The sequence below is a fragment of the Zingiber officinale genome, chromosome 1B, assembly GCF_018446385.1.
Source record: "Zingiber officinale cultivar Zhangliang chromosome 1B, Zo_v1.1, whole genome shotgun sequence".
NCBI classification, from domain to species: Eukaryota; Viridiplantae; Streptophyta; class Magnoliopsida; order Zingiberales; family Zingiberaceae; genus Zingiber; species Zingiber officinale.
The window spans coordinates 159,508,042-159,574,697 of NC_055986.1; the positions used below are offsets into that span (position 1 = coordinate 159,508,042).

Consider the following 66,656-nt stretch of genomic DNA (forward strand, 5'->3'; position numbering starts at 1 on the left):
CGCGTATCGAGAACTATATACAGTCAAGTATCTCTGGGTCTGTCCGGCCTTTGCTCGGCCAGATATTCACAGAGAACTTTATATCTGTTCGGTCTGTACTTGACCGAACGTATGTTAAGAGTTTTATAGGGCTAATTGCCTTTAGGCTTGACCGGGCCTTGCCCGATCGAGCGCCCATAGAAAGCCTTATGTTCGGTCGAGCTTCGCCCGATCGAATTCTTCTAAGCCCGATCAACCATGAACTGACCAAGCACCCTATTTCTCTTTTTTATCATAAAATCTTAGAATTCTTACATTCTACCAAGCTCACAACCGGTCGGCTCTATACGAGTGTTCTGCTTCGGAACCACTCGAACGAGATTTAAGGATTACGAGGTCAAGCGATCAACAGAACCAAATATCGAATACCCCTCCATCTCTACTTTGATGGCTGCCACCTCATCTTGATCTGACCTTCACGTCATCTCCTAAACCCACTCGTCATAACCCGCATCAACTAACATCCTCAATCTCTCTCATCACACTCTCTCTTTTTTTATTTTGTCTCATCACACTTTTCCTCTCTTCATTTTCTTCTATCACACTCTCTCTCCTCATTTTCTCTTATCACACTTTCTCTCTCTCCACGTTCTCTCTCATCATATTTTCTCTCACATCTATTTTTTTTCTCTTATTTTCCTCTAAGGGTAAAAAAAAAATAATTTATTTCGATAGAAAATATTCCACTAAACAAATATTATTTTTAAAAATAATATACATATTCATACTCATTCTCATTCCATAATACATTCTTATTTCCATATTAATTCCTGGGAAAGAATCAAACGCTACCTAATTGTCACTATACCTTAATCAGTATTAAACATGCTTTTTTTCCTTTTGTTTTTTTTTTTGTTCGTTGTTGTTCCATTATATATCTGTCTATTTGCCAATTGTGTCTTTTCTCGCATATATGCTTGTGTGTCATCTTAGTGTTTTAGAAAAGCATCACTCTCAATTGCACAATTAAGATACTTGATGTATTACTCCTACCTCGAAAGATTTTGAAGCCATAAATCAAGGCATTATCTCTTACGGCATTGTTGCTTGTGCATATGAAGAATGGCATGTACCTCAAATTGATATCCCTTTTCTCTCTCTTTGAATATTCAACAAAGTTTTTTGGTTTAATTGTTCAATAACTCTTTTTCTTTTTGTGTTTGATGTGTATGGGTGGGCGGCGGTAGTGCATTACTTGAGAAGGCAGTTGGAGAGTATTGATCAAGAGGCCAACGGAAAAGATCAATCAAATTTACTGAGAAGGGCACATATGATTCATCCACAAAGGCAGAAGAAATTAACACAATGCCCACGAGTGGCAGCAGCATACATCTAACAGAGCTGTGAGGGAGAACTTGGAGGGCAGTGAAACTTTTTAAGCAATTTGATCAAGAAACCAATGTCGAAGGTATCAGAACTACACAATTATATTTGGCTAAATGGATGTTTCAACTTGGAGGATGCATACATGAGACAAGGTTATTTTGGGGCAAAGGCTGTCTTGAGAATCAAAGTCACTGGCATATCATCTTTTCAATTGTGATATTAGCTAATGATTGATTGCTAATAAAATATAAAGGAACTGTCTACATATAGCATGAAGAAGTTTAGGGGGGCTATGACAAATTTAGCTAAAACAATGATTGTATTAATGGCCGCGAACTCAATTGCATATGAAATAAAGATCTAATAGATTTATTTGGCAAATCATTTTTGCAATTCCTTCATCTTACTCAGACCAGCCTTTGCTTGTCTAAAATAGAAGATTTTCTGAGAGCTGTTTTCCCTCTAAATGTATGTGACAAGTTGAACTTATCAGAGAAAAATTCTCTCGAACAAATAAGAATAGGCTACAAACGTGATAAGCCATCTTTGGCTAATGCAGCATACGATCTACTAATCGATCTAAAAAATTTCAACTCCTTTGTTTAATAACTTCAAACTATGGACTGCAAAGGTTCTTTAGATCCTCTTCCTTGGCAAAGTAGGTGGGAATGATCCTAGAAGCATAAGGATAAAGATCTTTGTATGCGTTCTTTATGGTGCCTTCTGCCACCCCAGTTGCCAATGATATATCTGCGCACAACGATGTTGGCTATATAAGCAAATTTTGACAAGATTTAAACAGACTACAGAACCTTTGAGGGGTTTCTTGTCATCATATAGCTGAGTTATCATATAGATAATAGCAGCTGCAATTGAAATCGGGCTCCTCCTGCACAATTTGCAAAGTTAAAATGTTAAAGGAGAACATTAACCTGGGATAACATTCACTAATCAATGATAAACAGTTCTCTGTGCCCAGCTATACCAACATTTAGTCAGACCTTTAACTTGTTCCTCAAATAAGATACAGTTCTGCTACACTTTCTAGAGGATGAAAGCGTTAGAGTTTGAGTTGTGTTTCAGGATTTAGTGGGAAAAAACAAAACTCATGTTTGGTTAGCAAGTTCTTTAGTACTGCCAAAATTTTCTTTTAATTATTCTTGGATATTTTCTTCTCCAAAAAAATTCCTAAAAATATTTTTCTAAAGTTTTGTTTCCTGTGTTCATAGCAATTCAACCATAAAAGTTCACTCTATAGAAACATGGAGTCAATAACCCAGCAAAGCATACCAACAGGAAGCGCAGTCCCTCACCGTAAATGCAAGCATCTACCAACCTAACTAACTTTTCAAAAGTATGCAAGCAATTCACAGCTCTAACAAGCCATTCTCAAAGTATACCTTATGTCAAGTTCCTCTGATTTTTGAACTGCTTCTTGAGCTGCTTTAACTATCTGATTTGGCATACCAAGATGGGAACAAAACCGTCTCTACAATACAATATAATACAAATTGTCGACCCAGTGTTATCAGTTTGTAAAAAGAAAAAAAAAACAGACAAGGAAAGCAATACACAACATATATATATATATAAGCAGATATGCTCAAACTAACCAAGAAATCTCCTGCATGAATTGTACCCATCTCCATAGATTGTCCCATCTCAACTTCAAGCTGTTTTACAATGAACTCCTTTGCACGTCCTATTTCCTTCTTTGTAGCTCCATTGGCAACAGAACAAATTTCTAATTGAATTTAAAAATACATATCAGCAATGTGTGCTGGTGAAGCGACCGAAATGGATAAAGAAATTATAGAAAGACCACATACCCTTAACAGTGCGAGGTTTGTCCTCTTGCCGACAAGCAATATATAGACAAGCAGCTAAAATTGCATCTTGATTTCGCCCTCTAACAGATTTTAGGTCTTCAACTTTCTTAAATATCTCATTGGCACGATCCTTGAAATGACAAAAAAAAATGGCAGAGGAACAATACCTTTTACAAACAACTGTGTAAATTGATATTTTAACTTATTGAGAAAAGTAATAATTGATGTTGGACATGCTAAGAGTTAAACATTGCCAATATTATATAACGGGCAACAAAGAATACAAAAAAAATTGAACATTAAATTCTGTAGATCATATTGTGTGTTATCAAAAGAAACATATTATGTAGATCATGGTTTCACTATTTTTTTACTGATAAAGCATCACAAACATAGGCACCTTGGCTTGTGTTTTTGAATTTCAATATCTAGTGTCCGAGTCATTAGTAATAGATGGTGCATAAGTTGTGAAGCTCTAAAGAAAATGCCTTGCTGGTGGGGTATGTATAACACATTTCAGGGGATAGTTATATAGCATTGAGTTTCTTTCAATATAACTAAAAAGTAGAATATCAAAAACCTGCAGCGTGCCAATATGATCATATAAAATGAATGATAACTCATAAATTAAGCGAAAACATCTAGGAATTGTACTCGGCCATGAAATCAACACAAGAATGAAGGCCCCTAAAAAAAACTTGATAAGTTGATGTCATCCACATCCATTACTAAAGTTTGAAAAACTTGGAAGACTAAAAACTTTCCACTATTTTCTCCTATATCATGATTCAAAAATTTAATACAGTAAGATCCTGTTATTTTCAAAAAAAAAAATAACAAAAAAAAACAATGTAAGGAAATTATGTACCTTTATAGTGGCCACAAGGTTCAACCTGGAAAAGATAATATTAAAACTTGCATTAGTTATCATTTCCAAGCTAATGAAGTTTCAAATATTATCAGTGCATTTAGTTGCTAAACTGCCACTGTATCCGCAATTTCAGAAGTGAAAGTCTCTACACTCTATCTGCAATATGAGAACAAAAGGTAGTTGTAGAACAAATTGCATCATCCCAAGCATTTCATTTCAAGTACCTAAATAAATCCACCAAAAGGGTGTATACTTAGTTTTGAGGTAGGCAAAGAGGGAACCACTATGCCTATATATATACAAATGCAAATGTTCACTAAGACATTTTCTCTGAAAATTAAGTTATTGTGGTTGTTGGACACTACATATTGTCATGGGTTTAGTTTTAGCACCACTTGCCCATCCATCATTTACACAACTTATCCCTGGAAATTCAGAAAGTTGCTAAGTCTAACTCACTGAAAATTCACACAAGAGAAGCTAAGAGAGGTTGAGAGAACTTTGTAAGTAAAAAGTGCTTATTATTAAGGATGATTAATAAGTGAAAGAAAGGGGTTCTATTTATAGGCATCCTCCTCCTAAATAGATGGTTGGGACCATCCAACAATTACATTATCCATGATTTAAAATATTGTATCATATTGTGCAAAATAGTCGAAACATATCATTTCTATACATTAGGAACCTCAATACCACTCAGCACATATAATGTCACCTTCCTATGCTTCAAATTTTTCCTCCTTTAACCGCCAATCTATCACCAACAGCATGTATCGGAACATCGGCACAATACCAAAAAGTAGGGTTCAGTCAAATATCAAAACTTTGACATGGCTTAAGATTTTGAACCTTGACATTAGCAAGAAATAAGTAAAGTATTCAACAAAATATCTAGATATTTTCATGATGAAAGATTCTATAGAAATATGTAGAATGATCTTATGAAATATTCTAGAAGAAGGTCATGGGTTAAGACCATAAGCCAAGAGAGTGTCAAAGGGTGGACTAAGAATGTCTCCTCGGCTTAAAATTAGGTGGGTTATGACATTTTACCTTACCCAAGCTCGCAACATCCTTGATGCATTCTCTTTCTTGCGGCGCTTGATATGCTTGGTGAATTGACAAAAGACATTCTCTCATTCCCAATTCATCTTAATATTCAGTGGATTCTTCCACTTTATCAAATATTCGATGTAGTTTGGATTCCTTTTCCTTCAAATGATCCAATTCTCAAGTTTCCACATCTTTATTGAAGCAAGTGACAACAATTGTTGGTGCATGATTGGGACTAATTATTCCTACTTGGGTCATAGATAAGGCTTGAGAATGCTCACATGGACTTGAGCTTTAGCAAAAGTTGGACTTGGTAAAATATCTTGCCCACACATTTGAAGATTAGGAAGGAGGAACCTTCATATCTTCTTACCAACCCCTTGTACACTTTCTGTAAGAACTTGAACTACTAAGGTAAGAGTTTCACAAGTACCATGTCACCTTCGTTGAACTCTACATGTCGTCGCTTTGCATCTCTGCTTATTGCTTCATCTTCTTCTCAAGCTTGTACTTGAGTTGGTAACTCTGCTAAGAAATCTTGCCATCGAACTTGGTTGGGACAAGTTTCTTTTAAGTCTAAAAATAAAGTGTGGCAATGTTATCTATCAAGATGATGAAGTGAGAACTCATAAAGTGATGGCATCATGTTAGAAAGCAAAGTATAACAGCAGTCATTTCCTTCACTTGCACTGTGTAGCTCCTCTCGATTCCATTCAACTTTAGGCTTTGAAAGACAATGGGGTATCCCTTTCATAAGTACACCACCAATAACAAAACATCGGTGTGTACCTCAAATGACTTGGTATGGTCGAGCAATAGCAACATTAGTTCCTCCATGATAACCTTCTTCAATTCCTCAAAAGCTTAGTGGCACCACTTTGTCTATTGTCACGAGAGTTTCTTCTTGAGAAGATCAGTCACGGGTGTGACTTTGATAGAAAAGCACTTGATGAAATGTTGACACAGTCTGCCAACCTAAAGAATGATCTCAGCTCTATAACCTTGGTATATGGTTATCAGTCTTAAATGGCTTTAACCTTGGCTTAATCCATTAGGAGCTTCCCATTGCAGATTCTATGGCCAAGGAACTTCACTTCTTATCCAGTAAATGAGCATTTCTCCCTCTTGGCATACAACACATTGTCACGTGGCACTTTGAAGACTTACTTGATGTTGCACATTATCTTCAAAGGTTGTGCTATATACTACAATGTCCTCCAAGTAGACTACAACAAAGAGGTTGAGATTGCCTTTAGGTTTGTCCCTTGTTGCAATCCACACTTAATAGGATCCTAACCACAAATCTAGTTTGGAGAAGTATTGAGCTATCCCTAACTAATTAAAAAAATTAGCTATCAAAAGGATGAGATCCTTGTTTCTAGATAGTGATCCTGTTAAGTGCTCAATAGTTAATGCACATGCGGAGAGACTCATATTTCTTTTGAAACAATAGTGGGGCATCAAAGGGAGTTTTAGAGGGACAAATATATCCTAGTACTTGTCTCTAACTCAATTTGGTCACCAAACTTACAATGCCACCACATGTGCACAATATTTTATAAGTAGATGAATGCACCATTGATTCTCAAAGCATCACCTTGTATGCCCTTAGAGTTGAAAAACCTCTAATTCAAGAAATTATCAACCTCCTTGACATCGTAGACAGCCTTGTAGATGGTTATTGATGGTGATGAAATATAGTTGAGATTGTTAGGACTTGAACACCTTGAGCTAGCCCCACATGTGTACCTATGACTCTTCTCATGTTTGTGTGCCTCCATTTTAGCACGTAAGTCCCACAACTCTTTTCTTCACAAATGCCTTCAATTCGGCGAGCTCCCGAGTGACAGCTTGCTATTCCACATGGTAAACATTTTGCAATCAAGAATGTTCTTCTTGGTGATAACACCCATAATCCTTTAATGTTGAATGGTGGGAACTTGGCTATGATATCAACTATCACAAGCTTAATTTTAGCACCACTCACCTCTGACACTAATAACTTGTCCTCGAAAAGTTGCTAAATAAGCCTAACTTGTTGGAGACCCATACAAGTGAGATAAGAGAGATTAATAAGTAAAGAATACTTATTATTCTTGAGGATTATCTATAAGTGAAGGAAAGGGAGCTATTTATATGCATCCTCCTCATACAAGACAATTGGGATCAATTTGATCCAATGATGTACACTACATGTCCAGAAATTTAATATTATCCAACAAAATATCTATATATTTTCATGATAAGAAGATTTTATAGACATATTTAGAATGATCTTAAGAAATATTCTAAAAGAAAGGTCATGGGCAAAGATTACGAGCCAAGAGAATGGGCCAATGGGTGGAACAAGAATCTCTCTTAGGCAAAGTTGGGTAGGTTATGACAATATGCATATATTATCAAGCATTAGCTTCTTATTGCACTTACAGAATTCACAATGTTGTTATCAAGAGATGATGAAAATGGATTTTTTCTTTTAGAGATGATAACCAAACATAGTCTTTCCTTTAGATTCTCCCAAGTTTTCTGATTCAAAAACTTTATGAAACTCAACGATCTACCTATCTAGCATCATAGAATTATGCAGACAAGCCCATTACCGGCCATAAAACTGAGGCATTCCTTGATGCCCTTCTAATTGTTATCAGTTATTCATGTAATACAATTTCTTTCTAGATTATCCAAAAATGATATAGGAAGTTAGGAACACCCCCAAAAGAGAAAGGTTTTCTCCTGAAAAGTCAAGTTTATACCATAGAAGGACAAGAAAGAAGAAAAAAAATCTAAAGCCCCTTTAACAATCTATGTAAAGATCCAATTTTAGTTTTATTGAGAGGCCTTAAAAACTTGACCATCAGGAGCATCTGATTATCCTATAACCAAAGGATCTTTCCTCACCCGAGATTTGGCACCGTTACCTTCAAGAGTGAAGAAACAACCTAACTCCCTATTGGTAGTAGGGAAAAAAATATGGAAAAATCTTCTCTATTTAGAGCACATTATTTCTCCTGTGAAGGATACCTATATTACGAAATCGTGGGAAAGTATTGTGCAGGCATTGGTGAAAGTACACAATCATAACCGCAGAAGAGGAGAAATAACCTGTCCGCCATGGACGCGATGCCCTTGAAAGCATTAATGAGGTTCCGATCAGGGTTGGACCCTCGGTTTTGCCACCGTCCCAGCGATGAGGAGAGGAAATCGCCCTGCACGCCGTTGGGCTTGGAGATGACGGTGGAGAGACCGCCGTCGGTCAGGAGGGGGTTGGAAGGTCCGCCAACACGAACCGGGTCATTGTCGCCGGACTCGTTTGCGAAGGTCCGCCACTCGGAGGTCTCGTCGATGGAATGCGACTCCAGCACCAGCCCGCACTCGGAGCACACCATGTCCCCCGCCGAGTGGTCGAACACAACCTCCGTATTCCGCTTGCAGTCCGAACAATATGCGTCCCCCATCTCCCTCGATCTCGCTCCTTCCTTCAGATCGACTTCTTCGATTACCTCTCGCCGGCGCGTAAGATCTGCTGCGAGAGAGAGAGAGAGAGAGAGAGAGAGAGAGGCAGAGTAATTGTAATTTGTGGGGTTGGATTGGGTGAAGGGCAACGGTTATATAGAGGGAGAGTCACACCAGCCACACAAATTGGATCTCAACGCATAGATCGATTCCAGTACCGCATGGTAGAATTATGTGTCTAATTGATGGTGGTAAAGAAGAACGACGCTGACTGAAACCGACTCCTGCTTGTTTTATGTTATTGACATGGCCAGATCAAATACCCTGATCTTCCTGGTTTTCACTGTAATATTTCCGTTGGCTTGTAGCTCTTAAGGCATCCAGTCTGGAACTTCTCTATGAACCCTTTTGTTATCATATATGCACCGCGTTAAAATAAAATGCTTTACCTATTTTTTCACTATTAAAAAAAACCTTTAATCAACTTTTTCCGGATTTTTCATTATATTTTATTTAATATATAAATAAAATTTAAATTCATAAATTATTATTAAATAATATTAATAATTAAAAAATAAATTACATTATTTGAAATAGAAGACCTAAAAATAAAAAATTTATTAACTTTTCAAATTTAAAATTAAAACAATTATTTTAATTAAAAATAAAAAGGAATGAAGACTAGGAGCCGCTTTTTCTCAAAAATAGGGAGCTCCTTCCCTCCACGTCCACAATGGGAGTTCCCATCATGTCCATAGTTCATAAAGCGAAGTATTTTCTTTGTCAACATTCTTACTCCCTCGCCGATTGCTCATCTATATAGTTTTCGGACGAGATAAATGAATAATATTCGTGAACAATATTCATGAACAATGTTATGTACTATGTTAATTAATAAAACTTTTATCAACTTATTAAATAAATAAAAAAATAAAAAAATAAAAAATTCAAAATTTTAAAATAAATAAATAAATTTATATTATAAAGCTCAATAAATAATTAAACAAGTTTAAAATATAAAAATTTAAAATAATTAACCAAGTTTGAATTGAGAGATCAATAATATTTAAACGAACTAAATTTAAACTAAGTTTAAACCAAGCTCAAGTTCAAAAAAAAAAAAATCAAATCAAAATTGAACAATTATTTTAATAATTTAATTTATTTTAATCTTGACTCAACTTAATTCGGTTACTTTATCAAATAAATTTAAACGCTGTGAAATTTCATTCGGCCCAATTTATTTACGGCTTTATTCCCTTTAACAATTTCAATAAAAAGGGATATTTTTTTATTTATTTATTTATTTTTACCTATAGATCTATTTGAGCACGTGGCCTTGTCTGTATTGATTAGGAGTGCAAACGAATAGAGACAGCTCGTGAACTTTTTGAGTCAGTTCGAAAAATATTTGATTCGTATTCGAATTTATTGAATTCAAGTCAAACTCGAACATGTTTGAACTTTTTTTCGAACTGAACTCGAGCCCAAATTATATTTTTTTGATAGTTCACGAGCCGCTTGTGAGCCTTAATATTTTATTAATATAAGTTAAATATATATTAAATAAATAAATTTCGAGCCTTTTGAGTAGCTATTTTCGAAAAATAATTCAAATAGTTCATGAACATGTTCGAATCTTTCGAGTCAAACTCGAACCCGAGTCCTAATTCGAACCGAACTCGAACAAAAAATTTTGAATTTTTTGAGCTTTGAATCGAGCTCGAACTCAAATATACCTATTTCGAATTGAATTCGAGTCTTAGATTTTTCTGTATATTCGACTTGATTCGGTTAGTTTACACCCCTAGTATTGATCCTCATACGATCGAGTATGAGCATCCACATTAGTGGATGTTATAACATCCACCACCTTATCAAAAGTATGGATCTACATGTCATATACATATTATATTAATACTTACATTCTCTTATATTCATTTTAACATTAATATTCATTAATGTGAGTTCCACTGTCCCAATTTAATTCACAAAATATATATTATATATATTTGATTTATAATATATAATTTTTAAATTTATTAATTTATATAAAAAACATCTGTTGAACGCATTCAATCATAGTTTGTAGAATCGCGATCCTACGCAGAATCGATTTAGGATCAGGATCAGATCGATCAAGATATATCGGATCGTAGAATCGTACGATCATACCAAAAACCTTTCAAATCTTATCATATATGATTAATAATTAGAAAAAGTACCTAAAAAGCTCATTTACATCTAAATAACTAACTAATTTTGTATATATATGCAATCATGTACACTCAATACCTCAAATTATATTACTACATGTACAAATTTAAATTAACTTGTAATTCAACTATCATTCTCGCATAGTAATAATATTTATATTTTCATATCATAAATGAAAAATATAAAATTTCTATTAACACAATAATAATAATGCATTCAATGTCGAAAATATTTTCTTAGTTTATAAGATAATCCAATTTAAATGTCAACAAAGCATCTGACGTATATAACAGAAGTTATTGAATCCTTTGATTAAAATATGAACGCTGGAAATAATCTTCTAAAGATTGGTTGATATCATACAATACTAGACAATAGGCATCTAAAAACTCATTATTTTAGGGGAAAGAAATGACAGAAAATTATTGATAAAAAAACTAACTCAAAAATAATTAAACATATGTTTAAATAATTTAAAATGAAAAAAAGATAATAAAAAAAGATAAAATCTTCTAAACATTCGAAAATGATTTAAATGATATTTTTGGGTTTGTAATAAGATGGTTGAGGATAAACTTTGAAATTCATTAAAGATCTCTGAACGAGATTTGATTTGATATATTATAGGTCCCATGGTTCAATCCGAGTCAAAAGTTATGACCTCTCAAAGCTTCCACCGATCCTGCTCCGATTCTGCTCCGATCCTGTTCCGATTCTATCGATTCTGTTCCGATCCTACCGATCCTGCTGCGATTCTATTGCAAAAATGATTCTGCACGATCCTGGATCAATTTTGAGCTTCCGGATCGTAGGATCGTACGATCCTACGATCCGGATCACGATTTTGTAAACTATGCTTTCAATCATTTGAACTGTTCAAAGCATTGGGTGTTATAACATTCCTTTATATTATTGTAATACCAATTGGTAGGGGCGTAGTCAGAATCTAAATTTACCTGGGGTTAATCATCGAGATATAATATATTAATTAATTCAAAAATATAAATACAAAATTGATTATTATTTTTTCAAAACTATAGAACAATAGTATCTATTTAATACATTCAAAATTAAAACATACGCAAAAAATACTATTGAAATTGTGCTCTTCGATTTTTCTTAGAATCAAACTCATTAATTATTTGGTCTTCCAATCTCATTGAGCCAAAGCTACGGTCGTCTGATTGGAGTGCTGACTAGGATTGTATTACTCTTCGAGAGATACTCGACTCAAGAAGTATACATCCCTTGGTATTCCAATCTCATTGATTCAAAGATGCGGTAGTTTGATTAGAGTATTGACCAAGATTGTATTACTCTTCCAGAGATACTCAACTCAGGAAGTATACATCTCTTGGTCTTCCAATCTTATCGAGCTAATGCTGTGGTTGTCTGATTAGAGTGTTGACAAAGATTGTATTACTCTTCGAGAGATACTCAACTCTAGAAGTATATATCTCTTGATCTTCCAATCTTATCGAGTCATAGCTGTAGTCATTTGATTGGAGTGCTTACCATGATTGCATTTATTCTTCGTGAGACACTTGACTTAATTCTTAGTCATTTACAACACATGTGATGCAATCCTTCCAACTCATCTATTTTGACCTCCACTTATGTCTTATTGAGTAAGACTCAAGTCTAGCTTTTTACTAAGTGAGCTTGATCTTCTATCTAAAGACCTTCATTAACCCTCTTTTTTGGATAATTTGAACTCACTATCCTCATCTTTGTGACTTTAGTCAAATGACCCCCACAAAGCCTTGACCAAAATTATACCCATGGTATAATTTTGTTGTCTATCCTTTTAAGGCATGATTCTCACATAGGAAAATTCTATTTTTCCTTATGAGTAACTCTCACATTACTTGAGCTTCACTTTTAGATGCACTAGGATATTTTTTGATAGTAACCTTAAAAGATATATTTTTTTTGCAAGTAATATAGTGTCTTTTACTATTATCGCTTGAAGACGATTAAGGAGAATTTCTGTAATTTCTCTCCAGTATAAGTGGGACTCACAGTTGCCATAACCACCAATATCATCTTAAGATTGTTGGATATTTTTCACTAAGGAAAATCTGGGTATGTTGATCTTCGGTATTGAGATCCAACAATTGGGCCCGGTTAGTCATCTCGACGATGAGTCAATAACTCTAACCGGTGGAGCTTGGTATGATGATGTGGACCTTGCCCCATTTATACTCTCAACATCCCCTTTCGGTTATCGAAGTACCCCTTCGGGTAAGAGGCATACCTTTCTTGGTATCGTCTCTACCGACCTAATCTCGTCAGTCGTCGAGTTATCCCTTCGAATATCGACACAACCCCTTTGGGTAAACTTATCCCCAAGGATAAGAGTATTAAGGTCGAGGTGAAGGCTAGGCCTTCTTTCCTTAAGATGATATTGGTCCGCCCAGGTGGTTACAGTTTATTCACAATCGTCTCCCAAGATACAACGACTTGCGTCTCGAAATAGGAGTACTCTAAATTTTGAGCTCTGTCGAATTTTCGAAGCCTTGAAACTCTTTAGAGAGGAAAGAGTGAATAGAACCCAAGAGGAGAATTCACATCTTGAGAATTGAGTGTGAATTAAGTGGAAGGAATGAGGTTTATTTTATAGGGATGAAGGGTTACTCCCAAGAGGTGAAAAATTTCTTCCAAGAGGTGAAAGGATATAGAATGTGTCTTTTCCCTTAAATCTTTTCACTTAAACCTTTCCATTATTATTAATTTAATTGATTAATATGATTAACTATTTTCTTAATCTATTATAAATATTAATTAATCAATTAATTAATATCATAATATTAATCTTTTAATCAATCAATAAATTAATCAATGAAATTAATTATAATTTCATACCCCTCAATGGTTTCACATACTCGAGTTAGCATTCATCTATGAATGCAACTTGTATGCAAATCAAATTTCTGTCCGATCAAATCGGAGCAACCCTTCATTAAACATTAATTTCTCATTCACTCGAGAAATTGATTTATGACAATCTACTCGTGAAATTGTCGTCTTATCCCTAATGGTCATCAAATCAATTTTCCAACAGAGATATTAGGTTAACTCTCAAATTTTGAGAAGAAAACACAACTGGTCCCAAATTTTGGGACGAAAGAAAATTTCATCCAAAGTGACAAAAACTATATTCTCTTAATAAAATAAATAAATTTTAAATTTTAAAAAAGGATTTAGAGAGTTTGAATAATATGAAATTAATTTTTATGGGTTTGTGTTATTCTCCTGATCATAAAAATGCTCTCAAATATAATTTTGACATAATATATTGAGTGTAGTGAATTTTTTAACACGAATTCATGTTAAAAAAATTACTACACTCAATATATTGGGTCAAAATTTTGGATGAAGGTATTTTTATAATCAATAGAATAATACAAACACATGAAAACTTATTTTATGAAATTTTGATATCTCTAGGTCCATATTTAGGGTTTCTGATTATGTGTTCTTTTTTTTTTTAATTCTAGGATGAATCCTGGATTCATCTCAAAATTTACGATGAATTCTGTGATTCATATCAAAATTGGGATGAATCTTAGATTCATGGTAAATTCTGAATTACGAATTACATGTTACCTTAGTAAAAACATACTTACTAGAAAATTATGATAGACTGAAAGTTGAAAAGGATAAATTAAAGAATCAAATAAAAATATGAGAAAGAATTATACATATTCAAATTTCATAATTTTAGAAATTTTCAAGGGCTTAATTGATATTTTAGATTTCATAAGACTAAATTAGAAAAATAACATGAAAATATATTCTAAGAAAATATTTGATTAATCTAGTAGATAAAAATCTATATTGGATTTCTAAATATATTCTAAACTGGTAACTTATTTTTATATGCATGTTTAAATTGAATTTGCATTAATTATTAACATATTGTGGTATAATTAATTATTTATATACCTATTGTTCATATTTACTATTGAAATTTTTTTTAGTGATGCACAAATAGATTATCGGTTAGAATACATTTTTTTGAGATTTTTAGGTATTTAAATATCTGATTTTTATGAATTTTTAATAAAAAAATTAAATTTAAAATTTAAATTTTTTTCAGAGATAAATTTTGTAAAACCTTATTTTTAAGCTAAGGATAGTTATATTTTGAATGTTGACAAAAAATATCAAGATTTTTAGATGTCAAATTCTATTTTTAAACACTTAAATTTAAAATTAATTATTTTTTTATTAAAATATTTATTTTGGTTAAAATAAAAATATATTTTTCGTAAACAAAATTTTCCTAATGCAATACTTTCTATTAGACCACGAGAAAAATTTTCAGTGTTTTTTAAAACATAAAAATAAATTTTAAATTATTTTTATCAAAATAGAGAATAATTTTGGTAAAAATACATGTGACTTACAATTCTATTTTAAACCCCTAAAAATAGTTTAAATATATTTCTAACTATTTTTTAATTTTCCATAACATGTTTTTGATGTGATCAAAGGGGGAGAAATTAGGGATTAAGTTAAGGGGAAATTGATTGCCAAATTAACTTATTTAAATTATTTTATTGCTTATTTTTTATCCTAACTTAACTTGGATTGGTGCACATTAAAAAAAAAAAGAGATTGTAAATATCCTGGTTTAGTTTTGATGTGATTAACCAAGTTAAATTAGACTCTGTGTATTTGATGTCTTGTGTCTGAGTGCGTAGAGACTTAGGAATACAAGAAGTCAAGCGGAAGACATAGATAGTGAGAATGATGGCACGGGAATTGAGTCAACATGTTCAGTGCATCCGAGGTATGAGGTGCTGTGGAAGAGAATTTCGACGGATGACAAAGACGCTCATAGCGCTTCCGAGGGACGAGAAGCAAGGAGGAAGACTGTTCGAGGAGAAGATCGAAGTTTAGTTCGGATGAGCTCAACTTTGGATGGTTGGAAAATCACCTAAGCGGTCGAAGAAGCAGTTGGACAAGTCAACTCACAACTTCTGTCCAAGCACCTGAACCAGGTTCAAGTGCCCAGAGTTTAGGTGCCCTAAGTCCAGGTGCCTGGAACAGGTCCAGGCACTCGAATCAGCTTGAGCCAAGTCAGGCGCCTATTCGAGCAGTTGCGGCGAGGATCGACTTCAGAGTGCATGTCAACAGCCTCTAGACACGAGGACCGGTCCAGCGCCCATGTAACTATAAGAAGCTTATCGGAACGTCGTTGCAGAGTGGATTGAAGAAACCATGTCCAGGCATCCGGATTAGGTTTAGGTACCCGAAATGCGCTATATCAGTAAATAGTTAATTTCAACCAGTGTGCTATAAATAGAACTTTGGTCTTTGAAGTTAGCAACAACAAACACACTGTAGTTGATTTCATTTCCTATTTTAGTGTTCGTCCTTCAAATTTTGTAGGAGGCTTCTCCGTTTACATTGAAAGAGAATTTTAGTGAGCTTCCACTATCTTAGATTAGCAACCTTTCTGATTGTAATCAAGTAAATTCTTTGTGTCTCTTCTTTATTGTGTTTATGTTTTTATTTTATTAAACTAGCGTATGTTCCTTACTAAGCTTAGAAGCAAGAGAAGTTCGAATTTAACTTGCATGTTATTTACCCCTTCCCCCTTCTAGTCAGCTTAACACGGACCTACAACTTTTGTATATGATAAGAAAATCAATCCAGTCCAAGTAATTAGTTAGAAAGCCAAAGTTATGATACTAAAAGATCTGTTCAAAATGACAAAAAAAAATTTAGCAAACCAATTGTTATATGAAAATGGTTAAGTCAACTTAAAACCATAGTCTTAGAACAAATCAATTAAGAGGTCATTTATAATTTTTCGTCCATTTTAAGGGAATCATAAAATAAATAATGAAAGTTATCTGTAATGAAATCTAAGATTCAAATATAAAATAACACCGAAATATTTTTAACTCATCAAATTTAATGTACTATGTTAAACAAGAATTACTATTACCACCTAAGCATGAGATAGATTATAACCATCTCATTTCTTTTCTCACTTGGATGACATGGGGTGATGGGGACGATGAGGAGAGCAGACTGTTATAATAAGAGGAACTATGAGGATGAGAAAAATGATACCAACAATCTATGCATCTTTTCTAGTGCTATGAAGGTACTTTTTTGTCACGGTGGCAACCTTATCTCACGTAACAATCATAGACTCCTAGACTAAGCTCAATAGGAGATTATATTTTATTTGGAGAAAAAAATAAAATAGTTGGGAGTTTTTTTTTCCAATGAACTATAATTTATTTTATACAAAACTAGCTAAGTTATTCGACAAATCACCGTATTTTTATTTAACGTTAGATACGTAAATAATCCTCCAAATCGAAATAACAATATATCTAACGTTAAATAAAAGAAAAATATCGATAGGCATTCAATATCCATCATCTACAGTTTGCACGTGTTTGTTTCTCATATAAAAAAATCATTAAAGTTGGATATACACCTTCGTCATATCCGACTCATGGAATTTTTTACTTATTGCATTGAAGATTTGAACATCGTTATCCTGACAATTTCCAAAAAAAAAAAAAGAATTTGTCGCCGGAGTCACGAACGATAGGATATCCAGAAAACGGAAGGTTAAACTGGTTGCGCACAGCACGTCTTTCAATCCTCGTCTAGATTCCGATCCGGATCCATTTGCGGCTCTTTTTGCCACCCCGCGAAGTAATCGCACCTTCTCTCCTTTCTCACTATTTTTTTTTACCCCATTTTTCTGCTAATAATTGCGCAGTCGTAAACCACCGCATAAGAGGACAGCGAAAGCGTGCTGCATTTTCTTTTCCTTCTTCATATTTCTTCCACGCCTCGTCTAGGAATTTTGTTGGCAAGGGATTTAGCACCTAATTCGTCCTATTCTATTTCTGTTCTCCCTTTGCCGTGATCCGCTTTCTCTCTCTGTTTTTTCATAAATTTTTCATGTTATTTTCGTAGTTCTGTTTCTTATTTGATCTGCTAACGTTTGCAGAAAGAAAGGCGTTCCCTTTCGGCTTATTGCCTTGGCCAGGGATTTGGACCGAGATCCCAAGTTTAACGGTTTCTAAATTCCTGGCTTCTTGTTGTTCTTGCCCAAAGGCACCTCCTTTTGGTACTAGGGTTGGAAAAATCTGTTCTTGTTGTATCTGCAATTGTTTGACTTTCACTGTTGTTCGTGATCTTGTTCTTGAAGTTTGATTCCTCTAAAAAGGTGCCTTTTTTCCCCCCTCCTCCGGTTGTAAATTTGGGAATTTGACTGCTAGTCTCCTTGATGTCGGTGCCTGCGGTCGCGATTCCTGCTGTCGCTCCTGGCGGCGTTTGCTTGAGCTCCCGCCTGTCGCATTGCTCGTCTGAGTATGATCAGAATGCAAGATTCTCCTCATGCAGTAATACTGCAGCGTCTTCTGCCTCTTCCAGCCGTAAGCCGATCCACGGTGGTCTCTCGTACCTTTTCTCCTCGCCGTTGGCCCGACTCTTGCCCACCGCCTCTGGTTCAAGCTTGAACGATGAGGTCTCTCCGCCACGGCTTGACCGGTCAGACGAGTTCGGGAGCTCCTTTTCCTACTCAACCTATTCTCCTTCGCTCAAATACAGAGAGCCCAGCCCCATTGCCGTCTTTCATGGCTCCGTTTCATCTTCTTCCAGGAGCCCACCTTTGCACAGAATCCCTCGGGACTTGAATAGAACTACCGATTCGAGAGTTGGAAGAGACAAGTTACTGAATGGATTCATTGGGCATGCCCTGGGCTCTTCCTTGGATTATGATTCTTACAGCCTTCCAGCTCCAGGGGGTGGTGGCAGTGTAAATATGGAAGATCTCCCATTTGATTTAGAAGAAGATTCCAGCAAAGCACGGGCAAACTCTGAACCATATGCACACGATCTCCTTGTTGGAGCCCAGTCGAGGCACAAGATTTTCTATGATGAGTTTGTTGTGAAGGCTTTCTATGAAGCCGAAAAAGCTCACAAAGGCCAGGTAATTTGCTCATGTTCATGATCATGATCACTACCAACTAGGGGAAACTGTTCCGAGAAATGTTTGATAAACTGAATCCTTTGTGTGTTGTTCGACATGTTGCTTTCTCATGTATTACTGAATGCTTGTTGACGGAAAATAATTTTCTTTTCGTAATCAGATGCGGGCGAGTGGAGATCCTTACCTACAACATTGTGTGGAGACAGCTGTGCTACTTGCAAAGATTGGTGCTGATGCCACAGTCGTTGCTGCAGGGCTGTTGCATGATTCAGTGGATGATTCTTTTATGACATATGATTATATTCTTCAAGAGTTTGAAGCTGGCCTTGCTGATCTTGTTCAAGGGGTATTCTTATCTCACATGATATTTCATTGATTAATTCTTGTATGAAAATAGGGCATCCAATTGTTCTACTCATCTAATCTGCTTTATATATATATATATATAAAATATCTTTAGGTGCAAGGGAAAACAGTGCCTTGATGCCTAGAGTGATACAATTGAAGCATTTCATGCTCAAAGTCTAGTCAGTTTGTCGCTGACGAAACATCTTCCTGATATTTTGATTCATGTAGAAATTGCTTTAGGCGCATGAACATCATAATGGATTGTATCTTGTTGTCCTCACTGACTTTGTAGCTCTTCTGGTAAGTTACAACATTTTGAGTTAACGAGAAAGGAGAACACTGTCCTAACCACCAATGTTATATGTGCATGGTAAATCTTCAACAGTAGCTCACAAGGCGCATAAGCTACTGAATGGTCTTTGTACTTCTAGAACTGTTTAGCAGGTTGCATGCGTATTCCAGTTATCCAGATTAGTGTGAAAGGCATTGATTCAGTGTTTTAAACTTTTTGGGTGGTTTACGGCATACCACTCGCCAAGCTTATGTATAGCAATGCTAACATGAAATCTTACCATACAGGACAGTGTAACGAATAGAGATGGAGGATGGTAGTGATTTAAACAGAATTTTATCTTGAAATCAATTTTCAGAAATTTATTTTTTCTAGTGTGCATTTAGGTTTAGTACAATGGATATCCGAATCTGAAAAGAAAATTGCACTTGATGATTTGAAGAAATGCTGCATTTGTAGTTTTCCTTTGGATAATTCTTGTTGAATATTCCATTGGACCACCAAAATTTTAAGTAATCCAACATTCTGGTCTCAGGATGATTCATAGAGTTTAAGAATTTCTTCTTACCTCATGGTTTAAATGTCATTTTAACTCTTGGCAAGGTTTATTAATAGAGTTGAAGAACTTCTTCATACCCCACTAACTGTTATTTTAATATGACCATGATCATGACATATATATATATATGGAGAAATGAACATTTGGTTGGAATTCTCAGACACATTATGTGGTACATAAAGCATCATCAAGATGAATTCTAAATGCTGTGTGTAATCATGTTTTCAAATTTCAGGTCTCAAAAATGAGTCTCTTGAGTAAATTTGCTCGACTGAACAACACTGCAAGCCGAAAAGCTGAAGCTGACAGATTACACATAATGCTTCTCGCAATGACAGATGCCAGAGCAGTTCTTATAAAGCTGGCTGATCGTTTGCACAACATGATGACATTGGATGCCTTGCCTATGATTAAACAACAAAGATTTGCAAAGGAAACTCTAATGATTTTTGTTCCATTAGCCAACCGGTTGGGAATCTTTAGTTGGAAGGAGCAGCTTGAAAATGTGTGCTTTAAACATTTATACCCAGAGCATTACAAACAGTTGTCCTCCAAACTTGTCAGATCCTTTGATGAAGATATGATTTCCTCCTCTATTGAGAAGCTAGAGAAAGCTCTCAAGGACAAAGGCATTAGCTATCAATTTCTAACAGGGAGATGCAAGAGTTTGTACAGCATTTACTCCAAAATGCTCAAGTAATTTTTTTTATCTTCTATGTTAAACTGAAACTCTTCTTTGACATTAAGCAGTATGTCGCTTAGAATGTGGTGGTTTATCTTTTTAGGAAGAATCAAACACTAGATGATATCCATGATATACACGGGCTACGCTTGATAGTTGAGAAACAGGAAGACTGTTATGCAGCCCTAGAGATTGTACATGGCTTGTGGCCTGAAGTTGATGGAACTTTCAAGGACTACGTAGCCCATCCAAAAGTCAATGGGTACATCATTGTAGTTTTTTACTTCATTCCCTGCATCTTAGGTTCTCTTTCTCACTTTTACTATTGTAGGTACCGATCACTGCATACTGTTGTTCTAAGCCAAGAGTCACTTCCTCTCGAGGTTCAGATTCGAACTAAAGAGATGCATCTACAGGCAGAGTTTGGGATTGCTGCTCACTGGAGATACAAGGAAGGTGACTGCCAGCATTCTTCCTTTGTTCTTCAAATGGTGGAATGGGCTCGATGGGTCGTGTCATGGCAATGCGAGACTTTGAATATGAGCCATTCATCGTCCTCCAGCGATGCTGATTCAATCAGGCCACCATGCCCTTTTCCTTTGCATTCTCATAGCTGCCCCTACTCTTACACTCAACAGAGTAATTACACTGGGCCTGTTTTCATCATCATTCTGGAAAATGAGAAGGTTAGCTTTTTTTGCTTCCTATCACCAGGTTCAGATCTATGGGGGTGTTATCCGGAGTAATTCCTAGTTTTGGTACTTTTTGTTTCAGATGACTGTACATGAACTCCCGGGGAAATCTACAGTCGCAAATCTTTTAGATCGAGTTGGGGGAATTCACATACGTTGGCCTAACTACACATTCACAGAGAAAGAAGAACTGCAACCAAGGCTGAACAATCAACCTGTTATTGACCTAAACCAGGAGCTAAGGATGGGTGATCTGGTAGAGCTAAAGCCGGTGATTTCCGACTGGTCGTTGACAGAATACAGAGAGGAAATCCAGCGCATGTATGATAAAGATCTGAGCGTCTCAGGCAGGTAGATTTGGAAGCAGATTTCCATCCATGCTAACGTTGTCATTTCTTCTCCACAACCAGTTTCATTTTGCTGGAGAAGTTTATTCAGCTATGTAATTGTTATTGTACATTGAAAAAAATATATATTTGTACATAAACCATTAAAAGCTCCACTCAAATTCAGTTCGTGCCAAAGAATTGACTATCGAATTCTTCTGTCGAGTGATGGAATTAACATAAACACAATAAAGATAAGAATTACATGATATGGGTTTTCTTAGATCTTCATCTATTCCATAAAAGATAAATAAATCAACTTTGTATAAAATTAGAAGTACGAATACCAAAACAAGTTGCTGGCCACACTGTAAATGAAGACCCTCTATTTTTATAAATAATTTTTGATAAAGAAAATAAGTAAGATCTTAGAACAAAGAACCCTTGGACAAACATTTTATCCGAAAAATAAACTCTCCGTCGAGTTAATACTGGCCATAGACATGGAAAGCCATTATTGAAGTATAAACTGATCATTGAGTTCATGTAGTGAAGTCAAGTTATATTTCTGCTTCAGAGGAAGCAAATCAAGTAGTATTGCTGCTGCAGATAGAGGGAAAGACAGTTTCTGTGCGGTTTGCTGCAGAGGTCGCAATTGTCGAAATAGACCATCAAGTTTGAGTTTATGTTGATCACATCAACTTCCTCTTCGGTTTTATTTGTGATTCAACGAAATCAGCAAACATTAAATTCATGAGAAACTCATGAAAGTTGATACGAGCTTCCACCACCAAGTGGTTCTTTCTGCTAACCTTGATCCTTTGCAGTTTCCACTCAACAAGAACTCTAGAAAAAGGCTATCTCTAGATGCACTTTCTACTCTGAATGTTCTAGCTTCAGATCTTCAGGAGAAAGAGTAAACTTCAGTAATTTTTTCCTTGGCACCAAGTAGAAAACTAATATTAATCTGATTGTCAGAATTCCACTTAAAATATCCTTACTGATTGTCAGCATTCCTGGAAGCTGAGTTTTGACTCCTGAGACAAGAACTAAATCCAAAGGTCAACAAAAATATCCTTACTGATTTGTTCTTCTGGTTTAGGCAATTTCAGATTAGCAAAGAAAGTTTAAATGAACAACGACAACTTCATAGTTAATCTGTCAGAAAGCATTCCCAACATTCCTTCAATGCTATGCGGTTTTTTTTTCTCCTTTTTTTAAATGAAAAACTGATGTTAAGGGCTAGAAATAAATAATAAACTTCAATACTCGGCATGCAGCTCAGACAGAGACACTACACTTTATTGATGGATTCTTATGTACTTCTTTAGGTACTTTGTGAATCGAAGATTATCTTCTCCCTGATAATTCCATCATGTTCATGGTGATACACTCTCAAGTCTCTACACAAATCAAAGTTGTACCCCTACATTCTCTACTCTGACGCATTTACATGGATGTCTATTAAATCAACTATTATATTGTTAGTCAATGATGATTGATATGAGATTTTGTATTATATTTATCAATAGACAACATTTCGTATTTATTATATTTACTTTATTTTTGTATAAATATAATAATGACCTAGAGGGATAGATTTTATTCTATAGTATATTAATTATTTGAATTTATTATAAGAAACTATATAGAATACTACTCTCAATTATTCCTAGTCAAGTATTAATATACAAGGGTAATGTTAATACATTGAGACTAACATATAGGTTAATTAATGATTTAATCTCACAAGTTATGAATATAAGATATTAAATTAACACATGAATATATATTTCATGAATTGTTATATGAATGTCATAAATATTCTTATAGTGACTACTAGTATAAACAATCTTTTGACCTGAAGTCACTACGACTCCCTACATAAGGAGTTATGTATTTTATTATCGACAAACATCACCTGTAACAAAGTTGATTATAAAGTCATTCATTGTGTATATGATAAGTTCTGCAGAAGGATGTAAGTGATGCAGATAGAATTTATCCCTTCTATATAATAGGAGTGATATATGTGGACCTCTTGATTAAGTAGGACTACTAAAATGCATGATTATACTCAAATAAGTAGATATTCAACTTATTTGGTTAAGTCTACTTAGAGATCAAGAAACATATAGATTGATAAGAGGATTACATAATAGATGTCTCGTAAATCAATATAGATATTTGGACAAAAGTAGTAAGTTATACAATAAAATAGTCACGTATAGATTAGGTCAAATCTATGACATTCTCGTCACTTGGGTAGCCATGATACATTACTAGATGTCACTTATTGCTTGTGTCTTTAAAATGTGATTTTAGAGTCACTGTCAAATTTATGAGAACATATTGGATCACACATAGAGATCACATCAATTTTTGAGTTTATTTTATTTTAATATAACTAAAATAGAGTGAGCCTAAGTTTTAAATCTGAAATTAGTTTTGGATTTTAAACTTATTAGATTAATTGATTAATCTAATTGGATCTTAAACTATTGGATTAATGATTAATCTAATATTTATTTAGATTTTCACATAAGCTCAAACCAAATGAAGCACATTATTAGATAATATCTTAGTGGATAATACTTGGCCACATTATTAGATAAGATTTGATCACGTTTGATTCATCTTATTAGATAAGATTTGGTGGTTGGCACGACTTATCTGATAAGATAACTATATATATATATATATATATATATATATATATATATATATATATATATATATATACACCAATGATGTGATTAGAATTTGCTTAAATATCTAATGGACTCCTTTTTTCACTGTGTTTTATTATTTAATTTTGCATGAAACCCAACACATAGGAGGTAGAATAGAGTCCATATCCACCTCTCCCACATCACCCACAAAGAGATTAGAGTTTACAATCACCATTGTTATTCCTATCCACCAAGTTACCCTCAGTTTGCATATAACTAGGATTAGGGATCTATGCCTACACAAGTGTAGTGTAGTTTCCTTTGCATATATGAGTTTTGAGGTATGTTAATTGGCTCAAAATAATAAATATTATTTTTTGTTGAAATGAAAAAAATGATGAAAAAAAGAAGAAATATTATTGTTGGATGTCAAAGCGGTACGTGATGATTTGTGAACATTTTGAATAGACTCAATTTCTACATCAATGGCAATCACTTGGTAGTAGAATTAAAAAAAAAAATCCTAGACTCATATGTGACCCTCATTAGCCATGTCAATAGAGTGTCATGAAGTATGAGCTCTTAATTGCATTGGAACTATCTCCTTGGAATTACTTCCCTTGATTTTGTTGCATTCCTTTGAAGCCTCTCTCTCTTGTTTTCATCATAAGCATGCATGGTCAAAACCTATTATCCACCTCTTCCTCATTCATGGCACTCTTGCCTTTCATGTTTTAGTTGATCATTTTCTTTTTTAATCTTTCCTTATTGTCTTCCATACAATAAGATATTCCTTTGTAAATGTGTTGAAAAACTCAATGTACTTTTTTCTAAACCTTATTATCCAATTCTCTTTCCTATGTCTCTAGTGTCTCATTCAATTCTAGATCTAATAATTCACCTTCTATATAAAATTAGTATTGTGACCATGTACTTTAGTCATTTGACGGTCAGTTATAAGTTGATCATATGATTTACCTCCCTTCACATAACTAGAGAACGGACTATGAGAGACACTTGTAGTGAGCATAACCACCCATTTTACTACAAAAGTATCATGACCAAGCGTCTCATAATTGAAACATACTTTATGCAGACTCTCATCCTCAAGAGAAAAGGACTTCTTTCAAATCCCGAAGCACATCACGAGGCTTTGTCACAAGTCATTACAAAAAAAACCTGCAAATACCGACGACATTACCGACTGAATTTAATTCAGTCGGGAAATACCGACTGAAATTTAATTCAGTCGGTGTTTACCGACTAAATGTAATTCAGTCGGGATTTACCGACTGAATTAAATTCAGTCGGTAATATTCCAACTGAATATATATTTCAGTCGGTATTTACCGACTGAATATAATATTCAGTCGATAAATCCTTTAACGGGTTCGGGTATTGATGTTTACCGACGAAATGTTAAATCCGTCAGTAAATACCAGTATTCGGCCACTCCGATTAGTGTTAGGGGTTACCGACAGATTGTAACATTCCGTCGGTAATTACCGACGGAACCATAATTCAGTCGGTAATTACCGACGGAATTGAATTCCGTCGGTAAAACAGAGTAAAAATTAGGGCACGGTGCGACTTTCCTCTCCGCGTGAACTCAATCTCCTCTCCTCTCTGCATCCTCGGTGTTCGGCAACCGGCGATCTCGGCATCCAGCCTCATGTCCTCTCCCGTTCTCGGTGATCAGCAACAGGCGACTCTGGTATGCTCCTCTCCTCCCTCTTCTCTTCTGTTTGACGCGCACGTCGCCTGCTACGCCGGCACCTTCTCCCCAGGCGTGTGCTCCGCCGGTGGCTGCTCCCCAGGCGCCTACTCGCGGCAGCCATCCGCCGTTGGCGCTTGCTTGCTGCAGGCCGGCGTCGCAGGGCCCTGTTCACTGCAGGCCGGCGGCGCCGCAGAGCCCTATTTTCATTGGGCATAAATCAGACGATATGCTATTACAATTGATGTTTGCACAAAGAACATGCCAGTTCATGGATGCAACAGTTATCTACTTATTATACAAACAAGGATCATCAACTACTTGCACATCTAAGTCAATTTTTTTGTAATAGAAAACCAGATTTGCCAATAATAACAATGTAAATTTGGTCCTATAATGAGTTCATATGGATCATTCTCTATGCTGTATAACATAAGCAAACCTAAGTTGAGTATATGGCAATTGAATGTATACATTTATCATCATCCACCTACAAAAAAAATCCAAGAAACCTCCAAAAATATAAAAACCAAACTTAATATCGCAAGCAATAATCAAAAAGTTCTTGGAATCACAATGTAGATAGGGAAACAAAATTTTAGATAGAAACATATAATTGAACATACTGTTGTTGTGCAGCCAAGTCAATCTGAACTTCAGGAGTTGCCAGTGCAGGTGATTCGACAAAGTGAAGGTTAGGGGCCCTGGAACCACATTTATCATTACTTGATCTAATTCTTGATTAGATAATCTTTAATTGATATCAGAACCAAATCATACTAACCCTACAAGTTTTCTGGCAAGATAAAAGAATGACTTCTCAAAATTATAATTGCTCTTTGCTGAAATCTCATAGTGCTAGAGATTCTTTTTCCTGTGAAATGTAACTTGTTTTGCATTATCATGTTTGTAAACTTTATTATGATGTGTTGTAATGCCATTTTGTAGATATTATATCTCATGGCAGATCATCCAGCACCACCACTTCGTGGATCTACAGTTCTTAGGGTTGTTGGAGAGTCGTAAGTATTTTTTCATTATTAGTAATTCATGTTCTTTTTTTAAACATATAGCTTATGTTTTAAAATTGTTTATATGCAGATTTACTCCTGACGACCATCGAGTATCCACATACACTATAAAAAAATTTAAAGAAAGAGTCTGCATTGCTGGTACTACATCTGGTTTACTTTCTCTATCATAAAATTTCTCATAATCATTGCATAACCATTTGGATTAATTGTTTATATTTTTAAATTATAGTATTAACTATTAAGAATGAGTATATCTGTAAAAGCACTTCTCACAACTTTTGCTTAGTCTCTTTCTCTTGTTCTTCTCTAATATGTTTGATTTTTTTCTTATTAATTCACTAGACTTTTTCATCCTTTATTTTAATTATTTTTGTGTTGCTTCTGTTATAATTTTCTTTTTATTTTTTTTTATCATCTACCTTATTTTTTTAATGTTTTTTCTAGTCCTCTATTTTTTACTTGTTCAAGTTTATTTTTAATTTCATTCTTATTTACTTTATTATTTTTTTTCTGTCATTTGTCTTATTCTAATGTTTCTTTATTGTATTTTTTATTTTTCTTCTCATGTTCTACTCATGTGCAGTGTACAACTTAAGTTTCGTTTTTAGATAAAGCATGAGTTGTGCATTCCATCTACTTCTCATCTTTTTCCACAGTGCACTTTCAACTTTCAGTTTGTTGCTATATTGCTCTCTTCTCATCATTTGTTCCTGCACTATTGTATGTCTGCTGAGCACTTCTAAGTTTTTGTTTCGTCTAGTGTATTTTCAAATTCCAAATACCAAATGCATGCTGAAAATAAAGCTCATACTACCATGAGCATGTTGCATCCATCTTGCTTTCCACTATGCTTGAATGTGATTCATTGATTCCTTATCTCTTATAAGATAGAGTAGCCATTACAATTTCATATTCTTATTAGGTTTCAGATTCTTAACAAATTTAAATATTTATCTTAAATTGTATTGCATTTTGCAGGAGTCCATATTGATACATTCACCACCGTACTATCATTGGATATCTACAATATAATCTAGGTATTTTATTACATGCAAAATTAGTTATATATTACAATTCTTGAGTTATATATTACATTTATATCGATTCAGTCTAATTATAATATCTTATATTTGACTTTTACATGATTATATTTGGATATATGTGTAGGTGATGTATCATGGTAAGTTTGGATATTTTGTATTTGACGTTGACTTGTCAGTACTTTTGGATGTTTATGATTGCCCGTACTTGGATATTTGGTTATGTTTTATTTTGTATTGAATTTTGGAGATATGACCACATGTTAGTATGTTTTGTATTATTTTTTAAACAGTTTTATCATTTATTTGTGAGCATATTGTATGTTGTGTTGGTTGTTGATTGTGTGTATTGTGATTATATATGATTTGTGTTTGTGTTACCATCGTTTGTGATGGTTTTTATTGTATAAAAATTGTATATATGATAAGAGGGAAATGCATAGCAGACATTTCAAAATTTTTACTGGAAATTACCGACGGAATTTTGCATTCCGTCGGTAATCTATCGAACTGCACAAGGATATTTACGATACATTGCCGACGGAAATGGTAATTCCGTCAGGAATCACCGACGGAAATTTAAATTCCGTCGGTGATCACCGACGGAATCCAATATTCCGTCGGGAATCACCGACGGAATCCAATATTCCGTCGGGAATCACCGACGGAAATTTAAATTCCGTCGGTGATTCCCGACGGAATAATGAATTCCGTCGGTGATTTACCGACGGAATATGGTTTAGTCGGTAAGCTCCGTTACTCGCCGTTTGTCCTTTGCCGACGGGTAAATTTTCTGTCGTTAACGTATACCGACGGAATTCATACATTCCGTCGGTAAATTCCGACTGAATATATTTTCCGTCGGTAAATTGAGCCACGACCCAATTCTTCCCGATATCAAAAATTCCGTCAGTATTCCGTCGGAAAGCTCATTTACCGACGGAATGCCAACGGAATATTCAGTCGTTATTCGCGACTATTTTTGTAGTGAATCTCCACATATAATCATAAATAGCTCTCATAATTATAGCAAAAGGTGATAATCCTCATCTCGAGAACTTCTTTAGGACTATCCCATGCGATCTGAAAGGGGGGTAAATCATAGAGGACTTCATCTAACACAATGGTCCTTTGCATGGGGGCAGGTGACCAACAATTTATTTCGCACATACTGGGAATCAACCTTATAATCAACAACATCACATACAAGTATCGATTATGTCAGCTCACAGAGGCAAATAGCTCTCACGATTGAATTCACTTGTGATGTCATCAATAATAAAAGTATTGAGGTACTTTAACTATACAATAATGTACTTATTACACTATTTGAGATATCCAACTATACTAGAGGGATAAATTGATCCTATTGAATATCTAAAATGAAGGACTCTAAATCTATTAGTAGTTATTGTTAATGCTAGGGATATTAATTCGGGTTGGTCGGATGGGTTCGGGTCAAGTCAAAGCAAGAATATTATAAAAAAAATCTCAACTCAAACCTAACCCAAACTCAACCTGAAAGTCCTAAACTTAAACTCAAATCCAGATAACACGACCAACTCGAATAACTTGTCTGACGTGAAAAAAAAATTTAAAATTATTTTCTTATAATTCTTCACTTTTATTTTAATATTTTATCATTGTTATACTAATATTTTATTATTTATATACATAAAATATCGTAATTTTTAAAATAAAATTTAATTTAATCCAAAAAACTCCTAAATCCTAAATTCAACCAACTCGGGTTACCCGGGTCAATTCAAATCCAACCTGAATCCGAAAACCTCCAAGCCTAACTCGATATTTTTTGGGTCAATTCAGGTCAAATTGTGGGGCCAAGTCTATTTTTGACACCCCTAATTGATGCAATCAACCTCTAATCAAGGTTGACCGGATACAGTTTACTAAACTCGAGTTGAGTTTCAATATTTAATCAATATATTAGTTGGTCGAGTGAATCGTCAAGTAAGTCAAAGTTGATCAGATACTTGACAATCAATCAATATGTTAAGTTAGTTGAGTGAAAAGTCAAGTAACTCTGGGTTGACCAGATACTTGACAAGATATGGAAAGTCCAAGTAGGTCATAATTGGCTAAACACTTAGTGATCAAAAGTTCAACAGAGAGTTGACATGAAACAGAAAGTCAAAGTGGATCACTATTGACTAGACACTTGGTGATCGGAAGTCTAACAGGGAGTTGGAACTAAAAAAAATCTAAGTGGATCATAGTTGACCAGACACTTAATAATTAAAAGTCCAACAGAGAATTGGAAAGTGGAAAATCCAAGTGGATCATAAGTAAAGGGGCACTTGGCAGTTAGAGGTCTAACAGAAAGTTAATATTGTTAGGACCTTCGGATAGCGGCTAGAGAGGGGGAGTGTGAATAGCCGACCTAAAATTATAGTTTCTTCCTACAATTTAGGTTAGCGCAACGGAAATACAATGTAGAAACGAAAGTGGAGAAGATCAAACCTCAAACACAATGATGTAACGAGGTTCGGAGATGATACTCCTACTCCTCGGCGTGTCCGTAAGGTGGACGAAGCCTATCAATCCGTCAGTGGATGAGACCCGGGAAAATCGGCTAATAGAAACTCCTTCTGGGTGGAGAAACCTCGCCACAAACTTCTTGCAACAGCAAGATAGGAGTACAAAGATACAACACAATACAAAGGCAGTAAGAATGTAAAAACACAGCTTGCCTTCTCGTCGACTGGATGAAGCAGCAACTTCACGAAACACCTACAACAGCAGGAACCAGCCGAAGGAAGCTTCCACGAAGCTTCAGGAAAATGAGAGCTCAGCAAAGCTCTGATTGCAGTAAGATCAGAAAGAAAAGAGAGGCCGTTACCTACTGTAGAGGCACTCGACCCCTTTATATCCCCTGAACCTGCGAACCTATGAAGAGGGCAGAAGACATAGCAGAAATCTAGCCGTTGTGACTCAACGGCTAGAGCTGGACCGATCAGGCTCCACCCTGATCGGTCCAGACCTATTCTGATCGGTCCCCAGACCAATCAGCACGCTTCACAGAGAGTTGCCCAACTCTCTGATCGGTCTGTGGACCGATCAGGACTCAGGTGGATCGGTCCACAGACCGATCCCCCTCTTTCTTCTCCCGATCTTCTTCGCTTCTGTATGATTACTGATCGGTCACCAGACCGATCAGGTAATTCACAGAAACACACAGTTTGGTTACTGATCGGTCACCAGACCGATCAGTCAACCAGCGTATCACTGGATCGGTCACCAGACCGATCCAGGTTTAGAGCTCCCAGCCCTAAACCCTACCTGGTCCTGAGAACGAGCTACCGATCCCTCTCTGACCTAGTCCGGAGAAATAGCTACCGAGCCCTCTCCGACTCCATCGTCCGGTCCAGAGAACGAGCTCCCGAGCCCTCTCTGACCTAGTCCGGAGAACGAGCTACCGAGCCCTCTCCGACTTCGTCCGGTCCAGAGAACGAGCTCCCGAGCCCTCTCTGACCTAGTCCGGAGAACGAGCTACCGAGCCCTCTCCGACTTCCACGTCCGGTCCAGAGAACGAGCTCCCGAGCCCTCTCTGACCTAGTCCGGAGAACGAGCTACCGAGCCCTCTCCGACTTCCACGTCCGGTCCAGAGAACGAGCTCCCGAGCCTTCTCTGACCTAGTCCGGAGAACGAGCTGCCGAGCCCTCTCCGACTTCCCATGCCAAGCTTCCATACTTGGGCTTCTCTCGTGTCAAGCTCCCTGCTTGGACTTTTCCGTGTCAAGTCTCCATACTTGGACTTTTCCCGTGCCAAGCTCCCTGCTTGGACTTTTCCGTGCCAAGTCTCCATACTTGGACTTTTCCGTGCCAAGTCTCCATACTTGGACTTTTCCCGTGCCAAGTCTCCATACTTGGACTTTACCAAATCAAATCAACTCAAGTCGGGTCAACTAGGTCAACCTTGACCGAAGGTTGCACCCATAATCTCTCAAGTTTGTATTCTTGTCAAACATCAAGATACAACTTTTCTATTCTCGTCAAACATCAAAATACAACTCTAGTCGGGTCAACCAGGTCAACCTTGACCTAAGGTTGCACCAACAATCTCCCCCTTTTTGATGTTTGACAAAAACCATAATCAAGTTAGGTTAACCCGATAACCTAACTTAGGTTTTCCAATAGTTCTCCAATCAATGTTCTTCCTTGAACATTCTCCCCAAACTCCAATGTTCTTCCTTGAACATTCTCTAGACATTTCTCCCCCTTTTTGACACACATCAAAAAGAGTGAATCAAGGTTAAGAGTTTCTTCCTAATGAAAGTCCCATACCTTTCATTGAAACCCTTAATTTCCCCCTTGATACTAAAGACAATAATCAACTTAGTGATAATCCCATATCACTCATCCTCATAAATCGAGTAAAAACTCCCCCTAAAAGTCAACTCCCCTTTGACCAATAGGTAAAAACTCCCCCTAAAGGTCAACTCCCCCTTGACCATTGCACCAACAATGTCTTGGAGAGTTTCAACCCTTTAGAAATCAAAAACACCAACTTCCAAAGCTGAAATTTCAGACAACAATTGAAAATCAGCATTTTGGCACGCTCTGATCGGTTACCAGACCGATCAGAACTTCACTGGATCGGTCACCAGACCGATCCACACTACCCTGGATCGGTCCAGTGACCGATCCAGCCTTCCCTGGACCGATCAGGATCTCCTCTGATCGGTCCACGACTCTCTGATAAGATTTCTGATTTTTCTCCCGAAATTCAGAAACCCCTAAAAATTACAGAAAATTCCAAAAATTGTAAAATTTTGAGGATACATTCCTCATAACATATATTATCATGGAAAAATAGTTTTCTATGAAAGTAACTTCCATTTTTTAATCTTGATACAAAGTTCGAAAGACTTTGAAATAGCTCAAGGTTAATCCATCTTTGTATCAACTTGCTCAATGATGAATGCTATCACTAGAAAAGCTTCATCAAGGTTTTTCAAATCAATTTTGAAATGATTTTAAACCATTCAATTTAGGACCACAATCTTAGGACTAAATGTACATGACTTGTACACAAGTTTTCCCTATGATCCTCAAATTCGAATTAGGCTCATCTAGGTACAAGAACTATGCATCTTGATCCTAACTCATAATCCTAATATCTCACACACATCTAAGATGTATCAAACACATCCAAGTCAATTTTGATGTGAGATATGAGTTTAGGTCATCTTAAGCTAAGTTCTCATGCATTTTCTAAACAACAATTAGATCTCCATATCAAATTGTGTTTTTTATCCTTAAATCAATTTAATTGATCATAAATGCAAGAGATGATGACATGACATAAAATAATATCATAAGTGGAAATATGTGCCAATGTCATGATGTCATGGCATAAAGTATGAAACTTAAGTAAGGCATGACATATAACTAACCTAAGCATTATCATGACATTTCAAATGATAGTAAATTAGATATGATGTCATGACATGACATATGACAAACAATATATGGCAAATAACATATAAAGGTATAGAAAATACCTAATTCTAGCTTTAGTTGCCATTTTTGATAATTTTGATCATTTTGCCATAAATTCTATATTCCTAAGTGTAATAGATATAAAATCATATACTAAAGATTTTTAGATCACTATGTGTCAATTAGATTGATCTTAGAAAACTCCTCAAATGTGGTTGGCACATCCTAATCTCCTTAGGAATAGTCCTTAATTTCATTTTCAAGACTTGATTACACCTCGAAAATTCCTAAAATGCCACCTTTTGCCATGATTAGGTTAACTACCTATCCAAATAAGGTGGGCACACCCTAAACCATCTAGCGTGATGAAATCACGCTCCTAGGAACCCAATACCTATTTGAGCTCATTGGGTTCACTAAATATTCACTAGGGATGACTTCCCTAGCAACCCTCCTAATGACCCTCCTAGGTTTTAAAGTCTTGGTCATTTGGGACTCATCAAGATCAACTCTAAGGGTGACTCCCCTTGTGACCTTGGTGATGGTCTTCCTAGCCTAAGGTCTTGTTCCATAATCGAATGGAACATTATGGTAAGTGGGCTTGACCACTTGAGACTTAGGTCTGTGACTCAAACCTCTCATGTCCTTGGGCTTTGATTTTTGACCCTTAGACCCTAGATTTGACTTCTCAAAATTCTTAAGAGTCTTTTCTAAAGTGTCAAGTCTTGACCTCAAGACTTGATTTTCCTTCTTTAATACCTCAAGCTTTAATTTTCCATTTTTCTTTGAGGTGTTCCTAGGCATATGTCTAGTTGTTTTGGGATTCCTATCTAGGTTTTCCTTAACCTTAGATGAGTTAACTCTAGGGTTGGCATTTCTAGTATTATCCCTACCTAGACTAACATGTTTGGCACCTAAGCACATGTATCGGTTTCTATGGTTATCATGCTTATCATCATTGGCAATTGCAATAAAGCTACTAGCATGTTTCTTATTAGAATTGCAATAATGTGCCCTAAAAGGTACCTTAGGGTTTGCCTTAGCTCCCCCTATAGATGTGCTTGGTCTCTTGTCCTTGTGAGGTTGCCTCCCCCTCGGACATTGGCTCTTATAATGTCCCCTTTGCTTGCATTGGAAGCACACCACGTGCTCCTTGCCCTTGCATATCGGGACTCCGGCTTCCTTGACCTTTGGCGTCGGTGGAGTCTTCCTAATCCTCTTTGGACATTTACTCTTGTAATGCCCATATTCCCTACACTCAAAGCACATTATATGTAATTTATTTGAAATTAAGTTGCTTGAGTTACTTAGGGTTGAGGATGGATATACGCTCTCTTCTTCATCCCTTCCGGAGGTAGAGGCTTCTTCTTGCACCAATCTTGATGAAGAACTCTCCTCCTCTTCTTCCTTAGATGTTGAGTATCCCTCAACTTCTAATTCCATACCTCCATGATGTGAGCTACTTAGCTCACTTGACTCCTCTTCATGACTTGAATTGGAGCTCTCCTCATGGAACTTAGCCAAGTTGTTCCACAACTCCTTGGCATCGTTGTATCCACCTATCTTACACAAGATATCATTAGGTAATGAAAATTCAAGGATTTTCGTTACCTCGTCGTTGATTGTGGATTGGTGGATTTGTTCTTTCGTCCACTTCTTCTTCTCGAGAGGTTCTCCCTTTTTATCCACCGGAGGAGTAAAACCTACTCGTACACAATTCCAATTCACTAGGTTAGTCATAAGAAAATACTTCATTCTTACCTTCCAATACGCGAAGTCGTCGCGATCATAGAAGGGTGGAATCGTGATGTCTTCTCCAAGTCGATCCATTCTCTAGCTTGTGCTCCCCCGGGTGTTAATCCGTCGAAGAGCAACCTCGCTCTGATACCACTTGTTAGGACCTTCGGATAGCGGCTAGAGAGGGGGGGTGAATAGCCGACCTCAAATTATCGTTTCTTCCTACAATTTAGGTTAGCGCAGCGGAAATACAATGTAGAAACGAAAGTGGAGAAGATCAAACCTCAAACACGATGATGTAACGAGGTTCGGAGATGATACTCCTACTCCTCGGCGTGTCCGTAAGGTGGACGAAACCTATCAATCCGTCGGTGGATGAGACCCCGGAAAACCGGCTAATAGAAACTCCTTCTGGGTGGAGAAACCTCGCCACAAACTTCTTGCAACAGCAAGATAGGAGTACAAAGATACAGCACAATACAAAGGCAGTAAGAATGTAAAAACACAGCTTGCCTTCTCGTTGACTGGATGAAGCAGCAACTTCACGAAACACCTACAACAGCAGGAACCAGCCGAAGGAAGCTTCCACGAAGCTTCAGGAAAATGAGAGCTCAGCAAAGCTCTGATTGCAGTAAGATCAGAAAGAAAAGAGAGGTCGTTACCTACTGTAGAGGCACTCGACCCCTTTATATCCCCTGAACCTGCGAACCTGTGAAGAGGGTAGAAGACACAGCAGAAATCTAGCCGTTGTGACTCAACGGCTAGAGCTGGACCGATCAGGCTCCACCCTGATCGGTCCAGACCTTAAGGATTCATAAACTCTAGTACTTAAGCCTGGAGGTCTAGAGTTCGAATCCTGGGGGAGGCAAAAATCCACTGGCCAGGGGTGGGAAGTCCTAGTGAGTAACGGCATGGCCAAAGGGTCGTCGGTCGACGACATGAGAGGTCGTCAAATGGGCCGACGACATAAGGGGCCGCCACAAGGGTCGCCCAAGAGGCCAAAGGGTCGGGTCGTTACAATAAAAAGGCGCCTTTTATTGTAACGACCCGACCCTCTTGGCCCATTTGGCGACCCTCGGGTCGTCGACCGTCGGCCCTTATGGGATTCGAACTCTAAACCTCCAGGCTTAAGTATTAGAGTTTATGAATCCTGGTAACCAAGTGAGATCATCTCACTTGGTTACCAGGATTCATAAACTCTAATACTTAAGCCTGGAGGTTTAGAGTTCGAATCCTGGGGGAGGCAAAAATCCACTGCCAGGGGTGGAAAGTCCTAGTGAGTAACGGCACGGCCAAGGGTCGTCGGTCGACGACATGAGAGGTCGCCAAATGGGCCGACGACATAAGGGCCGACGGTCGACGACCCGAGGGTCGCCAAATGGGCCGCCAAATGGGCCAAGAGGGTCGGGTCGTTACAGAAAACAAATTCGAAACTCTAGAATCGTATGCCTCTTGTATTTAGTATTATTTCCAAAAATAACTAGTATGATGCGGAAACAAAAATTACTAGTTATACCTTTTAGAAAGACCTCTTGATCTTCTACCGTATTCCTCTTCTAACCTCGGACGTTGTGTGGGCAACGATCTTCCGAGATGAGAACCACCAAGCACCTTCTTCTTCCTTACAAGTTTCGGCCATCAAAACTTCTCCTAGGATGAAGAGGTTCGGCCACCACCACCATGCTCCAAGGGATGCTAGAAAAGAGGCTTCTTTTCTCTCCTTCTTCTCCTTCTTAGATCCGGCCACCAATGATATCTCCACCATGAGAAGGTTTCGGCCACACAAAGGAGAGGAAAGAAAGGGCCGGCCTCACCCAAAGAGAAAAGAGAGGAAAAATAGAATAGAGTCGTTCACCTTGAAACTTCCTCTACCCCCTCTTTTATAATCCTTGGTCTTGGCAAATAAGGAAAATTTAATAAAAACTTCCTTAATTCTTTTGCCATTGAAAAGGAAAATTTATTTAATTAAAATAATTTTCTCTTTTCAAATTATAATGGTCGGCCACTCTTCTCCCCAAAACAAGGAGAGTTTTAATTAAAACTTCCTAATTTGTTTCTAGAAATTTATAAAAATTTCTCCAATAATTTTAATCCCTTCATGATTGGTTAATAAAAAGAAATTTTATAAATTAAAATCTTTCTTTTAAACATGTGGATAATTTCCAAAAAGGAAAGTTATCTCTAAAAATTAAAATCTCCTTTCAATCTACAAATAAGGAAAGATATTAAATCTTTTCTTAATCTTTTGTAGAAACTAATAAAAGAGAATTTTTAATTTTCAAACTTTCTTTTAAATCATGAATATAATTAAAAGGAAAGTTTTTACCAAAATTAAAATCAACCTTTTAATCTACAAATAAGAAAAGAGATTTTAACTCTTCTCTTAATCTTTTGTAGAATCTTATAAAAGGAAGGATTTAAATTTTTAAACTCTCTTTTAAATTATATTATCCACATAAGAAAAATTTTAAAATTAAAATTCCTTTTTATTTTAATAGGGACGGCCACATGAATTCACCCATGAACATACCCATGGCCGGCCCTAGCTTGGCCGGCCCCTATAGGATGGGTAAGAAGGTGGGTATAGGTGGGTATAGTACTCTATAATTAAGAGGCTACGATAGGAACCGAGAGGAGGAATTGGTTTTGGTCTCCCGATAAAATTAAGCATCCCGTGCTCGCCCCGAACACACAACTTAATTTTATCAATAATAATTCATTCCACTAGAGAACTATTATTGAACTACCGCACCAATCCCAAATTACATTTTGGGCTCCTTCTTATCATGAGTGTGTTAGTCTCCCTGTGTTTAAGATAACAAATGTCCACTAATTAAGTAAGTTACTGACAACTCGCTTAATTAATATCTAGCTCCAAGAGTAGTACCACTCAACTTCATCGTCATGTCGGACTAAGTCCACCTGCAGGGTTTAACATGACAATCCTTATGAGCTCCTCTTGGGGACATTCTCAACCTAGATCACTAGGACACAGTTTCCTTCTATAATCAACAACACACACTATAAGTGATATCATTTCTCAACTTATCGGGCTTATTGATTCATCGAACTAAATCTCACCCATTGATAAATTAAAGAAATAAATATCAAATATATGTGCTTGTTATTATATTAGGATTAAGAGCACACACTTCCATAATAACTGAGGTCTTTGTTTCTTTATAAAGTCAGTATAAAAGAAACGACCTCTAATGGTCCTACTCAATACACTCTAAGTGTACTAGTGTAATTATATAGTTAAGATAAACTAATACCTAATTACACTACGACCTTCCAATGGTTTGTTCCTTTCCATTATGGTCGTGAGCTACTGTTTATAATTTATAAGGTACTGATAACATGATCCTCTGTGTGTGACACCACACACCATGTTATCTACAATATAAATTAATTGAACAACTACATTTATCATAAATGTAAACATTTGACCAATGTGATTCTTATTTCTAGATAAATGTTTATACCAAAAGCTAGGCTTTTAGTATACACTCTAACACTAAGGTTGCACCAACAAATATGAGGTGTGAAGTTCTGATAGGTCAAGGTTAATCGGATACTAGGAAATGAGGAAGTCTTGATAGGTCAAGGGTATCGGATATTAGGCAACAGAAAGTCTCATCTAGTCAAGGTTGATCAGATGCTAATCAGCAAAGGAAGTCATAGTAGGTTGAGTTTAACTAAATACAAGACAAGATGAGAATTCAACCTTGAAAAGGTTGAAACATGAGTATTAATCGATAGATAATATATATTGATATATCGATGAATTCTAAACTTTGAAATTGGGATTTAAAATGCTTTTAGGATTTGCTATAGTAACTTTGAGGTGTGTTATAATAACTTTAGAGTTTATTGTAGTAACTTCGAGGTTTGCTATATTTATTATGGTTTATTATAGTACTGACTGTTACGGTAGTAGATAGGAGATTTAGTTAGGAACTCACCTGATTGTATCAATTGACTAGTGGAGTGTATCAATTGATTATTGGCATAGTAGCAATGTACAGAAGGTTTAAAACTTGACTATAGGATTCAATTGGTCATGATCAGTCAACTACAGGGTATAACAATTGATTGATGGTGGTTAAACATGTCAAGAAAGAGTCATTATGTAGGTTTAAATGGTCAAATTTGACATGGTAGTTGATTAATGAGTAAGATCACTCGATTGTAGGGTTTAGTAGTCGACTGATGGTGGTCAAACAGGTCAAGAAAGAGTCGTTATGTAGGTTTAAATGGTCAAATTCAACAGGACAACCGACTAATGGGTAAGATCATTCAATTGATAGGTGAAAATCATCCCAAATATCAACGCTATAAAAGAAGGTTTTGAAGTATTTTGAACTAGCCAGTTTTTAATGTTAGGAGATTGTTGGTGCAATCATCCTCGGATCAAGGTTGACTAAACTCGAGTGGATTTAAGTTTGAGTTTTGATGTTTAGACAATATGTAAAAAGCGGTCAAGTACGTCAAGGTTGATCGAATATTTGATAATATATGAGAGAGAAGTCAAAGTAGGTCATGGAGGACCAGATACTTGACTGGAAAATTCCTAACTATAGGTTAGGTAATAGTAAAGTCCTAACAGGATGTTAGGCAAGATAAAGTCCTAATTCGAGAGTCAGGCAAGGAAAAGGTCCTAACTATGGTTAGGCAAAGTAAAGTCCAAGTGGCTTAAGGAGGACTGCATATTGGCAAAGGGAAGTCTTAACTACGGTTAGGCAAAGGAAAGTCCAAGTGGGTTAAGGAGATGTTGGTTGCTACTCGGAAAACCTAGAGGTTCCACTGTACAAAAATTTTGTACAAAGGTCTGAACCTTTTCCTAGCTACCATGTGTTCTTTTAAATTAAATTTTGGATCGCCTGCGGAACTTAACACGTTTGATCCAAAACTTAATCTATTTGTTCTTTTAGGTTTTGACTTGGATCTCCTGCGGAACTTAACACGTTCGACACAAGTCACCTTAAGTTATTAATTTCATTAAATATTAATTTCCATAATTGGTTCCCAGTACTGACGTGGCGAGGCACATGGCCTTCTTGGATATGGGAGCAACCACCACCGACTAGACAAAACCTTTTATGGAAAGCTAATATTTAATTTCCTAAAATAACTTTAGGTTAACCGAAAAGAACAATCAAATCACAAGGAAAAGAAAAACAAAAGAACACTATATCGAAAACAAATTCGAAACTCTAGAATCATATGCCTCTTGTATTTAGTATTATTTCCAAAAATAACTAGTATGATGTGGAAAGAAAAAATACTAGTTATACCTTTTAGAAAAACCTCTTGATCTTCTACCGTATTCCTCTTCTAACCTTGGACATTGTGTGGGCAACGATCTTCCGAGATGAGAAACCACCAAAGCACCTTCTCCTTTCTTCAAATTTCGGCCAAGCACAAAGCTTCCAAAAGATGAAGATCTTTTCCACCAACCAAGCTCCAAGGGATGTAGGCTTTCTCTCATTCTTCCTCAAGCTAGATCCGGCCACCAATTAAAACTCCATAAGCATGAAGAGGTTCGGCCACAAAGAGAAGAAGAAGAGAAGAAGGAAGGGCCGGCCACACCACCAAGGAAAAGAGGAAGAAAAATAGAATAGAGTCGTTCACCTTGAAGCCTCCTCTACCCCCTCTTTTATAATCCTTGGTCATGGCAAATAAGGAAAATTTAATAAAAATTTCCTTAATTCTTTTTCCATTGAAAAGAAAAATTATTTAATTAAAAATAATTTTCTTTTTCAAATACAATGGTCGGCCACCTCAAGCCCCAAATCAAGGAAAGTTTTAATTAAAACAAGAATTAAAACTTCCTAATTTGTTTCCGGAAATTTATAAAAATTTCTCCAATAATTTAATCCCTTCATGATTGGTTTATAAAAAGGAAATTTAATAAATTAAAATATTTCTTTTAAACATGTGGATTAAAATATCTTTTAATCTACAAATAAGGAAAGATATCAAGTCTTTTCTTAATCTTTTGTAGAAACTAATAAAAGAGAATTATTAATTTTTAAACTTTCTTTTAAATCATGAACATGGTTAAAAAGGAAAGTTTTCTTAAAATTTAAAATCCTCCTTTAATCAACAAATAAGGAAAGATTTCAAATTTTAAACTCTCTTTTAAACATGTAGATGATTTACAAATAAGGAAAGTTTTTACCAAAAATTAAAACCATCCTTTTTAAACTACAAATAAGGAAAGAGATTAATCTCTTCTCTTAATCTTTTGTAGAAAGCTATAAAAGGAAATTTTTAATTTTTAAACTCTCTTTAAAATCATGATATCCACATAAGAAATAATTTTAATAAAATCATTTTTAATATTCTAGTGGCGGCCACCTAAGCTTGGGACCCAAGCTTTGGCGACCAACATGACTCATCCACTTGATCTTGGCGGCCCTAGCTTGGGTTCCAAGCTAGCTTGGCCCATTGGATGGGTAAGAAGGTGGGTATCGGTGGGTATAAATCTCTATATACTAGAGGCTACGATAGGGACCGAGAGGAGGAATTGGTTTTGGTCTCCGATGAAATTAAGCATCCCGTGTTCGCCCTAACACACAACTTAATTTCATCAATAATAATTCATTCCACTAAAGAACTATTATTGAACTACCGCACCAATCCCAAATTACATTTTGGTCTCCTTCTTATTATGAGTGTGTTAGTCTCCCTGTGTTTAAGATAACAAATGTCCACTAATTAAGTAAGTTACTGACAACTCACCTAATTAATATCTAGCTCCAAGAGTAGTACCACTCAACTTCATCATCATGTCGGACTAAGTCCACCTGCAGGGTTTAACATGACAATCCTTATGAGCTCCTCTTGGGGACATTCTCAACCTAGATTACTAGGACACAGTTTCCTTCTATAATCAACAACACACACTATAAGTGATATCATTTCCCAACTTATCGGGCTTATTGATTCATCGAACTAAATCTCACCCATTGATAAATTAAAGAAATAAATATCAAATATATGTGCTTGTTATTATATTAGGATTAAGAGCACACACTTCCATAATAACTGAGGTCTTTGTTCCTTCATAAAGTCAGTATAAAAGTAACGACCTCAAATGGTCCTACTCAATACACTCTAAGTGTACTAGTGTAATTATATAGTTAAGATAAACTAATACCTAATTACACTACGACCTTCCAATGGTTTGTTCCTTTCCATCTTGGTCGTGAGCTACTGTTTATAATTTATAAGGAACCAATAACATGATCTTCTGTGTGTGACACCACACACCATGTTATCTATAATATAAATTAATTGAGCAACTACATTTATCATAAATGTAGACATTTGACCAATGTGATTCTTATTTCTAGATAAATATTTATACCAAAAGCTAGGCTTTTAGTATACACTCTAACAATCTCCCACTTATACTAAAAGACTAAGCTGTCATATCTGCTGCCATACATCTGATTCCCATGCCTTTCAAAAAACTCTTGCCTTAAGGACCTTAGGTTATCATCTGATGCAATCTAGGCGGCAACAACTTCTCCTCGTTATACAATTTCTCGTATTGGGTAGTACTTGCGTTCTATTGTGTTTACTTGCCTTATAGACTCATGGTTTCTTTGAGTTTGTTACTGCACCATTATTATTACAATAAATTGTAATAATCTTTAGACAAACTAGAAATCATATCTAAGTCTATCTTGAGGTAATTAAGTCATTCAGCTTTTATGGCTACCTCAAAGACTTGCCATATACTCAGCTTCTATGGTGGAGTCCAGAAAAACACCTATGCTTATCACTCTTCCATAGTTATGACTTTTCCTCCTAAAATAAACACAAAACCCCGAGGTCGACTTATTATTGTCCCTATCCGATTGGAAGTCAAAATCCGTGTAACCCACAGGGACCAAATTAACTGCCTTGTAAGCTAGCATATAATCTCTAGCGCCTCTAAGGTACTTTAATATATGCTTTACTGCAGTCCAATGTCCTTGTCTAGGGTTACTTTGATATCTGCTAACTATGCCCTTGGCAAAATAGATTTCTGATCTCGTGCATAGCATACATTAGGTTGTCTAACTGCCGAAGCATAAAGAACTGCCTACATGTCCTCAATCTCCTTTGATGTCATCGGAGACATCTCTTTAGATAAAGACACTCCATTCTTAAAAGGTAAGAAACCTTTCGAGGAGTTTTGCATGCTTAAAACGAGCAAGGATTTTCCGATGTATCAAGCTTGGGATAAGTAAAATATATTTTTTCTTTCGATCCCTTATTACTTTGATCTCAAAAATATATACATTCTCCCAAGTCCTTTATATCGAATTATTTGGACAACCATACCCTTACTTCTGACAACATTTTGATATTGTTTCCAACTACCAAAAATGTTATCTACGTATAGTACAAGAAATACCACCACGTTTCCATCACACCTTTTGTATACACAAGACTTATCCGTTTACTCAATAAATCCATAGGTCTGAATTACTTTGATAAACCGGATGTTCCAAGACCTTGAAGCTTTGCCTCAGTCCATAGACTGATTGAGCTTACACACAAGATGCTCTTAGCCCTTTGCAATGAACCCTTCTGGTTGCTTTATATGGATGCTTTCATCAAGACTTCCATTAAGGAATGCTATCTTGACATCCACTTGCCAAATAGATAAAAGAATCCGGATAGAATTAAGCATGGCTACCAGTGAAAAAGTTTCCTTTTTCATCAAGCTTTGCTTTGAAAGTTACTACCTTCCTTTCTATCCCTCTTTTCCTATTATAGACCTTTTTACACCCAAAGGCTTTTACACCATTTGGTGGTTCTACAAGCTTCCAGATTTTATTAGAATACATATATTCTAATTCTGTTATTCATTACTCTTTGCCAAGATGTTGCATCTTTATCTTGGAGTGTTTCGTCATATGTCCGGAGATCAGGTTCATGTCCTCCAGGGATCGAGTCCAAAAACTCTCCCAAAACATGAATCTTTTTAGGTTGCCTAACAACCCTCACACTACGACAAGGCACTTTCTGCAATTGTGTATCATTTGTGATACGTGTTGCAGTTTCCTTGTGGTATCTCATCTTGTACAGTTGGTACTAGATTAGACATGTCTTTTATTATTTCCTTAAGAACAAATTTTCTTATGGGCACATGGTTTATTACATAGTCCTTTTCTAAAAATCGGTCATTGATGCTAACAATGACCTTCTGATTTTTAAGACTATAAACCTACTTTCATTTTACTAGGATAACCCACAAACAAGTGAATTCCTGTCCAACTTATCATTGTCTCTCTTTGCATATGTGCTGGACTACCGAATCCGAATATGCTTCGAAATAGGCTTACGCCTATTCAGCAATTCTATATGAGTAGAGAGTTCTGACTTTAGAAGGTACTATATTCACTCCTGTTTCCAGAGTATATCCTTAAAATGATTTTGATAATATTCTTAATAACTCATCAATCTATTTATTTCCATAAGAGTCCTATACCTTCCTTTTCCTACACCATTCTGTTGGAGTGTACCAGGTGCAGTTAGTTTGGATTGAATCCTTACTTCTGATAAATGACTCCTAAATTCTCCCAAGAGGTACTTGCCACTACGATCTTACCGTAGTGTCTTGATACTTTTACTTTGTCGTTTCTCCACATCAGCCTTGTACTCTTTGAACTAATCAAAGCACTTAGACTTGCGGCACATCAAGTAAATATATCCGTATCTCAAATAGTTGTCTATAAAATAGATGAAATATTTGAAACAACCTCTTGCCTGGATGCTCATAGGATCACACAAATCAGAATGAACCAATTCCAATATATCTTTGACTCCATACCCCTTAGACTTAAAAGCTTCTTGGTTATTTTTCCTTCCAAGTAAGACTCGTAGGTTGGAAAGATTTCCACTACTAATGAACCCAAAAGTTCATCAGCTACCAATGAATCCTACTCAAGTTAATATAACCTAGCCTTAGAAGCCAAAGATATAATTGGTTCATTTTCGAAGGTTACTTTCTCTTAAAGTTAGAAGATGTGTTACTAATTTCATTTGTTGCATCGTGAGAGTTATTGGATTTATAAATTGCCAACCAACGTACCAGAACAGATAACTTCCCTCTTTTTCTTAATAACAACTTTGTTATTAAAAGAGGCAGAATATCAAGTTCTTTGAATAGTTTAGAAACTGAAAACTAGTTCTTTCTAAACTTGGTGCGTAAAGACAATTACTCAAAAATCCATGTTTTATTCTTATCAAAAGATAAACATCTCCCACTGCAACAGCTACCATTTTTACAGTAGTGCCCATGTAGACAGTGTTTTAATTTTCATTTAGTTGCCGGGTTTCCTGGAACCCTGCAATGAATTACGGACATGATTAATGGCATCTGTATCTACACTCCAGGTTCTGGTAGATAACACCACTAAACATGTTTCAACTAATGAATTAAATACACCTATATTGTTCTTAGTTCTAAGAAGACAGTTTACCTTAATGTCCAAGTCCTATTTCTAATCATTACAATTGGGATTACTAAGTCTTTCTTATAGTATGACTACTAGGGGATTGTCAAACATTTTAAATCCTAAGAATCACAAAAATATTTGGTCAAGATCAACTTCTTAAAAATCTCATGAATTTTGTATGCCACGATAGTGTGGACGTATACAAAATCGAAGAGGAGATTTTATTCATTAATTTTATTATCTTGTCAACTTTACTTTATGACGAATAAAATTAATAGTTGATCTGTCTTTGATCAAATATTTGGTCAAAAACTTTTGAATTTAAAAAATATTGATTCCTCAAACAATATTATTTAAATTCACCAACACCTCAAACACCGTGAATTTTGCATGCCACGTTAGTGTGGACGTATACAAATTCAACATTTGTAAAAGGAGGGTTTTAACCCATTAATTTTATTATCTTGTCAACCTAACTTTTTGACAAATAAAATTAATAGTTGGTATCATTTGGTCACACAAATAATAGCAGTGACTCCGATGGGGAGGATACTATTAGATGTGTCTAAGTGTATACCATTACTTGACACTAAGTCCATTAATAAGATTATGCCCCTTCCGTTGGGGAAGATCACACGCTTTTAATTAACTTCCTATAGTCATCCAAAAATGGAAGTCTGTTCTAGTGATCCACAAACAAGCTCATCTGTTATGGAGGAAGGCACTCAGAGCCAACGCGCAAGCTTGTTTGCATCACTTACAAACCAGTAATGGAGACCATGAGATTTACTTAAAAATCCCTCTCCCACTTAGTTATTTATAAATGAGGAATTTTAACTATGCTAGCCTACTAAATATGTAAACTAACATGCACACACAACACAATATAAAAGCAATAAATAGAAAATCTAATTTTCAACTATTATGGCTTTTATATCTTGTTGTCCTCCGTGTGTTGTCATCCCAAGCTGATGCCATATTTGGCCACTGCCACCGGGTCTAGCTGTCGCATCCATCTTGCTCCTAGTTCCGCTGCGCCTCTGGTCCTTAGAAGGTTCCACGCTTTGCAAGATTCGATCCGTGACATAAATAGAATTTTACATTTTGATCCTATATTCCTCGAATGAATGTACATGTAAACTAGATCGAACATAAAATAAAATTTACATCCATCGATCCTATATTCCATAAAAGGAATGTACATGTAACTAGATCAAAAATAAAATCCTAATAAAACTAAATACAGCTCCTGCTGTATTTTATAATACAATCATGCACACACAATAAAATACCCTTGACATGTCCAAGGGTCTAATCACACACATAATAACTATAAGCCATAATAGTTGGATCCTGCATCCACAAAGTTAGCACATCCTACTATTAACCTGCCTAAATTATGTATGACATGTGCATAATTAAACTAATACCAAATACACAGAGGCAAAACCCTAGCTCTGATACCAATTGTTGGTTGCTACTCGGAAAACCTAGAGGTTCCACTGTACAAAAATTTTGTACAAAGGTCTGAACCTTTTCCTAGCTACCATGTGTTCTTTTAAATTAAATTTTGGATCGCCTGCGGAACTTAACACGTTTGATCCAAAACTTAATCTATTTGTTCTTTTAGGTTTTGACTTGGATCTCCTGCGGAACTTAACACGTTCGACACAAGTCACCTTAAGTTATTAATTTCATTAAATATTAATTTCCATAATTGGTTCCCAGTACTGACGTGGCGAGGCACATGGCCTTCTTGGATATAGGAGCAACCACCACCGACTAGACAAAACCTTTTATGGAAAGCTAATATTTAATTTCCTAAAATAACTTTAAGTTAACCGAAAAGAACAATCAAATCACAAGGAAAAGAAAAACAAAAGAACACTATATCGAAAACAAATTCGAAACTCTAGAATCATATGCCTCTTGTATTTAGTATTATTTCCAAAAATAACTAGTATGATGCGGAAAGAAAAAATACTAGTTATACCTTTTAGAAAAACCTCTTGATCTTCTATCGTATTCCTCTTCTAACCTTGGACATTGTGTGGGCAACGATCTTTCGAGATGAGAAACCACCAAAGCACCTTCTCCTTTCTTCAAATTTCGGCCAAGCACAAAGCTTCCAAAAGATGAAGATCTTTTCCACCAACCAAGCTCCAAGGGATGTAGGCTTTCTCTCCTTCTTCCTCAAGCTAGATCCGGCCACCAATTAAAACTCCATAAGCATGAAGAGGTTCGGCCACAAAGAGAAGAAGAAGAGAAGAAGGAAGGGCCGGCCACACCACCAAGGAAAAGAGGAAGAAAAATAGAATAGAGTCGTTCACCTTGAAGCCTCCTCTACCCCCTCTTTTATAATCCTTGGTCTTGGCAAATAAGGAAAATTTAATAAAAATTTCCTTAATTATTTTTCCATTGAAAAGAAAAATTATTTAATTAAAAATAATTTTCTTTTTCAAATACAATGGTCGGCCACCTCAAGCCCCAAATCAAGGAAAGTTTTAATTAAAACAAGAATTAAAACTTCCTAATTTGTTTCCGGAAATTTATAAAAATTTCTCCAATAATTTAATCCCTTCATGATTGGTTTATAAAAAGGAAATTTAATAAATTAAAATATTTCTTTTAAACATGTGGATTAAAATATCTTTTAATCTACAAATAAGGAAAGATATCAAGTCTTTTCTTAATCTTTTGTAGAAACTAATAAAAGAGAATTATTAATTTTTAAACTTTCTTTTAAATCATGAACATGGTTAAAAAGGAAAGTTTTCTTAAAATTTAAAATCCTCCTTTAATCAACAAATAAGGAAAGATTTCAAATTTTAAACTCTCTTTTAAACATGTAGATGATTTACAAATAAGGAAAGTTTTTACCAAAAATTAAAACCATCCTTTTTAAACTACAAATAAGGAAAGAGATTAATCTCTTCTCTTAATCTTTTGTAGAAAGCTATAAAAGGAAATTTTTAATTTTTAAACTCTCTTTTAAAATCATGATATCCACATAAGAAATAATTTTAATAAAAATCCTTTTTAATATTCTAGTGGTCGGCCACCTAAGCTTGGGACCCAAGCTTTGGCCGGCCACCTACATGACTCATCCACTTGATCTTGGCCGGCCCTAGCTTGGGTTCCAAGCTAGCTTGGCCGGCCCCATTGGATGGGTAAGAAGGTGGGTATGCGGTGGGTATAAATCTCTATATACTAGAGGCTACGATAGGGACCGAGAGGAGGAATTGGTTTTGGTCTCCCGATGAAATTAAGCATCCCGTGTTCGCCCCGAACACACAACTTAATTTCATCAATAATAATTCATTCCACTAAAGAACTATTATTGAACTACCGCACCAATCTCAAATTACATTTTGGTCTCCTTCTTATTATGAGTGTGTTAGTCTCCCTGTGTTTAAGATAACAAATGTCCACTAATTAAGTAAGTTACTGACAACTCACCTAATTAATATCTAGCTCCAAGAGTAGTACCACTCAACTTTATCATCATGTCGGACTAAGTCCACCTGCAGGGTTTAACATGACAATCCTTATGAGCTCCTCTTGGGAACATTCTTAACCTAGATTACTAGGACACAGTTTCCTTCTATAATCAACAACACACACTATAAGTGATATCATTTCCCAACTTATCGGGCTTATTGATTCATCGAACTAAATCTCACCCATTGATAAATTAAAGAAATAAATATCAAATATATGTGCTTGTTATTATATTAGGATTAAGAGCACACACTTCCATAATAACTGAGGTCTTTGTTCCTTCATAAAGTCAGTATAAAAGTAACGACCTCAAATGGTCCTACTCAATACACTCTAAGTGTACTAGTGTAATTATATAGTTAAGATAAACTAATACCTAATTACACTACGACCTTCCAATGGTTTGTTCCTTTCCATCTTGGTCGTGAGCTACTGTTTATAATTTATAAGGAACCAATAACATGATCTTCTGTGTGTGACACCACACACCATGTTATCTACAATATAAATTAATTGAGCAACTACATTTATCATAAATGTAGACATTTGACCAATGTGATTCTTATTTCTAGATAAATATTTATACCAAAAGCTAGGCTTTTAGTATACACTCTAACAGGAGGATCATACATTTGCAAAGGAAAACCCCTAACTATGATTAGGTAAGAAGAAAATCCAAGTGAATCAAGGAAAACCACACTTTGTAATTAGAAGTCCAACAGGAAGTTGAAAAAGAAAAAGTCTAAGTAGACCAAAGGTTGACCAGACACTTAGCAGTTATAAATCCAACAAGGAGTTAACATGAAACGAGAAAGTTCTGATATAGCAAACTTCTGAAGGTCATAACTTTTGACTTGGATATTAGAACGATGTGATTTTGGATGCAAAATGAAGCTCATTTAGAGATCTACACTTTTTCTAATTATTGATTGATTAGGTAATCGATTAGGGAGTCAATCAATTAGTTCACGAAGCATAGTACAGAAGGTGCATTAATTGATTGGATAATCAATTAAGATTAATCCAATCGATTGGTTGATCGATTGGGAGATTTCTCATGACAAACAGTGGCTTATGAATTGATTGGGTGATTAATTAAAGTCACTCAAAGGACGATCCAATAAAGCTGCAACTCAACTCCGACGGCTAGAAGCTTCAAGTTTATTAATTCCTTGTTTGTCGATATAAGTTTTTTATTTATATTGTACTTCAAATTGTAACTTCCGAATTGATAGTGATTGCCTGAAGTAAACGCTCAACAAGCATGGACCTTGGAGTATGAGTCACCATAGGCTCTGAACCAAGGAAAACCCTTGGCGTTTATGTTTGTGTTTTATTATTCCGCTGCGTATTTAATTGAAGTTTTCCGAAACGAACGTGAAAGCCACGAGCGTTATTCACCTCCCCTCTAATGCTTTCGATCCTACAATTGGTATCAGAGCGGGGTCGCTTCGAATTGGTGAAACCACCATTCAAGTAATTTTTTTGTGGTGATTTTAAACTTTTCGGAGTCAATCAGAATTGGTAAAATTGTCGCCTTCCGATTTGTTTTATTGATCGAGTTTTCTCGTTTCTCGAAGTCGGTGCAACCACCGCTCGAGTTTATTTTTTTTAATCCCGCACTACTAATCCAAGACCAAGTATTGGAACCAATTTACTTAATTTTTTTTATGTGCGAGATATTTCTGCTACAATGGCCCATCAAGAAGGCTACAGCATAGTCTGCCCCTCCTCTCTTCTTCGGTGAGGACTTCGGCTATTAGAAGGGTTGAATAGAGTCCTACCTCCAAACCCAGTTCGAGATGTGGATAATCATCAAAATCGACATTTCAATCCCACTCGACGGCATGGGAAAATCAGTATCATGCGAGAACTGGGATGCAAGTATAATAAAGAAGGTCGAGGCCAACGCCAAAGCAATGTGTACTCTTCAATATGATCTAACAAAGGAAGAGCTGAACCGAGTTGGTCCATTCTCAAGCGTGAAAGAACTATGGGAGAAGCTGATCGAGCTACACGAAGGCACCTCCGATACGAAAGTAAGTAAGCACGATCTAATTTTAAACAAGTTATATAACATAAAATTGTAGAGGGGTGAGACGGGTAGCCAACTTCATGCGCGGATACAAGATCTACTGAACGGACTCCACGAGATCAGAAAAAAGATGGAGAATCAAGACATAATAAGGTATGCACTCAACGCTTTTCCGAGGAATACTTTGTGGGCATCCATGGTAGATGCTTATAAAGTATCCAAGGACCTTTCTTTAATTAGACTAGATGATCTATTTTCAGAATTTGAATTGCACGAACAGACTAATGCACGTTCGGTCGAGAAAGGTATAACTCTTATTGCAAGAACAAGCAGAACACAGGAACCAAAAGCAAAGCGTAGAACCGAAACCGAGTCCGAAGATGAACCAGACTCAGACGATGATGATGACAAGTTAGCAGCCGAACTCATCAACCTGATACGAAAAATGTGCAAAAAGAAGAAGGTGACTCCATCGAACATGAAGGCTAAATCTGGAGTTACCTGCTACGGCTTGCAACCGAAAGGGACACTACAAGCCGGACTGTCTGAACCAGAAGTAATGAAGAAGGAAGGTGTTGAAGGCAACGTGGTCCGAGTCCTCTGAAGAGTCCGACGAAGAAGAACACAAGCAAGCAAGCTACCTTGCTCTACCAGTACAAGCGTATGTTGTCGAAACTGAGACCAAGTCCAAGTCTGATATCGAGAGCGAATCTGAAACCGAGTCTAAGCAAAGCCATGGATCTGTATCCATTTCCGAAGGGCCTAACCCCACTGTAAGTTATCTATTCGACGGTACTCAAGTAGAAGATCTAGAAAAGTTAGTTTCATACTTATTAAAGAAATTGGGCAAATCCAACGTCCGGATCGAGTCACTCCAAAAGGAGGTAACAATCCTTAAGGAGGAGACGAACCTAAATTCTTTGACTGAGCCAGTTTAAAATAGAAGTTCAACTCAAGTCCAACAACTTGAGGAAGAAAATTTCAATTTGAAAACTCAAGTTAAAGAACTTAAAGACACGTTGGAACGGTTCACCTTAGGTTCCAAGAATCTTGATCTGATTCTTGGAAAACAAAGAGTCGTTTACAACCGATCCGGACTTTGATTTAAGGCTAAACATAAATTCAGATCTTATTTGTCTCTAGTAAAATGCTCAAATAGAAACTTAGCCCAAGCATGGGTTCCCAAGTCAAACTTGATTAATCAAGTTAGACTTGGTCAATATTGGATCCCCAAGGATTATATTCATTACCTTGATAGATCTTATCGAGGCTATGATCCAGGGGAGCAAATAAAAAGACCATTTTTATCATAAAATAGGATTATTTGATGTTTAATTTACTGTTTTTTATTATTCATGCTTAGACTAGGCTAGACAAGGATCTAGGCGTGATTTACACTTGACTAGTTAGACCTAGGGGTTTCAAAAAGGAAATTAAATATCCAATTTCTTTGAAAGGCATTGTCTAGAAGTGGTGGATGATCTCATACCCAAGAAGGCTAGTGTCTTACCACAGCCTGGAAGTCAATCATTGAAATGAATATTTAATTGACTAATTGAAAAACCTGAGTCTAACTCAATTGTAAATCAATCCTTATATTGGAATTTAAATTGAAGATTAAATTAACGATCTCACAAAACTATTAAGGTTTCCTGATTGAAAATTTAGAAACGGGTGAGATGGACCTAGGTTTAAAGTAGTTAACCAAACCTGAATTAATTAAATTAAAGCTAACTCAATTAAAATTCATAATTAATTATAAAATCATGATTAATTTCAAAAACTAATTAATTATAAAAAGTTTAATTTCAAATCTAATTAAATTCAAAATGTTAATTATTTTAAAATCATAATTAAATTATAATTATTTTAAAATCATAATGAATTTCAAACATCTTAATTATTTGATTATTAATCATAATTAAATTTCAAATTATCAACTCTTAGATTTTCAAAATCTTAATTATTTTTAAAAGATAATTAATTTTCAAATCAAAATTAATATGTAAGTTTATAATTTCATACTTAATTAATTTTCAATATATTTTCAAAATCTTCAAAATTTTAATTATTGTCAAATATTTAAATCTAATTAAACTCGTATTTGAAATTCAAACTTATATTTTAAAATTTTAAACTCATACTTTTATTGATAAAATTAAAATAAAGTTAACTTTATCTCATAAGCACTCATAAGCTGAACATACTTGATAACTTAAAATGGGTGAGATGGAAAATCAGAAAAATAATAACCTTTTTTTTTATTTATTTACATGCTTGGACTCTAAGATCCTCAAAATTTTTAAGGCATTGATCAAAGGGAAGTGAAGGGAGTCAAGTTAAGTTTTTTTTTTGTTAAAGTTTTCTTTAAAAAAAAAAAGTTCCAAATATTTCTGAAAAAGAAAGTTCATTTTTAAACTTTTTTTGGAATGAAAAATAAATCATTTTTTTAAACTAAATATTTGATAAAGTATTTTAAGTTTTTTTAAAAAATTATTTACTAAGCTAAGTATTTTTACAAGAAAATACTTTTAAAACTAAGTTTTTTTAATAAAATATTCTTCAAGCTAAGTGCTTATTAAAATATTTAAAAAAAGACTGAAGTTTTTATTACAATATTTTTAAAAGTAAAATATTTTTTCTTTTTAAGCTCAGTACTTTTAACAAAGTTTTTTTTTTTCAAAACCTTTATAAAACTGAGTATTAAAACAAAAGTTCTTATTAACTTCTTTTGAAAACTAAAGTACTTGACAAAACAATTATTTTCAAAGTTAAAATTTAGCTAAGTTTTTTTTTGGAAAAGCTAAGTTTCAAAACCTAAGATTAATTAATTTTTTTAAAGTAATTTTTAAAACTGAAATTTAGCTAAATTATTTTTTAAAAAATCTAAATGTATTTCAAACCACTTATTTTCAAAAGCTACGTTTAAGTCACTTCAAAAAAACTTAAAAGTTTTGCTAAGTTTTTCTTTCTTCTGGCAAAACTAATATTCATAAGAATTACCTTTCAGGGGGAGTTAAAAAAAAAATTTACATTTTTTCTCTCTATTTAGTATTATTTTTTTATTTATATTAAAGGGGGAGAAAAAAATCAAAGTTAAGAATTTAAGAATTTAAACTAATTAAGAATTTAAACATAATGAAAGGGGGAGCATAAAGTTTTTTTAATTATTGCATTCATGCTCGTGTTTAAATTCCATTATTTATTATTATATTTTACTTAACTTTGAACTATGTTAGCATAATAAAAAAGGAGGAGATTGTTGGTGCAGGAAACATCCGATGATCGAACCTGTATTTTGATTATGTCAAAATGTCTCAAGTTAAGTTGTTTTGTTATCTAACGAATTTGAATGAGATTGTAGGAAAGCCCTAAGTGTACTTAGGTAAAAGTCCTAGCTGCGGTTAGGCAGGTGGAAAACCTTAGGGGGTGGTAACCCTAGGTCTTAGGGGATGGTAACCCTAGGTGAGGAAAAGTCCTAGCTGCGGTTAGGCAAAGGGAAAACCCTAGGAGGTAGTAACCCTAGGTCCTAGGGGGTGGTAACCCTAGGCAGAAAGTTTTGGCGGGTCGAGAGCTTCGAGCAAAATCTTAGGGGATGGTAACCCTAGGTTGAAATCCTGGTGTCGCGAACCGGGTGGAAGACTGGATGAGTCGTGGAGCGGACGTCCAGCATGAAGACTGAAAGCTTTGGACGTTGAGCAAAAGTTCAGTTGGTCTGAAGGATCAACTAGCAACAGGTAAACTCTCCTGAGTGGAGTAGGTGAGGATGCGTTCCCCGGTGAGGGAACAGTAGACATCGGTTCGACCTAGGATTTCCGGAGGGGAAATCTGAAGTTAGAACCGGATAGTCCAGTGTCTGTCAAAATTACTTTTATTTGTTTTTTTATGCTAACTGTGTTTTGCAGGGTATACTTTATTTGTAGACTAACATACCTTGCAGGATGTAAAGTGAACAAGAAAGCCTCAGATGAACAGTCCTGGGATGCCCTCCATGGAGCTTGGAGGTGCCTTGGGTCACGTCGTCGACAACCCCTCGGCAAGGCATGAGGGCGCCCTCCATGGAGCTTGGAAGCGCCCTCAGGAGGATAAGCAACAACGAAGCAGGGCTTATCCACGCACGACTGAATCGGGGATTGGAGGCGCCCTCAATGAGGTTGAGAGCGCCCTCAACAGGCTATATATGCCTGGTTCGACTAATAGCAAGTACAACAACTGAAAACGCAATCTTTCTTCCGTGTACTGCTCAAAGGACGATCTGATAAAGCTGCAACTCGACTCCGACGACCAGAAGTTTCAAATTTATTAATTCCTTATTTGTCAATATAAGGTTTTTATTTATATTGTACTTCAAATTGTAGCTTCCAAATTGATAGTGTTTACCTAAAGTAAATGCTCAACGAGCGTGAGTCCTGGAGTAGGAGTCGTCACAGGCTCTGAATCAAGTAAAACCCTTGGGGTTTGTATTTGTATTTTATTATTCTGCTGCGTATTTAATTGAAGTTGTCTAAAATGAACGTGAAAGCCACGAGCGTTATTCACCCCCCCCTTCTAGCGCTTTCGATCCTACAATTGGTATCAGAGCGGGGTTGCTTCGAATTGATGAAACCACCATTCAAATAATTTTTTCGTGGTAATTTAAAACTTTTCGGAATCAATCGGAATCGGTAAAATTGTCGCTTTCCGATTTAATTTATCGATCGAGTTTTCTAGTTTCTCAAAGTCGGTGCAACCACCGCTCAAGTTTATTTTTTTTCTTAATACCGCACTACTAATCCAAGACCAAGTCTTAGAACTAGTTTACTTTTTTTTTTTTGTGCGAGATTTTTCTGCTACAATGGCCCATCAAGAAGGCTACAGCACAACCCACTCGCCTCTCTTCTCCAGCGAGGACTTCAGCTACTAGAAGGGCCAAATGGAGTCCTACCTCCAAACCCAGTTCGAGATGTGGATGATCATCAAAACCGACATTTCAATCCCACTCGACAGCATGGGAAAATCAGTATCATGCAAGAACTAGGACGCAAGTATAATAAAGAAGGTCGAGGTCAACGCTAAAGTAACGTGACTCTTCAATGTGGTCTAACAAAGGAAGAGCTGAACCGAGTTAATCCATTCTCAAGCACGAAAGAACTATGGGAGAAACTGATCAAGCTGCACGAAGATACCTCTGATATGAAAGTAAGTAAGCACGATCTAATTTTAAACAAATTATATAACATAAAAAAAAGTAAGAATATGAGATGGCTAGCTAACTTTATACGCGGATATAAAATTTACTAAATGGACTCCACCAGATCAGACAAAAAATTAGAGAATTGTAGCCGGCCTTTCCGCGATTCTCGAATTGTGTTGAATTGTATTGCAGTTCTGCAGCCGGCGCCTTCAGCGATGCACGAATTGTATTGAATGTAAAACTTTTACTTACATTATTGTAATAAAAATTCATGAAATATATATGGATGCGTGTGAGATATCGTGTATATTTACTTAAATAAACTTATTCTCTAATTCAACATAGTATATCAGCAAATTTATTCAATATTACAAAAATATATAAAAATAATTCTAACTAATCTTTTATTTAATAATAATAATAACAGTCATCATCGGGAAATTATTTTATCGGAAAATACCAATAAATTGCATTCATGTGTAAACACGACTGATGATTAAGGATGCAAACAAGTCGAATCGAGTTGAATAATATTAGACTCAAGTTCGAATCGAGCTCAAACTCGAATCGAGTTTTTATTATAGGGCTCGAGCTCGACTCGTTATTAGCTCGATTATCATACTTAACGAGCCTAATTCGTTAAGCGAGCACGGACTCGTTTTCAGACTCATTTTAGAGCTCGTTTTTTTTTTTGCTCATTTTAAAGCTCGTTTTAAGATTTGTTTTAGAACTCATTTTTTGACTCGTTTTTTGATTTGTTTTAAGGTTCGTGTTTTGGTTCGTGAGCCTTCAAATGAATATGTTCACGAGCTCACGAGCCGAATTTCCTTAAGCTTGAGCTCAGCTCGATAAAATTGTCGAGCTCGAAATCGAACTCGAGCTCAGCTCGATAAGATCAACGAACGAATTCGAATGAGTTCAAAATAATTCATAAATCATTTGATTCATTTACATCCCTACTGATGATCCCTAAATAAAAAAAACGTACACGTTGAAGAGTCATAAATTTCCTCGTGACATATGTTAAATGCTAAAAGCTCTACTCGATCTGGTCCATTAAAACAGCATTAATTCTCCGTGCCAGTTGTTCCATTTGGCCTTACCAAACTCCACATTGATCCTGTGTTTTGACAAATTATAAGTATAATAAATTTTAAATTTGTTGGAAAAACTATTGTTGTATTGCTAAAAATATATAGGACTTTCAGTTCATGAATCCTAATTCTTCGCTCATGTATTTTCAAAGGTAAATATTCTCGAGCAATTTACTTGACCGCATATACAGTTTGTTTTTTAATATTCAAAATGCATATCTAACTTTTATATGTATCAAATCGTTTTCAATTATACATTGTTATATAATAATCGATCGAGTACAATTCCTAAATTTACTGTATTTGACGTGTAATCATGTTAATTTTAAAAACTCTCTCTATCTATATTATAAAATATATTAGTGGTGTTGGTATATAATATAATACTTGAATACTATAAATTATATAAAATAAATATTTATAGTTAAGGAATTAAATAATATTATTCAATGTTAGATGATTTATTTTATAAAAAAATTAATCTGAAAATAAAATATAAATTAGATTATCAAACATACCTCAAGTTATGTAGCAAGAATTTTTATATCACCCACAAAATTGATGAGATAATCGATGAGATACAGAGATGAATAGATGCGGTTATAATTTTTCTCGAAGAATTAATAAGATACAGATAGTTTGATGTGGTTGTATCGATATTACAAAAGAGTTAAAACAGACTGATTGATACATTATGATATAAAAAGGATAAAAAAAAATTATAGTAAAAATAGGAAAGAGAGAGGGGAGGAGAGAAGAAACTATATAGATAGTAGAAATTAGGTGATGCATATTACTAATAACTCTTCAAATGATTTTCAGTGTTAAAAAATATTAAGTAACTTAATTTTAGACTTCAATAAATTAATTAAAATTAATTAAGAGATAGTCATTAAAAGATCTAAATTCTCCATTAAATAGTAAGATGTTTAAGGTATGATTAAGCTCATTAATTTTTTTTAAAGAAAATTTAAATTTATATTATTTTATTATTTCAATCTAAGTGAAATTGCACCGATTAATTGATTGATTTTATGTTATTATTATTTTTTAATCATGCAAAAATCATAGAGTTGGACCTTTAGGCACTAGTAACCCTGTACTTTTTGAATTAACAAATTAACCCCTTTTAGACATTTCGAGAAGGAAAATATATATCTATGACAGAAAAATTGGGCTGATATCTGGCCCATATATGTGGAAGCCCAACTGATGGTCCCAATTCCCAAATTAAAGGAGCTGCTCCTCTCCTTCCCCATTAATGGGCTTCTCAATTGGGAACTCCAATAAACGAGAAAAATAAGAGGTTTGTTAACAAAAATATGACTAATCTAGGGTTAGACAGCTTTATTAAAGTCCAATTTATAAATAATTAAAAAATTAACCTCCAAAATATTAATTCGACCTACTTATTATCTCTTATTTACTTAATTATATACTTTTAATTTTACCTGAAATGAACCAATCTTTCACAATTAATTAGAAAGCAAGAGGTTCGTTCACCAGTCCAATTTGGACATTTGGTCAAATCAGTTGTTCTTCGAATTTAATCTGCACATTTAATGGTAAATGAGAAACAGCAGCATGATCAGTCTGTTTATATTGAATATCATAATATATATACACCAAAAGATGTAGAAAATATTTCAGTCTCTGAATATACAAGAATCCTTTTTGTTTGAGATGGTTTTTATTTCTAGCTCAGCACAGTGCTTCATAAATGTGATATTTAATTAATATTAATTATGTTGGTGCAAGATGGGTTTTAATTGAGGTTGCAAGCATTGATGTGTCCTCTATATGTGCTGTTAAGATAAATTATGGTTCATAATGACCATAAAATTCTTTAATTTATTGTGTCCATGAAATATATTTACGTGTCATGAATGCGTTGAAAGGCAAGCATGTGGGAATTATGTTGTCGTCTGTATACAACTGGTGATGTACGTAGAACAGGCATGCATGCATACTTCCTCTAACCATTTAACGATAAATTATAAATTAATTTTATAATTTATCTTCCTTCCTTCCTTCGTATAGAAAGACTGAATGTAAATAACGTTTAAAATGAATATAAACATCTTCAACTTTACTGCCCTGTATATTTCATGATACAACAAATTAACGCGAGTTGGATGTGGAGTCTTTGGTTTTAATGAGTTGAACGGAAAAAAATTAGTCAAAAATGTCGAAGGATTGCACATGATTTTTTTTTTAAAAAAAATCTTAAATGACTTTTGGGCAACAATTAATAAAAGAGCGATCCAAATTTTACAAATAACGGGCGTCTCTGTTTTTAAAAAAAAAATTGAAAAGGATGCCACGTTAGTGATTGTATATTGAAAATACCGTTTATTCCAACTACCAATAGTACCGTAGTGGGTTTAAAATGGTGTCCTACGGGACATGTGATATTGCCATATAAGTTTTTGCATTGAAATTTAGCATGCCTAACCCTGTTTTCTTTATAATCATTCATAATTTATCTCTTATGTGTTAATCTATAAACAAATTAGTTGGGATGAGTGAATCATTTTTTACCATACGTACTGGGTTTAAAATGAGTTTATAATTCAATTTAATTAAATGAAAAATAAATAATTTTTATATTGGAGTGGCTATTATTAAGTAGCTACTACGTATTATAATAACTATTGAGTAATGGTTACACATTATAACTAAATCTTAAATTTTAAAATTTTAAACCACCAATTCTTAACTCTAAATATTATTATATAAAAACATATTTATCAATTTACCAAGATTATTTCGATTGAATGAAAATCACTTTAAAATATACATAGAAAACAATTAAGTAGTTACTATAATATTACAATAGTATTTTTTTTAAGGTGTTCTAATGTACTAGCTACATAATAATTTCTACATATTGTACCAGCTAATCATTATTACTACAATAGCATTAAAAATAGAGAATAATATTATAGTAATAATTATTTAATAATTTTTATATATTATAGTAGCTACATGATAACTTTTATATATTATAGTAATTATTTGATAACGTTTAGACATATCAATGTTAAGATCATAGATATTTTAGAAAAAAAAAAAATTGATGGGACACCTTTAGCATCATGTTTTTTTTTAAAAAAACGTAATATTTGATATTTTTTATGTCTTTTTTATTTTTGGCCATGATTTTTTTACCTTGCTTTCTTTTAATCATGCATATGCATATACTTCTTAAAATATTTTACATTATAATATCCAGTTTTTTAAACTGATAAATTCTAAAGATGTTCAATTTAGTTCTATCAAAAAAAAATTTATTGATCATTAAGATAAATTATAAAGTACTCATAAAAACTTATCTAGATTATAGACATTCTTAAACTCACTCCTCGTTGGAGGAAAAAATCTCTTAGGGTGCGTTTGGTTCAAGTTATCATGTATAACATTGGTTATGTGATTACCAGATGTGATTACCTGGTAATCACATAACCAAAGTTATGGGAATAAAACATAACCAAATGTTGTTTGGTTCAATCTAGGTAATGCAACAAAAATATGTTTGTTTGAAGGTTTTAATAAATAACCTAGTTTAAGATTTTACTATATTACCCTTAGTTACAAAATCAACTATACATAATAATAATAATAATAATAATAATAATAATATTATTATTATTATTATTATTATTATTATTATTATTTAAACTCTATTCTATTTTACTATATTTTCGCATTTTTTTATTTTTATATATTATTTTGTTTTTTATTATTTTTTTACTTTTTAAAAAAAAATTTATTTTTACGGTTTTTTACATTTTTCTATTTTTTAATTTTTTTAATGCTTTTTAACATTTTTTTCTTTTTTAAATTTTTTTACGTTTTTCTATTTTTTTTAATGTTTTTAATATTTTTTTAATTTTTTTGTCTTTTTTTTAATGTTTTTTTGTATTTTTAATGTTTTTTAATGTTTTTTTTAGTTTTTTACCATTTTTTATTTTTAATTATTTTTTAATAATTTTTTTACTTTTTATTTTATTTTTTATATTTTTCATTTTTTTTCTTTACATTTTACATTTTCACATTTTTCTTTTATCCGAGGATATTTTGGGTAAAAAAAAATCGATAACCCCGGAATCAAGAAAAACCTCAATTTTCCGAGGTTTTCCAATTCCTAGTTGTATGCCCCTTTTGCTGACGTATCGGGCATGGAACATTACTAAGGAATCATCGATTATCTAAACCAAATAGAGTTTTTGTTGATTATCTTGGATGGATAACCAAGGTTATCAAGGATAACCCTCAATCAAACGCACCCTTACAATTAAGACTTAGAACTTTACATCTCTTAATATTTATTGGAGAATCTAACCATTACACATCTGATAAATATTTTACACTATTGGTTCTACATAAGATGAACTCTTTTTTCTTTTGAAGTTTTTTTATTAATCTAAACTTTCTTATTTTGCCCAGACAAAAATTAGTGAGACAGTAATTAGGGCGATCATGATATTTTATCTGAAAATTTGATTTTTTTTAACTTAAAAAATTTAAATGATTTCACTTTTAATTTTAAACAAGTTTATGATTTTTTTTTTAAAAAAAAAGACTTCGTGATAATCATCTTTAATTAAAAATATTTTTTCTGATTTAAAATGCTAAAAATAATCCATATTTGATAGTCATTCTGATTTAATCAGAAGTACTTTTCTAATTTATTTATTTATAATAATTCACTTAAGATTCTAAAGAAACCTATCGGATGTTTTTATTTTATTTTCTCAAAAATAATTTTCTCATGGGCAAAATGATACGAATTGATTAAAATATTTTAGATGCCATCTTTAACTTACAAAACATTCTTTTCAATTCAAATATGCTAAAGTAGTTGATAAAAAAAATAATTTGTTTTAGTATATATTATAAAAAAAAAACTATATCATAAATTTCTTATTTAGTTTAAAAAGTGACTTCATGAAAGGTTCTACAACTATATGCTAAGGTAAAAATTGTTAGTTCTTATATCAGCTAGAGAAGAGGAGTGAGGTGAATAGCTCCGATTTATTCATTTTGATTGTGGACTTGTCATTTAAATACATAGTGAAATATTTGAATCAAACTTGACATCACATATATAACATTTTTATTTTACTTGATATCCGCCTTTTAAGATGACTGATCAAAGGCCTAGTCTTAGCAATTTACCTCCACTAAATCTTTTCTTTTTTAGAAATTTTCTTAAAACAGAAAAACCACTCACAAAAGATTTCACAATAATACAACATCAATACAAGATATAAAAGTATATACAATAATGTAAATAATTTTACTAGAATCTCACTTTTGATCATTGTTCATTGCCTGAGAATGTCTCTTGGTCTGGAAATACAATAAAGCTTCATCCTTAAATCTCAAAGAATTGGATGAAAATCTCCTCGAAATCTCTCTTTTAAAATTTTTAGATCGGAATTGATTTTCTCTTATCAACCGACTGATTTTAGCCATCGGTCGATTAATATGATCTTTGATACTATTCCTACCATTAAATGACTTTTGAACTTTTTGAAATTTATCTAATTTTATCAATTATTTGAACATCAACTGCCTGATTCATTCAATCAATCAACTGATAATAATCAATCAAACCTCACAATCGAATCGACCTGCTTCTATTCAACTCCTAATCGACATCAGTCGACTGATATCAACCATCAATTGATTGATGTCATCAGTTGAATTAATTAATCAAATTGACTTACTGTTGGGAGATTATTGGAGCAATCATCCTCATGATAAAGGTTGACCAGTTTGACTAAGCTCTAGTGGATTCGAGTTTGAGTTTCGATGTTTTGACAATATGTTTAGAGAATATATGAAAGAGGTTAAATAGGTCAAGGTTGACTGATATGTGGGAGGAAAGTCAAGTAAATCGTGGAGGATCAGATACTTGACTAGCAAAGTCCTAACTCAAGGGTTAGGCAAGGGTAAAGTCCTAACTGGAGGTAAGGCAAGGCAAAGTCCTAACTTGAGAGTTAGGAAAGGGTAAAATCCTAACTGCGGTTAGGAAAAAAAAAGTCCAAGTGGGTCAAGGAGGGTCACACGTTGGCAAAGGGAAATCCTAACTATGGCTACGCAAGAGGAAAATTCAAATGGATCAAGGAGGACCATACTTGGTGATCAGAAATCTAACGGAAAGTTGGCACGAGATGAAAAGTCCAAGTAGATCAAAAGTTAACTAGACACTTGGAGAAAAAGTCCCAACAGGTTATGATTAATCAGATGTTGGGTAAGGGAACCCTAGAATCATGTTAAGTGAGTTAGGGTTGGACAATCGATTGGATAATTGATTGACCCAAAGCTAATCAATCAAGTGATCTATTTTCTACCGAGAACAAAAGGTTGGATAATCGATTAGGATAATCAATTAAACTTTCTTTAATCGATTAGTTAATCAATTACGGCATTTGTCACGAGAGCACAAGAAGTGTGCAATCGATTGAGCTAATTGATTATGCATATCCTAATCGATTAAGAAGGTTGCTCAATTAATTAGGAACAAATTCTCATAATGAGGTCAATCAATCAGGTGATAGATTGGAAGAAAACATGAACGAATAGTGGTTTCCCAAATTGACTAGGTAATCGAATAGGAGAGGCTTTCTCATGAAGCTAAATCGATTGGGAAGGTGCCCAATAGATTGGGAGCTTAGTCATGAGAAAACAAGGCTTGGTGAATCGATTAGGTAATCGATTTAGCCTAAGTGAATTGATTAGGTAATCGATTGGGAGAAGAAGAAGAAAAGAGCCGTTATGAGGTTTAGACGGTTGGATTTGCTCGGATTTGACTTGACAATTGATTGGGAGTAAGGCCAATAATTGGAAACCCTAATTCGTTGGATATAAGGCATTCGAAGGATTTAAATCAACAACTCTTCTTCTTCTTCAAATTTTCCGCCGATTCTTGGTGATTCTTAGAGCGAAGTGTTATTACATTTCCAAGTATCAAGAGATAATTCACAATAACAAGAGATCATAAGCAAAGGTCCTTTATTATTGTATTTATTTCCTTATTTTTATTGTATTTCTTATTGTGTTTCTCGTATTTGCTTGTACGAAATTTCTGTGCCTCCCAGAAATAGGTTTTCATAGTGTACTATGAGCGAAGAGAGTGAACCCTTGGATTAGTCACCTAAAAGAGGTGGATACTAAGTAAAATTAAGGGTTTTAACATTGCTTCAAGTTTTTGCTATAAATGAACATCAAAGAAGCAATTGGAGCTAATCACCCCCTCTAGCTCCCAAAGTGTCCTAACATTTATTTTTGTTCGATTTCTGAAGCCATCAGTCGACTGATATCAACCATTAGTCGATTGATGTTATCAGTCGAGTCGAGCAATTAAACCAACTTGCTTCTATTCAGTTATGATCAAAATTAGTCAACTAATACCCATAGTTAGTCGACTGATATTGAGTAAAAATATAAATATTTGAATGAGCTCCATTTATTACCTTAGATTGCCTCGTTCTGATATCTGAGTTAAAATTTATGGCCTTCGGAAGTTTGCTCTATCAAAACTTCCTCGTTTCCTATCATTCAATCAACCTTGACCTTCCAAGAATTCATTGTTACTTGACATCTGATCAACTTTAATCTATTGGACTTCATTCCTCTTGTCAACTCCCTATTAGATTTCCAACTACCAAGTATTTGGTCAACCGTAATCCACTTGAAATTTTCTCTTTCCAACTATCTATTGGACTTTTAATTGTCAAGTGTCTGGTCAATATAATTGTGACTCATTTGGACTTTCCATCTTGTGCCAATTCCATATTGGACTTTCAACCTCCAAGTGTCCGGTTAATCATGACTCACTTGGACATTTCTTTTGCCAACTACCTATTAGACTTCGATCACTAAGTGTCTGGTTAACCGTGATCTATTTGAAGTTTTCGTCTTGTATTAACTCCATATTGGATTTTCGACCACCAAGTATCTGATCTACCGTAATCGACTTGAACTTTTCATATCTTGTCAAGTATTTAGTCAATCTTGATCTACTTAACTTTTTGTTCAATCAACTTAACATATTAATCGACTTTTAAGTATCTGGTCAACCTTGACATACTTGACGTTTCACTCGACCAAATAACATATTGATCAAACATTAAAATCCCAACTCGAATCAACTTGAGCTTGATCAACTTGGTCAAACCTTGACCAGGAGTTGATTACACCAATAAAAATCTTCTCTTGTTGGTTTTGATCAAAGTAGTTAATCACGATACCAATGACCATCTTGTTAGGACCGATGCGATCTTATAGGAGACGTGAATAACTTCGATTCGTCAATTAGATTGTGCAACGAAAATTTGAAATGAAATTGAGAGCACAAACACAACACTAAGATTTTACTAGGTTCACAACTACTACTTCAAGACATAGTCCTAGCTTGCCATCACTATTGAATTCCTCCTCGGACAAGATTCGGAGGTGGAAAAATCTCTTACAACAAGTATTACAATAAAAATTGAAAGTGAAGAATGGAAAAATATAAAAAGTTTACTTATAGAAATAAACTTCTTCTCCTTCAAACTATTGCACCAAGATTGGATGTTGAGCTCAAGAAATCTCAAACAAGAATCAACACAAATGTCAAGCTTGATATGAATGTTCTTGGTAGAAATCAAAGATGATTCCCTTATGAACTTTCTTTAAACATTAGTCGACTAATTGGAAATCAATTAAATGATTTGGTTTTCCAACAAATAATTGATCCGTTAAAATGATTTCTAAAACTTATTTGATTTTATTGATAATTTAAATACAGTCTACTATCACTATTCATCGATCAAGTACTAATCACAATCAGTCAAGTGTAATAGTTGAATCTGTAAACATTTTGTTTACTTAATAGTAGAAACAATCGACTGATGACCATGAACACTTAATTGATAATAATTCAGTTGAGTTAAATAGTCAATTAAAAGTTTCTATTTTCTTCTTGATCAATATCAATCGATTGATATTGATTAGTCGAGTTGGACAGTCGATTGAGAAACATTCTATTTCCTTAACCATATAATCAATTGACTT

At 34.8% G+C, this 66,656-nt stretch overlaps 2 protein-coding genes across 2 annotated transcripts; one reads left to right on the top strand and one right to left on the bottom strand.

The window, feature by feature from the left end:
* Positions 1 to 1,706: 1,706 nt before the first annotated feature.
* Positions 1,707 to 8,710, bottom strand: LOC121986269 (transcription initiation factor IIB-like). Its single transcript, XM_042540147.1, has 7 exons — positions 8,221 to 8,710; positions 4,063 to 4,087; positions 3,195 to 3,324; positions 2,979 to 3,109; positions 2,766 to 2,854; positions 2,178 to 2,254; positions 1,707 to 2,115 (listed from the first exon to the last, which is right to left on the bottom strand). Exons 1-7 carry the CDS (start codon positions 8,571 to 8,573, stop codon positions 1,982 to 1,984), a joined length of 939 nt encoding a protein of 312 aa, XP_042396081.1. The 5' UTR covers positions 8,574 to 8,710; the 3' UTR covers positions 1,707 to 1,981.
* An 8,620-nt stretch (positions 8,711 to 17,330) lies between these two features.
* LOC121986277 (probable GTP diphosphokinase RSH2, chloroplastic) lies at positions 17,331 to 21,838 on the top strand. The gene is made up of 7 exons (XM_042540156.1): positions 17,331 to 17,478; positions 17,780 to 18,763; positions 18,924 to 19,109; positions 20,198 to 20,658; positions 20,748 to 20,906; positions 20,976 to 21,330; positions 21,419 to 21,838. Exons 2-7 carry the CDS (start codon positions 18,059 to 18,061, stop codon positions 21,689 to 21,691), a joined length of 2,139 nt encoding a protein of 712 aa, XP_042396090.1. The 5' UTR covers positions 17,331 to 17,478; positions 17,780 to 18,058; the 3' UTR covers positions 21,692 to 21,838.
* Positions 21,839 to 66,656: the final 44,818 nt, after the last annotated feature.

Coding starts and splice junctions, on each gene's coding strand:
- LOC121986269 (XM_042540147.1), bottom strand. CDS start 8,573: ATGGGGGACGCATATTGTTCGGACTGCAAGCGGAATACGGAGGTTGTG. Junction 2,255..2,765: donor TCAGAGGAACTTGACATAAG/GTATACTTTGAG, acceptor CAAATTGTGCAG/GAGGAGCCCGATTTCAATTG. Junction 2,116..2,177: donor TGACAAGAAACCCCTCAAAG/GTTCTGTAGTCT, acceptor CGTTGTGCGCAG/ATATATCATTGGCAACTGGG.
- LOC121986277 (XM_042540156.1), top strand. CDS start 18,059: ATGTCGGTGCCTGCGGTCGCGATTCCTGCTGTCGCTCCTGGCGGCGTT. Junction 20,907..20,975: donor GCCCATCCAAAAGTCAATGG/GTACATCATTGT, acceptor TTACTATTGTAG/GTACCGATCACTGCATACTG. Junction 21,331..21,418: donor TCATTCTGGAAAATGAGAAG/GTTAGCTTTTTT, acceptor TTTTTGTTTCAG/ATGACTGTACATGAACTCCC.